The 72,089-nt window shown below is 35.8% G+C and overlaps 2 protein-coding genes across 3 annotated transcripts; both read left to right on the top strand.

Moving 5' to 3' along the window:
* Positions 1 to 42,098: 42,098 nt before the first annotated feature.
* LOC121325905 (DNA excision repair protein ERCC-6-like) lies at positions 42,099 to 60,527 on the top strand. Of its 2 annotated transcripts, none has more exons than XM_041268981.1 (9): positions 42,099 to 42,182; positions 46,161 to 46,291; positions 47,131 to 47,289; positions 51,759 to 51,935; positions 54,345 to 54,453; positions 54,710 to 54,804; positions 56,145 to 56,181; positions 59,583 to 60,093; positions 60,336 to 60,527. In XM_041268981.1, the coding sequence occupies exons 1-5, from the start codon at positions 42,143 to 42,145 to the stop codon at positions 54,447 to 54,449; spliced, it is 612 nt and encodes a 203-aa protein (XP_041124915.1). In that variant the 5' UTR covers positions 42,099 to 42,142; the 3' UTR covers positions 54,450 to 54,453; positions 54,710 to 54,804; positions 56,145 to 56,181; positions 59,583 to 60,093; positions 60,336 to 60,527. The 2 variants fall into 2 exon arrangements, with proteins under 2 accessions (XP_041124915.1, XP_041124916.1); XM_041268982.1 differs by having other exon boundaries at positions 54,345 to 54,466.
* An 8,090-nt stretch (positions 60,528 to 68,617) lies between these two features.
* Positions 68,618 to 71,746, top strand: LOC121326255 (bone morphogenetic protein 2-like). Its single transcript, XM_041269488.1, has 5 exons — positions 68,618 to 69,015; positions 69,183 to 69,322; positions 69,411 to 69,527; positions 69,687 to 69,873; positions 71,120 to 71,746. Exons 1-5 carry the CDS (start codon positions 68,703 to 68,705, stop codon positions 71,566 to 71,568), a joined length of 1,206 nt encoding a protein of 401 aa, XP_041125422.1. The 5' UTR covers positions 68,618 to 68,702; the 3' UTR covers positions 71,569 to 71,746.
* The last annotated feature ends 343 nt before the right edge of the window (positions 71,747 to 72,089 follow it).

Here is a 72,089-nt window from a genome sequence, read left to right as displayed (position 1 = left end):
TGTTGTGCAACATGTGAATGGTTGTTAAGCAGTTTTAAAACAACATGTTATCATCACTTTTTGAATTATTATCATTAGTTTTAAAAGCATACATTTTCAAATGTTGAATAAAATATATAAAATTGTGTGTGTGTGTGTGTGTGTGTGTGTGTGTATATACACACTTGTGATGTGAGCTCCTTAACCAAAAGGCTATAAGCAACATGTTCATGAGCACAAACACTTCACGTGCATTTAAAATATGTAATATATGTGAGCATTGGGATTGCACAAGTGAGTTCTCGTGCTGGGATTCAAGTGAATAATTTAATAGTAATTGAATCCCGGCACAACAGTATATATAGATGCACATTTCACTCACTCAGGGTTGTGTGTTCGGTGAGTGGAGAACGGGTGTGGAGAAGGAGAAAGAGAAAATAAAAAGTAAATATAACTTAGAATTGCTACAGCATGCTGGAAGCACCAGCACAGTACTTGTTTACTGTTCGTCCACTGTCTGTTTGCTGTTTTTTCTGTTTAAACTGTTTATTTGTAATAAAAGCATTGAACGGCGCAGCGTCTCAGTTTTCACCTGCCAGTAGTGCCTGTCTACGTGTGTACACCTTTCTGGCCCGACGTCACCCTTACAGCCAGCCTGTTCACAAAGGACAATTAAATACAATTGAGAACAATGATATAAACAGCACTCTATTGGTAAAGATTCACTGCTGAAATAAGCCAACTACTAAGAAGTTCAATTGAATTCACATTCTTCTATTTCTGGCTGCTTTACAACGCTCCTCCTAATTTTATATCTATTGTTTTGGGACTTAAACAGAACTGGTTATTACTGAGATCTAAGTTTTTTTGTAAAATCATGTTGTTTATTAAAATATATATATATATATATATATATATATATATATATATATATATATATATATATATATATATATATATCACTTGCATTTTCAATCACTGTCTATAATGGATAGTTTTCATGACTTGGCTAATATGGTAACATTTCTAGCTAATGGACATTAGTCTTGTCATGTCATTAATATACACCTACTGTATATCTTAAATAATTACGTTGAATAGGAAGGAATCTGGTGAGAAATCACATGTGTAGGAGGTCATACAGATAAAAGAAAACAACTAAGATGTATTTATTTAAAACTAATGTGTCCTGAGATTGGATTTAGATGGCCATTTGGGGAAAATAAGTTCACATTAAAAGCATTCGGAATAAAATATGTTTGTTACGCATGCAAATGGGTAGAACTAGAATTACTTGTGATACAAAATGTATTGAAAATAATGTATTTCTGCTTTAAAAGGATTAACATTAAACCATGATAGTAACTTTTGTAAAATAAAGTGGCATGTGGAAAACATATAAGCATGCATTTATTTACTCTGTCAGTTCTTTAAAAGGATTGTATTATGTACTAAATAATTGAGATAACAATTCATAGTCATTGACTGTGAAATGAAACAGAACAGATTTAACCACATAAATGTGTAGGCACTTGCTTGAGCTGAATGTCGTTGTTGTGATGCATTCACATAGAACCACGTGCTGCTGCTCTTGGTTATCCTTTACTGTCTAGACATGCTCAGCATGGTTGTAAAGGGAAGTATCTGTTTGAATACAGACAATGACCTTATATTTTACTGATAGGCTTCTTCAGACAAAATGAGCAAAATCCAATTGGAACAATTTAATTCTAACTCATAAAACACTGATTTAAATACAACAGGAGGTAATACTAAATCTAAACTTAATACAAGGATTTGGGGATTTGATTAGTAAACCACCGGTCCTTAACCTCCCTAAACTGTAAACAATGTTGGGAACAGAAACAAACTGACAAATCCTATAAGACACATTCTTAGTTAACCACAGCAATCAGGGCCCATGTTTCAGGTCTCTAGTTTCAGAGTCACTGTCGGCCTCAGTCACTTGAGTTTTTAAGGCTGCATCCAAGAATCAGTCCATTCTCTACATTGACATTCTGGTGGTATTTTTTTGATCGCCCCCTTCCCTGTTCATTGTGGGCAGTTGACACACTCACATACAACCTGTAACCCTGCAACCTGCTTTCCATTGCTCAATGTTCCAGTAAAGAGGTGCATGCTGAAATCTGTTCTTGTTTAGCAGAGTCCATTAAGGTATTAATAGTTTTGTATTTACTCACACTGTATACATACCTGCATTAAATGAGAAACCTGATCATGAGGGGAAGTGACCTGTGGCATCAATTTCTCTTATATATCCTGTGTGCTTGTTTTGCCTATACTGATAATCATTCCAACAAGCCTCACATAGGAAGTGGATAACCATTTGAAGAACAGAATATGTGAGAAAAAATATCAAATACCTTTTCAGTGAGATGCCATTGATAAAATAAATGCAAATGATCTTGATAATATTAAGATTATTAACACATCCCTCGATGAGTGTCTTTATATGAAATTAATTAAGCCTAATTATTAAGCCAAAGAAGAATATCTATCTTGCAATACTGGACTCTGAAGCATTTGTTGGGAAGATTTAAAGTCAAATACAATTGCATTTCTGTTACAAAACAGTAAACAGTCTGCTATGAAGTTGTTGCTCAATGTGTTATGATTCTCTTGCACACTAACAGATGTCAAGAGACCTTAGAGCATGTTGTTTAACAATCAACTTCTTACAGACATTATTACAAAATATGCTGCTTAAAAAAAAAAAAAAGAAAAGATGAACAATTAATCTTATAACACAATGTACTAGCCAAGAGTTTAATACCTCTTAATTTTTGTTTTTACTTGTACTGACTGTACATTGAAGTGAGAACCAGCATATTGGCTTTTCTGCCCAAGTAAACATTATAAAGTTGATGGCAAGTTTATTCCTGCCTTTGACACAAAACAAAAGTTAAGAAATGTTATATTTATTCAACCCTCAAGCAATATCTTCAGAAGTTTGTAGAGAAATGGCCTTAAAATTCTATTTTGGCTGAGCTCAAGTTTCTGTAAGAGATATGATAAGACAATGAAAGAGTTCCTGAGCCAGCGTTATCTTTACAAGTAAAAGTAAGAGAGAAAGTAATATCTTGATCTAGTTGAGCTTAACAGATTGCAAGACTTCAAATTATATATGTTGTGCAGTGGAGATCAATCAAAACCCAAAGTTATAAACATTTTTCACACCATCTATAAAACTTTAATCTAATTTAAACCCGGCCACATCTATAAAAGCACAGGGCAGACTCAGTTAGTCAGTTCAAGGGAGGAACTCATACCACACATTTTCAGCAGTGCCATAATGGTGTAACCAAATTGCTACAGAGAAATAATCATCCACATTTTGGTCATGAATGTTTTAATCTTTTTTTCTTTTTTTTAGAATGATTCCGGATTCTTCTCAAGCATTTTTCTGGACCAGGTGTGTGTGTGAAAATCCATAGTTGCTGCTTTGGAATTACGAAATGAAATTCTGTGTCAGCCATGAGATGCAACCTTGGGTGGCATACAGTATCAGCCCTCTAAAGAATTACTCCTGTTCATGGGAAGCAAGTGGAAAAAAAACTAGACTTACAATAGCAGCAAACCACAGGAAATGGTCAACGAGGGAATAAAATAATTGTGAGTTTCCTCTAAAGGTTCATTTCATGTCATTCAGTATTAAATCTGTAAAATTAGAGAGAAGCATGACAGGCCCCATGTGGTTAATTAAAATGAAAGCACCTCGTTTTACATCTTCTTCCACAGTATGTTTACTTTTGGTTTGTTTATTTTAGAACTAGTTTTAATCGATAAAGGTTCAATAGCAATGTCAGAGAACGGGAAAGCTTAAGTGGGTTACAGATGCACAGTAACTGATCCACATTATCCACAATGACTATTACCACTACTCTAACTTAAACAGAAAGGCACATGCTGCAACGATAATCATTCCAAACATATACATATCTGTCTTAGACACTTCGCTAAATTATCTTGTAAAACAATTATCTGCACTATAATTTTAAGCTTTTCAAATGTGTTTTTGGTCAGTCAGAACAAGAAAGGCTGATGTGGCAGTGGCAGGTACAAGACTGGTTGACTTCATGGTTGACTGATTTTGGCGGATAATGAAGTAAATTGGCACCAGTTGTATCTTTGTTTAACATTTGCTGTGAGCTTTCATTACGGCAAGTCAAAATGACAAATCTGGTACTTGAGTGGAGTGGATGTTGTGGCATAGCAGTGGGCATCTATCGTCTGATAGAAGCCCACTAGGGCTGGAATCTGATAGGCTGTTGGTACGGAACTGCTTTCTAATATAATTTTTCAAAATTGAACATTCTTTTGATAAAAGCAGGTGGTCTCTCAAATTGTTGAAGTCTGCATGCTTCAGAAACAGAGCAATGGGAGTCTAGAAAGAATATAAAAGAAACTGCTGGGGTTATATTAACAGAGTCTATAGAGTTACCCTTTAGGCCCTGCCTTGGCATGCACCATTAAACCCCTTTAGTGCTCTATACAAGGGTTATGAGGAGAACCCTGTATTAAATATTGTGAGAGAATGGTGACTGATCCACAGCTGGTACAACAGTAGGGTCAAGTAAGCAAGTTATGTTACTTCCAGTAAATAAGTACTTGGCAGTTGTGATAAATTGTAATTGAGGGGAGTCAGTATGAGAAGACACAGTGCAACTCTTTGGAAGCAGCAGAATGGTTTTCAATGGAAAATATCTTATGGTACAAAATAGTCCATTGTGGTATGGATATTTTAGGAACTGTTTATAAGCAAAGGGACATGCTGACAAATGGCAGACAGATTTTTTTTTTTTTTTTTTTTTTACCATTTTATTGAGGCAAATTGTCATTTGTTTCTAATATCAAACACAGAGCGTACATTGAAAAAAAAAAAAAAAAAAAACATCTGTGATAACATCATTTTCTGATACCTGATAAAAAAAAAAAAAAAACATGTTGCATTAAGGTACAGTACAAATGATGGGCCACAATCACCTTTATTTTTAAATGCGACCTAGATGTTTTCAGTCTTCATTAAACTGTTCTTCTGTCAGTTCACACTGCCTGTTCCCAGGGATGATAATCACCATGCATTAGTTCAACCTGTCTTGTATTTAATTCTCTCTTTTAATTGATAGATAATCTTTTCAAAAGGAGTGTGTTTTATTACTCATCTAACACCACTCTTGGCATTTAGCTCCACTGTCCTGGTCTTTCTTAGAACTGACTTCCCTATGTCTTAGATGGATGTTATTATTAATTAGTCATTTAGCAGATGCTGTCTGAAGCAGTATATAAAAATGGACAAGTCTGTTTAGAAAAAAATTACAGCAAAGCAAGGCATGTTGGCAAAATATTCGAAAGTGAATAAAATTAGTTGTGATTTTTACATTTAACCAAAATACAAATACAGTGTTGCTGAACCCTAAGAACATTTGAGAATAAAATCCAGTTTAAAATACAATAATGTATCCATAAATGTAAAGGTTGTTCTATACAATATTAGGCAGTTATGAATACCTGTATATAGTGTAGCGTGCATGGGGCTAGGCAGCAGCAGGGCTGGTAGGTCACGTAATCATGCACAGGGACATGGGCCCGATATACCCCGATATAGTGGTATCGGTGCTATGCAAGTGTTCATGCGTTCGTGCCCACCCTCTGCCTGTTTGTGGATTGCCTCACCCCATGTGAGCCACCTGCCTGCGTTGACCTATTTCCCTACATTGGTGTCAGAGTGGATGCAGGCACCCTGGCACGCACTCCTCGGACTGGAGGCTGGCAGGGAAGTATGTAGTGTGCATGGGGGTAAAAGCAGCAGCAGGGCTGGTAGTTGACCAGGGACATAAGCCCGATACATGCTCCTTTCAAAGGAAACTGCTCTTTTGTACAGCAATATATCGGGCGCATGTCCCTGTGTGTGATTATGTCACCTACCAGCCCTGCTGCTCCCTACCCCTGTGCACGCTACAATATTAATATATTAGGCTATACAGCAGTACTGTGTTATAAGAACATATCTTAGTAATTGGTAACATGACATGGAGCTTTACACTAAAAACTTGTTCATCTAAACATTTAACACATCTACTTGACCCTTAGACTTAAGTGTGACCAATATTGTCCAGCACTAACCAAAACACATTTTACAGGTTTTGTCTTTCCCTCTTTGCTCTGAGCACCACAGGTGGCTGGGTAAGTATAGGAAATACAGGACTCTAAGAAAAGTAATTTCTAGTAAAATGTAAGATACTAAATTATTAATGTTTTATCCCCCCCCCCCCCTCCCCCCAATTTACTTTTAAACCACAAGGATTTCCATCTTACATGAAAATGTCACCTTGGGTAAAGTTCACTGTATTTCACCAAGGATCAGGTTACATTCAAGTGTTGCAACTAGTTTTAAATTGAAACAGTAATGACAGTTAATGAAACATGAGAGCTCCAACTCAGAATAGCTAAACACCCTTAGAATTACTTAAATAAAACCATCCTTTTCTTAGTCCCACTCACATAGATAAGGCTTACTTAATGGTGACTTGTTTGACAATACACCAACTCAAATAGAAATTTGGCCAATTTCTTGCCGTTAGTGGTTGGCCACTCACATTATGAAGTGAGCAGTTTCTGTGAGGGTAATTGAGAGAGCCACATATATTAATCTCTACAGGACAAGCATTATGTTAGACAGATCTAGTAATAAAAGAATAAAAGTTTGGAATATCTATATATCTCTTCAGTCTTTGTTTATGTTGCTGGATATTTGAGCTAAAACTATGCAGCCATAATGTCTCTGGTTTTAAGTCTGCATGTTATCACCAGATTTGAGATCTGAAGGAAAAACAAGTATGTTTTATACAATGTTAGTTGACAAAACCAAAGATAGGCCAGACTACAGATAAAAAATACATACAATATATTAGACGAAATATTCTTGGACTATCAACCGATATCACTTATAAACACTGTAACCGAGCTTCAACTCTCGGGTTCGTTGCCCCTTGGGGAGGGTGGGGGGGGTGGGGGGGACCAAAAAAAAAAGCCACTGAACTGACACAGGAACTTGCAGATTTAGCGTGGTTGCGCACTTATTTACAATAACAAAAGATTAAATAAAACAGAAACAAAAACCTAGCTCCCACTGGAGCACCAACTAAACTTTTCAAAAACAAAACACTAAACTAACAAACTGGCCAGCTAAGCTGCTTACCAGTAACAAAACACAAAATAAACACAAATAAAACAACAAACAGTTCACACAGCACCTTTTTCTCAATACACTTGTGCACACTGTCAAGCAGGCTCTCCACACAGCAGCACTGCACAGCCTGGCTGCTTTCTTTAAATATCCTGCACCTGACTCTAATCTACAATGAGAGCCAGGTGCAGGGGAGTATTAATAATAAAACAATTCAATTAACCAAACATACATACGCACGTGTTATCTTTTTTTTTTAGCAGGGAGGAATTAACCCTCTCCCTGCTCACAACACATATTACAAATCGTTTAACACTTGTGAATCCAATATTACAATGTAAAATACACTAAAATGAATCTGATTTCATTAGCTGCCATATGTTACGCTTGGATTTTATTAAATCTTTCATCATAGCTTCTTCGAATGCAGAACAGGCTTCTGGCTAGGTTGAATGGCCTTTCATTATAGTCGGTAATAGATGCTTTTTCTTCTGGACCCTCTATTTGATACCAGTAAAAGAATGAACTTATGATACACCGCAGATTTTTTTTTTTCCAAATATTGTTCACATATGTATCTCTCAGTTATGCTTTTTCACTCCCTACATTAAAATCTGTCCTTGGAGATTAAAACTTTTTTTAAAAATATCACTGTTCCTATGAGAAAACAAGAACAGCTTTTTTATTTTTATTCTGAGAACAGACCATAATATATGGAGCAAACAAAGATTAGTATGGAATGATGGCTTGCAGTGGTGACGTCAGACCATAAAGAAGCACATACAGGCAGTACTGGCGGGTGACACTGAGACGCTACGGCGCTCAACTTTTATTAAATAATATAAACTAAAAGATTTAAGCAAAACAAAACACTTTTGGCCAAACGTTGGCCAAACAAACAAACAGTAACAAGTATCGTGCTGGTTTGTTAACCAGTACGTTTAGGAGTTGTTATTTCTCTGTATTTACTTTATTACCTCCTCTCCACACTCGTTCTCCAATCGCACACAACTAATAATAATAATAGGATAGTTTTAGTCCGTTCTCACACAAACATATATATGGTATATATAATAATATAATAATACTGGCTTTTGCCATCATATATACATATAAATCATAATACAAATACAATAATAAACAAAGGGACTAGACACTCCGCCACAAATGTATACTAAGATAATTTTATACAACACATTTAAATATGTTTCAGATTTCTTTCAATTTGTTTCACTTGGACAGTTTATCAAATATATTACTCAAATTTGCAGCTTTGAAGAGGATGGCAGGAATAATGTATTGTGTGTTATTGTTGGTCACACTGAGCAAGGATACACTTTTAGAATGTCCAGCATTACTTCCGTCCTGAAATGGACACCCCTGTTTTCACAGGAAAAACCAGCAGGAAGAACATGGTCCTATGATTAATTCATTATTCAGTCTGACACAATTTCCCTTGGGGATTGTACTATATATACTTCAGATATCATTCCAACTTTAGAAAAATGCATTTTAAAATGTTTAAATACAGGCATACAGCAGTGTGGATTTTTAATAAGACTTATAATAATATCAGGCATGTCCCTAAAGATTAAATAGATCTGTAGAGTCTGTAGGAGTTCTGTTCTGTAGGTCTGTAGGAGATTAAAAACCTTTATGTTGCAGCAGACAGGTCATTTTCTAAAAGCCCACTAAAACTAATGAGACTTTCAAATGTTGAAACTCCCTTTAAACCTAAAAAAAAAAAAATAATAATAATAATAATAATAATTGATTCTTACTGTTTTAGCTGTCTAGAAGAAAGCAAAGATGTACTTTTAAAATAGACACAAAATGAACAGATCAAGAAAGTCTATCAAAATCCAATATTGTTATGGAAATTGGATCTGGTTTCATGTTTTTTTTTTTTTTTTTTTTTTTTTTATCACAGTGCCAAGATAAGACCTTTAACAGAGATACCATTTCTTCAAGCTGAATACAGTAGTCCTGGTAAGCTTGGTAGAACTGCCATCATTTGAAGAATGATTTGTGCAAGTCTTAACTGACTGTCTTAAAAAGCCAGATGGTCTTCTTTCAAACAACATGTCCCATGGGCTACAGTGCATTGACATTTATAATGAATGTTGGGTAGCACAGCAGCCACTTTTTAAATAGAAGTAACAGACTTCTCACATTGTCTTATATATGAGAGGATTTTTATTTCTACTGAGCCCATACATAATGGATATCTGATTATGTTGCTTTTGACGTTCAAACAATTACAAGGAGATTACAAAAGGACATTTTATTTATTATGGAACTGAAAAGCTTTGTTTATTATAATTAGTATGGCTTTGAAATGAATAATAAAGGAGCACAATGGAAGCATCCCTGTTGGATGTGTATGTATGTATATATATATATATATATATATATATATATATATATATATATATATATATATATATATATATATATACTCACACAGCTAGTGCCATAAGACTGCTCAACGTAAAATACCAATTACAACTGTAGTAATCTTGTTGCTTTAAACTGATGCCTGATCTGGTTCAGATTCTGGTTTACAGTTTAGCCTGTTTTCCATCATCTCAATTTGTTCTCAGTGCTACAAAAACATCTATATTTACATTCAAACAGGGATGCTTCCTCAATGAAAAAATTGGGGTTGAGGTAAAAGCCATGCCTCCTTGAATGTCACATTCAGCAACAGTAGTAACATTCAATGTCTACACCCTTCCATGGATAGAGTATGTTGACAATGTCTGGCATGGCAGACTGCTGAAAGTACCTTGTGTGTACAGTCCACTGTCAGGATCATGTGCCTATATAAACCAGGCTTCCCACACTGATTAAAAGGTGTGTGGATATGAATGCAGAAGCAACAATGCAATTTGTGGTTGAAAAACAAAGCTGAGCAGCTGTAGTTATAAAGTCTCTTTAAAGTGCCAAGGGAAAACTCTCAAGCTGTTGCATTTCAGAATATGTTTAACATATGACTAAAAGAAAAAGAAGCATTTGACACAAGACTGCACTGACATCATGATAAAGCCCTAGAACTTACAGACATCACATATGCTTAGGTGTTTATTATAAGAAAAACACCTATGATGTACAAAGAACATCGTAGCAAAACAGATATACTATTTATGAATTTAAAAAGCTGACAACAACAACTACAAAATCAATAATAATAAGTATGCGTCTACGGAGCAGAGGGGAGCTTGGAGGGTATTGCTGTTAAGTGGAGGGCCACTGTTTTTTGGCTTTTCCTTTGTAATAATAATAATAATAATAATAATAATACAAAAGTTGTATAGCTATAATCCCCCTATGGTGTGTATGCTCAAATGGGTCAACGTCTTATGATTTCTCTCTCCAAACTTTAGATTAGGTAGAAAGCTTAGACTCCTACTAAAGCTCTTAAAAGGACTTCAGGGTATTGCTTTTAATGAGGCCACTGACACTACTGACCCAGGTACCTCTGAAGCATAGCAAGATTTCTACAGCCCGTGTTTTCCCTTGATTATATGTAAATAGTGAAATTATAAAAGATAGCTTATGGGAAGGATTTTCAGACACCAAATTATGCCTTGTAGGTAATACAACAGACTTACTGCAGACTTAGTTGGATAACCAATTAGTCATTCATCCCACATTGGGTAAAAAGTACCGGTATTTCTGAGACAGCTGAATAAATAACTCAAATGTGCAAAGTAATACCATTAGGCAAAGGTCAAGCAGAAGGGAATAAGACAAGGATTAGAGGAGGTTAAGGGATAAAAGGGGATTTTAAAGATGAGTTCCATATAGTTTGGGAAAGCCTGGGAAAATGAAACAGTGCAAATTAAAAATAAGACAATTGGACTAAAAAGAAAACTAAATGATGAAAAAGGAAATAGAAAGTAAAAAAATACAGATATGTAACCAAATAACGTGCACCATGCAACTCCCTCTTGAGTTCCCTATGGCCTCAAACATAAAACAAGGAAAGTTAATTGGCAATGAACCTGGACCATAAGGTTGTTTGATCATTTTCTGTAGTGATAACATATATTTATGACTTATCAATATTGAGACAGACATGAAACAGCATCCCTGAAAAATGCATTCATTATTTGGACTACAATGTAAACTGTTATGTGGTGATGTTCTGGGTTGCTGCTGAATCTTTGTTTGAGAATAGCATGTTAGAGAGTGTTGCTGACTCTTTCTCATCAACATCACACCCTCTCTGATCTCTTGTGGCTGTGACTTTCTCTGCTTTCAAAATATCTATCAAAAGGGAAACTTGGTTATATTACTATATTCTGCATTGCTTTTAACTTAATTTTCGGTTGGTTTGGTTGATGTTATTTTATGTTATCATGAAGGACTCTGTTTCTATTAAAATCTGATCGCTGAGACAGGTGTGTGAATGAATTCCCACCTATGCTTTTCAAATCAATATTAGACCCAATGGATAATGGATAATCTGTGTCTTCTTGGAAGTACCCATAAACTTTAACTTGCTTAAATCTGTTTTATTTTAGGCCCCAACTTAAAACCAGTTTGAGTGTTTGACAGATGAATGTAACACCAGAATCCCTTAAACACTGACTTCATACACAAGGTATGCCAAAGTTGTGTAGCTTCCAGTGATACAGGAGGCACTGATAATTTGGACAGGACAGTGGCAAATGTCTTTTTGCTGTAGGAAAGAAAACTTGACAAACCCCCCTTTTTTTCACAAGCTGCGTAATTTGTGATCTGTTCCATATGGTGATTCTGGACTGGTCCATGTTTTAGCTGCGCTAGTAAAATAAATGATCTGCTCTTTGATGAGGACTCTGCAGGCCTGAAACATTCTACAAACTGAGGAGACTGGACTATTATATTTCAGGAAATCAGTCAACTCTCCTCTCATAAAACTAAAGGATTGGACCAGGAGGAGAAATGTAATCGCCAGCATTTAGACATTACTCTACAACAAATGTATATGTGAGCAAAACCTAATGTAACAGAAATATGTTCCTCTCTAGTAGCCAGCTGAAGAGATCATTTGATATGCACTTTTTAAAACATAATTTATAACTTTTTAAAACTAAGAAATGGTTTCAAGAGCCAAGAGTCTTTTCTTTTTTCTTTTTTTTTTTTTTTTTTTTTACTGTTTTTGTGCAGTACCAAAAAACTATTTGCACATGCATTATTAAATTTTAAAAAGTATAGACATGGTTGTTACATTTTAAGTGCAGTAACAATTATGTTCATTCAAACACAAGTTCACTCGAAACCAATTAATTACACTCTACCAGTTTATGTTGAAATACTTTAAATCAAGTTGATTCTAACAAACCAATATTTGCCAATAACGTTTGAGCGTCGCAGCATATGCCAAATAAAGTGCCCTACTACAGCAATGCCAATGTTGTTCACAGTACCCGTTCAATCAAAACCATGTCTTCAGCTTTGTTGTTGTAGGGATTTCATATTCACTTCCCCAGCAGTCTTTTTTTCCAGTGAACAATTTACAATTCTTTCCACATGAATGAAAATGATTTAAGAATGGGGACCACATTGTGGACAATAATAATAATAAAAAAAAATGATATCTGAAAAGCTTTAGTTCACCATTTTCAAGAAATTCTGCTGAACAGAATATGTATAATGTATAATGATTTATGCCATTATATCAGTAAAGATAACTACAAAAATATTAACTTAGGCCAATCAAAACAAAAATTCTTCTTTATCACGTCTAACAAATGTAGCTTTGACATTGGCAGCTATCTCTGGGTTAAAGCCCAGTTTTGTAGGCCCCATTTGCTATATTGTTTTATCATTAAAAAAAAAAAAAAAAAAAAAAAAAAAAAATCTAAGAACAATTCCTCCCTCTCAAGTCATTAACTACTAAATCTCTTTCAAAATATAAACTGTTAAACAAACAAAATATCTTATTGCTGAAGATAAAACCTCTTATTCTGTCACCTTGTGCACGGGTGTGACAGCTGACACACACCTTTTTCTAAATGTGAGTCCATTTGTACAGTTGGCTCTGTCTCTTATCATAAAATATTAAAATAAATAAGCTCAAGTCTTTCCTATATGGAAGGCTTCTAACAGTTACAGTTCCTTTTGTTAACCCATGCTATTGTTTATCAGTGTAGGAGTAAAACTTACAGGCATTGTATTGTTGCTATAGCTGTCTATGGATTGCTGGGATTTTCTGTGAAAGGTATACTGGACTATATTCATAAAGAATCACTGTTTTATTTATGCTTGGAACAAAGAAGAATTAAGAGGGATTTGATCAAAGCATTTAAAAAAAGGAGTTGATAAAATTACCCTAGCCAATATTTCAAGGTGAGCACAGAAACCCATTGACCAGAGGACACAGCCGCAAGTGAAGATAGACTTAGGACAGAGGATCACGAAGAAGAGGATCCCTCCCTATCTACCAAAGATTTCAACATGACAGACTAATATATTCATATTTTAAAATGTTATTAAAACCCAGTTTGGCAGACCTAATAAAAACAATTTAGTAGTCTGGAAGACAAATTTCAGATGACTGCTTAAGATGAAAATATGCCAGCAAATGTGACAATATACAGCTGGTGCAAGTTGCATAAACTAGAAATGTGATCAGCAACTTCCCAACGTTTCAGTATGTTTAACATACCTCTGACAAAGGAAAGTGTGTTTGAAAACAAATTAACCACACATTATTTGTCTTTAAATCTATTGTCTTTGTGATGTCATTCACTTTGTAGCTAATGATGTAACGATCTACTGCTTTTCTTGTAATGCTTTATTTGCATATTTACCTACAACCCATTGTTTTCAATTAGTCATTTAGCAGACGCTTCTATGAATACTATGTATCACAACTGCTGCAGAGTCCCTTACAATAGGACCACGGTTTTATGTCTCCTCCGAATGATGGAGCACAAGGAGATTAAGTACAAGGAGTTTAGGTGACTTGCTCAGGGTTACACACAGTGAGTCAGTGGCTGAACTGGGATTGAACTAGGCACCTCCTGGTAACAAGCCCCTTTCTCTAACCACTGGAACACCAAGCCTCCTGGACAAACTAGCTGATATTATTAACTCCTGACCCATGTCCTTCACAACTGATAATTGATTTGCTGCTATATACAACTAGTATTCATCTCCAGCAGGGATATTAACAACAATGGCCTTTGATAGATGTAACTGACCTGACACTGAGCTACTCTTTTACCTCAGGAGAGAGCGGTGTAAATTTGATTCAGTTAAAGTGAAATCTAATCAGAAAGCTAGCTTCACTGTTCAGACCACGCAAGTCAACTACCTCTGCTGAACCAAATGGGCAGAAACTCTGAATCGTAATTCAATCTCCATGATTTATACATTCTTGCTCCTTTAAGGAACAAGCGTTGAAATGCCCCCCCCCCCCCCCCCCCCCCCCCCCCCCCCCCAAATGCAAATGTGGTGATAAATAGTAGAAAAAGAATCCACCTATGTACCTACTACTGAGGTACAAAAAAGAAAACATTTTAGAATCCTCAAACCTGAACTCCAAACTGTACCTTCCTGTTGAGAATCACATTTTTATTTGGAATGTATGTTTTTACTGAGTTTCATTGATGAGTGGTTTACATATGTTATTTACTCCTCTTAGAGCTGTCATGCATGTGCACTAACTGCATTGAATCAGAGATAAACATGGCAAAGTATTTCCTTTGCCAAAAAACAACTGAATCCTGTTTGATATTCAGGGACATATTAGTAAACCTGTACAACTACACACCTAAACAAATAAATCCTTTCTTAGTACAGAATACACAAGGTGTTAAGCAGTGGAATCCAGGTTATATGACTGTAAATATGTGTGTAATAAGAAATAAAAATATCAGTACATTTTCTATAAAATCACTCTGAAACACACTTGGCCTTTGTGTATTTCTTGCCTTATTATAGTTTAATATGAATCATATTTCTGGGTACATATATTTCAATGTCCCAATTCTGCAATACAAAACTGGTTCCAACTGGTATTCTTTCATAAAAATGTAAGTCTGACCTTGTGATAAACTTCTGTTTACACAATACAAAATATTATTCCTCTTGTCAACCATTTAGCCCTAGGGGTATAATTAGCTGCTATTTAATACTATGATTTTCTTATGGCATATACAGGTTTTCAAAACCATATGAGTAAAATAGAGGTTCCTGTGTTTGTGCTTGTTCCTGTCTCATGTTGTCACCATACTGCCTGTCGCTATTGTTACCTAATATTTTTGTTGGGTTAACATTGTCTCGAATTAACAGGCAGAACACACCCAGTGTTTATTGTGCTACACTCCTGTTTAAAGGACAGCAAAATAAAAACACAGTGGGATGCATCCCTAGAGGATGGGTTCCACAAGGGCACCCAATTAGGCATTCAGTGACTATTCTACTTGTACATTTATAATTTGAAAGTCACCAAGACTTGAAACTTAACTTCTAGGCAAATAAACAGATTAGGAGAAAATTAGGTGATATGTAATGATCTAGAATAAGAAAGAAATTCAAAAGGATTTACTGAACACCCAGTGTTAGTATATATCATCAAAATAGTAGCACATTCTACATTTGTCAAATCATTTTTGAAGTTTCTTTTATAAGCTATAGTGGAAACACTTTAAAATCTTTAATGGTTTTGTAATAAGATATGAATTAGCTATCTAGTAGTTCAATTAGTGTATGAGAAGGGCCATGGGTGTAATGATCTAAGCTATTGATGGCAGCTTCTAAGTATTAAAAAAAAATAAACAAAACAAACAAAAAAAAACAGTTGCATGAGAAACTCGTATATTGTTTAATTAATTCAAAGCTGTTTTATTTAACTTTTATTTTTGATTTAGCTTAAATGTATCATTTGCAAGGTAAAGGTAAAGACAAGGCCGGACACCACCCCTCGAATTACCAGCCTGGATTTGAAGTGTCTTCGGGAAACAGAGGCACTGTCCCCTGACACCGTGGCTGGATTAGTGCGTAAAGTCTGGTTTGATCTTCAACTTAATCTGGCACAAGGGTGTCCGACAACTAACAAAAACATCTTTTGAGATCCGAAAGGATGAAAACTGACTTGTATATGTGTACCTCACAACAAGTACACACTGACTTGAAGATACAGCTTCAGCATTCACAGCAGCTGCTACCCTTACTTCCTCTGTGTCATCTGAAACCCAGCCCATCATCAGCATGTGTTCAGTCCTCTAGTTTCTAGTGAGATGTCACTTTCAATGCAGAAATTCACAATAAACGGACATGTGCAATAAGCAAACAATAAATTAAATTAAATTTGGGACTATATTACACTGCGGATGTATACACAATAAAGGTTTGTGGCTTTGTCTTCATTTAATATGTGTTTGAATTAATTTTATTATTTTTCATCACCCAAATGACAGTTAGCCGTGTTATAAGAGGTATCACTTCTGGTCGTGTGGTTCCGATGATATGTACCACTTCTGGGGTGGTTATATATCACAGGAACCACACAGCCCATCATGGTTTATAGCTTGCATAAATACAGTGCTCCCTCGCTATAAGGCTCGTGGTTATAATGCACCTCGGATATAACACTCCTACGGCATGTCCCCCAGTTCCCTATACTAGTGATTCTTGCAATATTTCTACAGTAAATACAGTACCGGTGTTGTTAAAACTGTACAACTTCTAGGTCTAATTTCCGTTTCTGTCTCTTCCTTTTGATACAGTATCTGAACTGAAGAAAAGCTGCACTGGCACTTTATAACACAAAAATGTTACTTATTTTGTTTGTTTCATAACTTAATAAATATTAGGCCTATTACGTGGCCTATTAGGCCTACTATCTTTCCTAATGTATTTACCTTTTTGCTCTGAGGAGAGCTGCAACTTTCTCTGGGAGACGAGACGCTTCAGCTTCGCTTCAGCCCCGCTCTGGCAGCCGAACCTGGGGCAAACCCATTCTCTCTTGCCCTCTCCCAACCTCCTCTCTTTCTCGCACTTCGTTTGCTTCTCTGTCACTTCGAACTGAACTCCCGACCTCCATTTAGCCCAGCTATATATAGTTTGAAAACTGCTAATTAAAGTTACCCATGAGTGGAAACGTTGATTACATGGTGCTTTATGGATGGTTAATTCACAGAAAGATACATTTTTGCTTCCTTATATGTGCATTATAGAGAGGAAGTTTTTTTTTTAAATTTTAGCCAGATGTGTGTTGTTATGTGTTCCACAGCGCCCACCAAACTCCCCATGTATATATATATATATATATATATATATATATATATATATATATATATATATATATATATATATATATATATATATATATATATATATAATAGCAAAGCAATGAATAGAGAACAATGGGTAATTGGGAAATATGCATATTTCAGCATTACAAGAGCCAATCAAATTGCATGAAAGTTGCCCAACGGCTTGTACATTCACAGTGTTTTCAAAGTCAAAGTACAGTATCTGCAGACTTGTTTCAGTGCAGCCCAACAAACACCTAGCTCTTTTTGAGCACTAAGTACAGTTTGACCAGGTCCCTAACTAACACGCAGGATGGCTGGTGCGGGTGATAATTTAACAATAAAATAATTAATTAAAATGTGCATGTGGACATGTTTTTATGCAGGGAGGATATTAATCCCCTCCTTATGCGTGTGTGTGTGTGTGTGTGTGTGTGTGTGTGTGTGTGTGTATATATATATATATATATATATATATATATATATATATATATATATATATATATATATTTAGCAAGATATACCAAAATCTCCTTTATTTTACCCTTATCGTAGCAAGATACCAAACACTAAGTATATTTAACATGACACAAGCAAACTGTTTGCACTTCAAAATTCTACTAAGTTGTGTACTTTATTAAAAAAAAAAAACATTTATTGACTGAATAGTATTAACCAAAATAAAATCCATGACCAGAGGATTTCAGAAATGAGTCATTCGAGGTTACCTACAAGGATTGCTAGCTGATAATTATAAAATGCTGTGTATTTTTAAAGTGAGCTAGGAAACATATTCATGTCCTGGCGAAACCCCACAGATATGTCCTATTGTTTAAGATATAGAATATGAATGTACTTGACTTGAGGAAATCCTTATTGCTGCTAATGGAGACTTATGGTCTGGTGAGAGGCGCCAAAGCAAATAGTGCAATTCAACTGCCGCCACCTATGTGGACTCACTTCTATGGAGATAAGCTGTTGCATAGCAGCTAAAGGCAAAGCTCAGGGCAATTTCAGCAAAAGACAAGGCATGTGACCCCTGTGTCCTGTACTAACAGATTTCACAATTAATCATGTTCCAGTCAATAGCAGCCTTGCTGTTCAGACATTGTCTTATTTGGGATGTAAAATTCAGGGATTAAGGAAATCCATGTTATTACAAATGGAAATGTCTTTTTTTTTTTTTTTAACAAGTTCCTTGCTATCTCCAGGTGAAATGTGTACCTTTGCTCTTATATCTACAGTAGTTTGTGAGTTCTAGCACCAGGGTGAACAAATTCAACAAAGCTCTTTGTGAAAAATGGGTATGAGGGTTGATTCTTTATACAGTGACTTTTATAAGGAAAGTGTGAAAAACTGTAATTTTATATGTATGGAATATAAAGAAAGATTATAGTAACACCCTATGACATCCAAAAGTTTGTTGTTAACAATGTGGGGTTCGATATTTTTAGTGAGAACCGCTGTGGTAGATGAATTGTGAAATTGTTTGGTTTGTTGAAAGACTCCCTCCTGCTCTGGGTATTTCTTAAGCACAATTCACTGTTAGATACACTAGATGAACTCTCAAGAATATTAATGCACAAATAAAGTGGAACATTACTTGTTGTATATATGTGTTTTCAATTAAGGGATTATCAAATGTTAACACAACATTCTGGACAGGTTGCTAATACCGTGGCATATCCTCTTGCAGTATATCTTTACATTCAAATAGCACCACATAACAGAGAAGAGCCGCAGTTCATAACCAAGTGCCTTTTTGGTTTTCTGCACTTCCAGAATTGGTATGTAAGCTGAGATTCCAAGAGCACTGCTTGCTGGGAATTGACCAATAAGTGGTGCTCGTGCACATTGTTAATCCTGTGCAGTTTTAAGACTACTTCAATTGCTATTCATGTAAATGATGAAAACTCAATTTAGTCAAATCTTTTGGCAGATATAGTTCTAAAAATACAGTATATATTGGGGTGGGAGGTAGGGAGTCCTGCAATATTAGGAAATCCGCCAGTCATATCCACTGCAGAAGTAGATAATTCCCCAGTGAAAGAGAGATTAAGACTAAAAATAGTAGGTGGACATTTTTTTAAAACTTTGAGAATTATCAATAAGAAAAAAAAAAAAAACTTTAATAAATTTCTGTAAAGCAATTTGTGTATAATCTTATATTGCAAATGGGGACCAACAGATAAAAGGCCAGCCTTCAACTTTTGACCTCCTTGGGATGAATGGCTAAGGCTCAACCTCTCTCTCAGAATTCCTTCCATTACGTGCATTCATTTTCAGTTAAATTAAGAGCCCCTCCCAAAAAGCCTGGGAACAGTTAAAAACGAGGTAATCAAGGTAAAACATGATATGAAAAAATAGACAATAGGCCCTAGCCGAACGGCTTATCTAATTTTGACTTGGAGTCTATGACTGGGTTTGAAGTTATATATAAATTACTGAGGAAATGATCTTGCAAAGCAGACTGTTGGTTCCATTTGGAAGGTTTTTACTGCTGTAGAAATTGTTATATCATCAACATATTGGTTGCTGAGGACAGTATCATTTGAACTGGCTTATCATCAAAACCACCCTGTCAGCCTAGCGATAAAAAGATTATATCCATGATACCAGGCACCATGCCTTTACACTTTCAAGGCAAATTAAGCAGAGACATGCCCTTATTTAGGATATCAAATTCCTGTTGTTATGAATAGAAATGTGTTATTTATTCCACAACAGATCAGCGTCCTGTGTGCCAAATGATGTAACTGTCTTCATTGTCATCAATACCGCTAATGAAGAAACCCGATTTGAGGAACATGTTGGTTTACATACAGTGTACTATTAAGGTCATTTCACCTGAGCAATGCCTTCAGGGTCACAGCATCTCAGTCATTAAGCAAAGTCGCTGGGTTAATCACATGTGTTCAAGGGGGTAAAATGACTTCAGAAAGCAAGAATACCTGAAATAAGACATCCAAATAGAGCTTTCTTTAACTTAGTATGGAACCTACATTTGTATTTATTATTATTATTATTATTATTATTATTATTATTACAATTCTGATTTATGTGATATCTGTGTCTTTCTGCTTATGTGGGACGTACATAGTGAATGGAGTGCAAAACATTTTATTAACTATTAACCTTTTAACTGTGACAAAATACTCATAGTTTAGCAATTCCTATACAATTATACAATTGCATCTGTAGCTTGACAAGTTTTTTCTTTTTTTTTTTCTATGTGACTGAGACTTGGCCAGACAAAATCAGGCCTATGTCTTTTCTCTTTAATGCATTCTTTCAAAGACCAAGGGCATGTTGGGGAGGACGTTTTGCTGTGATCTTACATGCTAGATATGTCCTCTCTGAGTTTAATTATGATTAATGTTTTTTTTTTGTTGTTTAATATTCACCCAATCTCTGTAAATTATGTGTTTTTTGGACACTTGAACAGTTTTTTTGTCTTGTTTCTTGTAGGGGTATTCATTCCCAATTTTCTTACACCCTAAAGACCATGAAACTTTCAAGGTAACTTTTTCTGGTAACTGTTAGGGCAACTATTTGAATGTAACGTGTTCAAGCCATTTTCACCAAGTCAGTCAAAATCAGGGTTTTATTATGATTAGAAACACCTGCCTTTATTGCTTTTGTAAAAATATTTATGACAAAGTTACAGATTGATCAACCTTTTTAATGTTTGCCTTATTTCCATTTTGTTTTTTTTTAACATCAAATTTGTATTTGTTCTTCAGGATCTATTTAGCTTATTTAAATTAGAAATTATACCTGAAACTTCTGAAGTCAACTGACTTGTGGTAAAACCCTAAAATAAAGCTTTCCCATTGATGGATAAAAGTTCTGTGTGTGTTTTTTTTTTTTTTTTTTTTAATAGAAATGGTCTACACAACTAATTATTTGAAATGTTGACTGAAAGTTGCCTTGTCTTTCTTGAGAATAGAACAATAAATTGGAGCAACCTCTTATTTATCTAGTTAGTGTTTTCTCTTTTGAAGATTTAAGTTTTTTCTCAGTGGCATACAATCCAAAAATTAATTTGGCTTCATTTGTGAGACTTTTTTCAATTAATTAATTAATTAATTAATTAATTAATTAATTATTATTATTATTATTATTATTATTATTATTATTATTATTATTATTATTATTATTATTATTATTATTATTATTATTTATTTGTTTTATTTTTTTGGCAAACATGATGCCCTCATGTTATATTGATTTCATGTTTCATGCTTCTTTCATTCTCTTGCTTCCCCTGTCCTTCAAATTAATTTTACAGGAGGACTAATGCAAAAAGAATGCATGTAATCAGCCAAGATGAGACAAGGGCAATAGGAGTTTGGAGCACAGGTGGTATTTGGGCTGCTTGCCTTCGCTGAAAGCAACATACTGCTTTGCTGTCAGCACGGACGTGAATTTCCCTATATAACTGCCGTTGATGATGTTAATGACATTTTCTGGCTTGGGGCTCAATTCCATTAACTTTTTTTTTATTGAGAAAAAAAATTTAAAAAATTGGGAAATTGAAAGTCCCTTCAGCACCGTGGATGACTATCAAGTAATGTTTTCAATCAATCCAATTACCACATGCTTCCCAGCTAAAAAATTAAGCAATGAAGGTGACAAATAAGTGGTTTACCAATGTAAACTATCCATTGCTCTTAGCTTTGCTGCTACATTTAAGAGTACAGTATTCCACTATGACTCTTCATGTTCTTCATGTTGAAGGCACTTGGATCCATCACGTATTAGTGCTGCAGCTGCCCTGGTTACCTCATGTCATTAGTCAGTAATACATAACAACCATACATATTTTTGGGTATAGCTAATCATGGTTAATCATTTACCAAAATAGAATTCTGTTCTGATCATGCCTCTCTCTGTCATACTGTACATGATGAACACAATAACTGCCTTGTATTTTAATAATCATTTATCAATTTTATCACGTCATGAAGACCTTCTGTATGTGTGTGTGTGTGTGTGTGTGTGTGTGTGTGTGTACGCTGGTTCATATTTCATCTTTTATTTTTTCATTTAGTGATTTAACCTTTCTCTAGACACCTGTCTAAATAAATAGGTTATTGTGTGAAAGCTACACAACATTGTATAGATGTTTGTCAAATCAATGACTTGAGAAAAATGTGTACTAAGCAGATTAATCATTTGATTTAGATCTTTTACTGTACCCATAAAAATGCCAAACTGGTATGTTTGCTTCCAGCTTGAAGAGCACACAGTGCTTCCTCTGTTTACTGTATAAGAACAGATGTCTGTTTCCTGAATGTCATAATAATGATGTTTCTAATTAGGAACATACAGGTATTCAGAAGCCAGCAGTCCAGTTGTATCTTGATGGCTGCATTGCCCCACAGGAGAGCAATATTTTGCTTTGGTTCTTTTTTGTCAGATTTTGACTGAAATCAAGTATGTTTTTACTATAAATAAAAAAAAAAGGATCAGGGGTTTGACAAAAGGTCAGGGGTCTGACATCAATTTAAGAGAAAAGTAGCTTTCTAAATGCTTTCTAAATACATACCTGATGAAAACATTCCCTGCTGCTTCAGGGTGTTCTCAATCCAACTGTATTTGGATTCTTCCATGTATTACAGCACGCATTTCAAAGCCTGGAGGAAAAGAGGAACTGAAAACTGGCATTTTCTATATCTTCAAAATTCTAAGGTAAAAAAGTGGCAAAGATTGAGTAATAGCATACAGAACAGAATTTCCCATAGCCTTAAAACATGACAATTGGGTCTGGTTTGGTTAAAAGCCAAACTCATTTCCCACAATTCAGTAACATCCAGCCAAGTTTGACTGTGGTAATGATCTGTCAATCCTCAGAGGGGAGTCAGAGAACTGAACTGCACACTGTAAACTGACTCATTCCAAATAAACATGTATTATGTTGATTCAAGAAATAAAGGCTCCTCTGCCACACAACAACTGATAACAAGATTAGTTGGAAATAGTATGTTGGCATTTTGTATATTTCCAGAAGCACAAGAGAAATTGATTTTTCTATAATTGTTTGCTGTTTCTGTTTATTGTCAGTGCATGTTTATGGAAATCAAATTTATTTCAAATGTGCATTATGCATGCAAGTTCTTTTATTTGTTGCTTAGTAATACTGCCCCCATTAGGTTAGAATTGTATAAGGGACACAAGCATTGGAGCTGAGAATACCATATATATATACATAGGTAAATATTTGTGTGACAAATGTAAGCCTTATGAACCATACATGCATGAAATCATTACACGCTAAATTTAACCAAAAAAAATGAAACTGCTAAACTCAAAAGAAGATAAATTGTGTTTCTGCTGTGTCACTGAATCAAGACCAGACCCTAATAATACAGTGCCGGTTTAAAGGGCGTGGGGTTAAAAATGGGTGACTGTGGCAAAGTGGTTTTCAATATGCAGGTACAGAGGTGATGTGATTACAAAATAGAAGACAGGCAACAAAGTTCACGATCCAAACAGAAAAGTTTATTTATAATCCCGTTCTGGTGATGCAGCAATATGCATTGCTCTGTTTAAAAAAAAAAAAAAAAAATGGGTTACAGTCCCAAAAGAATAAACACAGTCTGAAAGAATAAATACAGCAAAGACACACACAAGATCATAAGTCCAGAATGAGTGCTAAAGTGCTAGAGGTGAAATACAATTTATTCGTGTACAGTTGTGAAGTGTTGTTAGGGTTTGGTGCTGGCCTTAAGCGACAGCTTCGGATTGTATTAGCCATCTATCAAGAACAAACAAGTATAATTAGACACGGCAAACAAACAAAACACTCATGGTTATTTTACAGTTCTCCTTTTTCAGTTTGACCTTAACCATAACAAAAGGAACAGATCACCTAACAACCTCCTCTTTTGTACCATCAGTCACGCCCCCTCGTGCCCCGAGTGCAACAGTTTCTCCTCCAATCCGCGGTTGCCACATCACTTCCCTTCTGGGGAGATGATCCACCACCTTTCTAGATGGCTGACTTCCACCTTTCCCTTGGAATGTTTTGTCAGACCATCCAGTCCAGGGCACACTGTTCCCTTTACACAGCATCCTCACAGGTAGGGAGGGAGATTTATAACCAAGATCCATTCTTTCTCTGTCTGTTTATTTACAGCTTCCTGTTTAATAAAGAAAACCAACAGAAAACTTTGTAGACGTGAAGGTTTGACTATAATGTTTACAAAGATCCATATGATACATTTTCATTTATAAACTCATTATACACTGTACATGCTCTGAACACAGGAGACCTCAAGACATCTGTATATTAATATGGAAAGGCACAAACTGAATACATAAAACAAATGCAGGTTTATATTAATGATTCTAATCAGTAACAGTGTATCACTAATCTATATGTATCACTAAACCCAACTTTAATAATATTTACTGTATTTACTCCAGTGCAATACATTAAAATGACAACCCAAAACACAATGGAAAGTGCTGCTGGCTGGAGTTTTCAATACATTCATTACAAGTAATTAAACTTTCAGGCCATTTAAATAGAAACACACATATCTATATTGAGCAAGAAAACAATAAGTAAAAGTTTGCTTCCTATTACAGCCCTTTAGGACTATCTTGCAGATCTAAATGACAATACAGTTTCCTATAGGTTTTCAATAAGGGGAAGTCTTTAATGTTAAGTAAAAAATACCACATTGTTGTTTGTTATTTGAATGCATTGTATCAGAGTCGAGATTGGATCAGTTATAAGCGTAGAACCCTGATTAAACGCATTGGCGTCTAGTAGTTGACTATGTGGGGAAGGCAGGACTGTACATACAAGGTCAATTACCAAGGTACTGTCAGAGATAATGAGGGTTTTATTGTGATTAGAAACTGGCAAAGGTGCCTTAATTGTTAATTTAAACTTTTTAATCGCAAATGTACCTTTTCAATGTTGCATTTACCTTCCATTTTAATTTTTTAAAGCTATGCGTTCTGAATGTTCTAAGGTGATCTGCTGTGTGATAGTACCTAAAATGCAACTTCCTGAGTTTTCTAACTGCTAATTAGTAAGCTAACCATTGCCTTAGGATTGACTGAAGTTGTAACATGTATCCACCAAATTCTGCTGGTTTCAGTGTAACAAGTTTTTCTTCAGGGTTTCGCATTTGAAAGCATTGTTGGACATTGTGACAGAGTAATGTTACGGCACAGGCTGGCTACCGGCAGGAATTAGACCCAGAGACAGAAAGCAGCAGTTTAAGTGCATATGTGCGTTTTTATGGCCCACGGCCCATGGTTTAAGCTCCAACAAACACAGGATTTTGCTTCCTGTTATACATGTGGCCATTCCCCAATTAGCATTAGCTACCTAATTGAGGAATAGCCACATCTGTGATTGCAGGCAGGGACAGATTTAACCCCAACCCTGCCAACCTTACATTCTCACACACAGACTATTTACAGCAGCAGGGCTTCTGCCCTGCCATTGACATATAGTGAAAGAATAGAGACAGAACTTATAGAAAGGGTGTTTTGACCATTTGTGAGTCCTGTGGCACATGGTCAAAGAATGTGAGCAGAGATACTCATGAATACAATTACAGCCCACTCTCAAAAGATTAAGCACACAATAGCGTACCTTCCTCAGCTGAATCCCCAGGGAATATACATCTGCTCTTGAGGTCACCAAATGAACTCTTTCATCCAGCTGCAGCCTCCCCTTTTCAATGAATCTGATGGATCAAGGGTCCCCTGGGATTGCACCTCACTTCTTCTCTGGGTCTCTCTAGTATTGGAAGAATCTCTACAACATGAATTATGTTTCGCAATGTGACCTTGCCATGGCCCATGACTACATATAATGTGAAACTGTACAAGTGTCCAGAATATTTAGAATAATGCAAATCCCAGTGAGATGCAGCTGTGCCCGGTCTCGATCAACTTTTTTCTCTGTCTGAAGACCAAGCTGATAAGGAAGCCACGATTCAACGATGCAGGGGAGGTGAAGAAAGGAACGTGAAGGGTTTATAGCAGCTGCAGAAATGCTTTGAAAGGAGATCACAGTTCATTTGTTGCAGTTGTAAAGGTAATAGAGGAATACCAAAGTTTAAAAAATCAGGAACGTCTTAGAAAAAAATCAAGAAAAGTTTTGTAATGTAACTTACCAGTGGTAGGAATAAAAGAGTTGCCATGCTGTATATCTTGTTGTCATAGATTATGCTGACAAGTATTTTATTTTTATTTTTTTTTGTAATTTCTAACTTTCTGCACATCACAGACTCAATGCCAAGTTCCAGTGAAACTGAACTCCTGAACTGCTCTCTACTACAGTCTGGCTTAAATCATTCATGATCCCCAGTTATTTGGAACATTAGTGTTTGATAATGAAGAAAATTATCATTATTGTTTCATAAATGCCTGTGTCTGTTATTTTTTTAGCACCAGATCTGTCGTGGTGGTCTAATGCAGTGGCAGAGAATTCATTTTTAAGTGTCTGACCATTAGTGATTTTACAACAGCAAAACCTTAATCAATTAAAAGCGTGTTTACCCAGCACAACAATGTGTGCTCGCTGCTCATAGATCTATTAATAGTCAGCAGGTCTGGGGTGTTTTGAGAAAAATATTTGGTACCAAAAACACTGCCTATTTCTTATCCCCACCATTCCCGTTCAACATTTACTCAGCTTAGCCATTTTCATAAAAAATGCCCCTATCAAAAAGACAGCTGTCCAAAACTTGTGTCAGGCAGTCATCACAAAAATTTACTAGTGGATTCCTTTTTATTGCAGTTTATTTTTCAAGCCTTAGCATCATTCTTTATAGATTATTGTTGCTGAAATATCAGGGACATGAAAATAAACACTTAAAAAAAAGCAAATTAGTCGTGTACTGTCTTCAATTCAATGTTTTTTATGAGTGTTTCTTGAAAATCACCACTATAAAAATAGACCACAGTAGTACAGATGTGGCTTATCAAGGAGCAGATATGCTTCCTTATATATTTGGTGTCTGGATGTCATTTCTTTCCCACCTTAATGCTTCGGTGTTTATTGATCAAATGGTTACCAGATGCCTTGTTCAGCCAGTAGATTTTCGGTAGAAAGTGTCCAAATCAAATATTATAATAAGAAACACTAGACAGTCATCAGTCTTGTGCAGTGACTGAAACTATTTCAACAAATATTTTGTCATGCTTCATCCTTCATGGTCCCAATTTCATCACTGATGACAGTATTTAACCAGCTGAGATTGACATTGTTATGTTGTTCAATATGTCAACTGCCAATCTAAACATAAACTATACCTTTACTCAGGGTCTAATATGAAGCTTTATTCGTACAATGCTATTATCGGACGCCTATAAACATGTAGCAGACAAACTACTTATTATGCAGAAATTACAAACTTTTTGCAACAACAAAAAAACACTGTATTCCAGTTGCATTTAGAAGCTCATGCACCACAACAATCATTTGATGCAACCGCAGATACCTTTATTCGGTCAAAATCACCATTACAATTAGATTAGATGTTTTGATGGCCCTTTTTGACAATACACTTTTATTTGCATATTTTGTAGAACATATTAATTATCCTTCATTTGAATATTTATATCCCTTCACAGATTTAGGGCCAAGTTATAACTGCCATGGCTAAGAATTAGCCCAGACCAGTAAGACTGGACTGCATTGCTTGGTCTACCCCAAGACCTGCAAGCTTTTACTTTGTGTTTTATCACAAGGTCTTATGTTAGACCAATTTAACTGGACTCAAACCAAGTCTGAGTCTTAAGTTAAAACTTTTTTTGTGCAACCGGCCCCAGAACCCTATAGTGAGAATCTAAAAAAATGGGGCAAATTCAGCAGTCAGTAGCATCCCTATTCTACTACTGGCACCCGGTGCAATCAGATTTTTCAATCTTCTGCCTGAGTGTGACTGTAATGGCTGCATAGTTTGTTATTGGGTCCTGGTAGGGGTTTACTGGTCAAGAAGCCTTAGTGTCTATGAAGTGGGTGCTGCGGCACTCACAGGCAGAAAAACAGAAATGATTTCATACTCACAAACTTATAATTTCCATCTGACGCTGTTCCGTTCAGTGTTGTAATTAAACTGTTAGCTTATAAATCAACATCTTGTCTACTGATACGATGACAGACAGTTGGGACTCAGTGCAGAGTTACTGAGTGATATTGTTATGGAACATGACATACTGTATATACAGCATTCATGTATGTTTGAGCAACGGATATGAATTTATCTAGAAAGATTACAATTAAACAATAGACATTTTAAATATTTACAATATTTAAAAACATTTTAGTAGTGTATGAAAAGAAAAAAAGATGAAGGGGTGTAAAATGACTATGACGTACATTTATCTTAATTGTAGCGTAGATTCATTAGAAATGCATTCCACAGTTATGACTGCAACTGCACAAGCACTGCATTAAACTAAGATTCCAAACTACAAGCACCCATTATCATGATGCAGGGAGGGAGGTTGCATTCCTTTTAATAAATCCATACAGGTTTCATGTCCCAGTCTAAATACCTGGAACAGCATATCAGTTTGAATAATGATGAATCTCCAAAAAGTGATTCATATAGCACAGTGCACAAAGTGACCATTATCAGTTCTATTAAATGCTATTGTGACATTTAATGTAATCTTTATATAGCACCTTTCATAGTGGACCACCACCACAAAACACTTTACAAGATATGAGACTAAGATGTGTGAACTATGCATCAGTTGCGGAGTCACTTACAACAACATCTCACCCAAAAGACAGAGAACAGGGAGGTTACGTGACTTGCTTAGGGTCACTCAAAGAGTCAGTGGCTGAGCAGGGATTTGAACTTTTGGTTATAAGCCTGTTTCTTTAACCATTGGACCACACAGCCTCCTATAATGACATGGTCAGAAAAGCGATTTTAGCAATAAAATTCAATAAACCCATGTAATATAAGTTGCTGCTTCATATTTCAGTAATAATATATTGTTGCAGCATATAAGGTTTAAAACAATTACCAAAATACCATTAATTACAGTATACAATGCCATCAAAAAAATCCTCTGCCCCTTCAGTTCCTCTCCTGACACCTAGTGGCTGATCTTTGTATTATAACTGTTACCATTCAACTTCTCACAACAGTCTTTCATATGTGTTTGTTAACGTTTATATAGTATATATTGTATACCATTAGTTTTACTGCCAAAGAACGAACGTGTCAGCCTTCTCAGTAACACTAACTGGTATGTATGACGTATAGGTAATGTATTAAAAACATATCTAAATATTACAATATGAAACAGGAAATAACATGAACCAAACAAAAGTTAAATTCACATTTAATGAGGTGGAATATTTCCCAAATGTACTTGCATCAAAGTTTACCCCTTGCTTTTCAGGCACCCAGTTAAATGAAAACTCTTTCTTGTATACAAGCTCTTTCATGTACTCCATCTGTAGGTGTTTTGTTATGCCCACTGGGTCTAACAAGAACAATGGGTCATGCCAGAGTTCCTGTGTCTTTGTTTACAGAGACAGTGCTAAAATTGGCAGTGTGCCAAAGCCTCACCCAACAGCTGCTCAGCCTACAATGAACAGGATTTCATTCTGCCTCTCACAGCAGAGGCTGTTACAGAGAGCCTGTGTTCTGCCCCATTTATACACAATTCTTTGATTGATCTGATGTATTCATTTTGGATTTTTGTGACATTAACCATTTTGTTTTGATTAATTATCTTGTAAGGGACAAAACACTTCTGAAATTGACTTGGCTTCATATATATATATATATATATATATATATATATATATATATATATATATATATATATATATATATATATATTAGCCAGAAGATTTTCATAAAAAGGTCTTCTAAAAAGTATTTTATGAAAAACATTTACTCCACAAGTGATATATTGAATTGTTTTTGGTGCTGCCTGTTCAAAACATACAGTAATAAAATAAATAATGTTTACATTGTGCTATGGTAAATGATTTAGTACACACTTGCTGATAGCTTTAAATACTCTCTAATCAATCATGAGAAATTGCAGTGGCGCTTAGTTTCTGCAGTTCACCAACATGGTCCTGAGACTTGTTGTCACCAGTTGTCAGCTTACGAAAGGAGTTTAATGGATACTGTCAGTCCTCAGTGGCTTGTAATTCCCTGGCTTTTTGCAATAGAGTGCACCTGTAAGTAAGTGACTCCAAAGTTCAAAGGACAGTAATCAGCTGCAGATGTTCAAAATGAGTTGATTTTAACAAAATCTCATACAGTAAATGTATAGTGAGCATTTTTTTCATTTATCTCAAACATACTGAGACAGCTGAAGTGATTTATTTATTTATTTAATTCACATACTGTGACTTTTTAAACCTTACATATGCACACACTGTGTTGGCAAAGATATGTGGTTTAGAACCACATCAATCCAGTACTGTATGTTCTGCCTCATTAGTGAAGCTATGCAAATGGATGTTTGCAAGTCCATGAGAACAAGTAGTGCACTTGGCAGTGATTTTCATGGAAAAGTGGGTAACGCTTCATTTAATTGATTGTGCACATTCAGTACTAAGTGCATGGGTACACTATTGTACTAACATGCTACTGTCTGCACTAATGTAGTTCTACTTATTAGAATATGTTCCATTTCTAATAACAAAATCCTTCTCAAGTTGTTGTAATTTGTACAAAGTATCAATTTGATCAATTTTAGTAGGGTATCACATGCATATTTTGTTGTTACAAATATAAGCTGTCTTTAAAATTAAGTGTTACCATTAGTGCCATTTTTTTTTAAATTTATATTATGAACACATTTCAATTGCAGGAGATTTGGAACAGTATGTAACAATAAATGACTTGTGTAAGTAAATGAAATGAAATGTTTTCCGCAGTGCTATCTATTCTGCACTAACATTCGTCCATGCACACAATATACTGAATCTCAGACGTATGTTTATTTATATGAATAATTTATAACCATTTATATATACAGCCTTGCAAAGAAATGCATGAAAATTATATTTTTGTCCAGTTGTACAATTGTAAAATACCAGTCAGCTATCACTGAATGCAGAGGACGATTACCAGTGGTTTATAAGCTTGTGCAGCTGTATGAATGTCTGACAGACAATGCTTTAAAAACATTCACATTACAAATCCTCACCTGGTAAGTGTTTCAATCTGATTCTAAACTGCACACAAATCAAATCAATATGTTCTTAGGTCATTTTTAGATCAATTCTCATCTTATTATAGGACCAATACATTGTTAATTTCAAGGCAATTTTGGCTGATTTGACAAAGTAAGCCATTTAGTAATTTTAACTGTGAATATAAAAAAATTCTGGCATTTAAAGTAAGTAATGCCCGACTGGATTCACAAATTATGGACCATTTTAGAAATAAAATAAACATTCTTTGTTTTATCCTAAGTATTCTACCTTTAAAGTGTCATGGAAATATTTTTTGTAAAGTAGTCAATGGTTTAACGAGAATAAGAAAATACTGAAGTTAAATGCTTAGAACTTGGAACCTACTTTGCTTTTTCCCACAGCCAACAACAGGCACAATGTGAGATACAGTAATACAAACCTTACTATACTGCTTAGATTTCATAGTCCAATTTATAGCTTGTCGTTAAGTATTAGTGTTTTTGCTCTTTTAAACAAGTAGGCTTATTAAGATATGCATTTCAGTGAGGACATTCAAGGGAGGTTGGGGGGAGGGAGAGAGAGAGAGAGAGAGAGAGAGAGAGAGAGAGAGAGAGAGAGAGAGAGAGAGAGAGAGAGAGAGAGAGAGAAGCCCAGACCAGGGAACAAAAGGTATCCCAAACTGCTCCTGTCTATCATTCAACAAGTGGAACACATCCCAATCCTTTAATAGACCAAGCAAGAGTGATTTGTTGCTATTTTCTAAATTGTAACACATCAACCCATAATATATCAACTGCAGCAACTGATCCCTCGTATTTGTAACAGTTCTAAATGTTTTCTTTTTTAACTAGAATTCGGTACAGTCTATGCCTCCCGGGGTGCTTGTATAACATTAATAATGCACTGTATTTTTGTATCTGTATTTTCACAAAGCACAGAAAATCATGAATTAATGTTAAAAAATAAATAAAAATTACAGTGTACATAAAATTCTGCTTATAATCAGGTATCTGCTACAAAATGTACAGCTTTAGAAGCACTTTCTTAAATAAATAGCACCGTTGCTACTGTAGATCTATCATCAGTAACCCAATTTCCCATGTAAAAGTAAGCCACAGTTCAGCCAAACCCCCAATTTCTCTCCTTTTCTTGTTTTCTATAACAATATCCCACCTTAAGGTGCTGAAGGCATGTTTCACAGGAGGTACCATTCAGTCCTGCAGGCGCCCACCATCTAAATAGAATTATACTAATGTCTCAGAGGCACTAGGTTCCAATACAAACCCTCACGCTACCTTTGTCATAAATAACAGTTTCTTTAATGTCATTATCGAGTTGCTATAAATATGAATTTCTATACTGGAAAGGTTTTCTTCCCCTTACGCTCGGTGTGACATGAACCTTAGCCAAAGTTATTTTCAAGTTAAGGATGTCAAGGTTGACTTACGAGGTAGATGTTAAGTTTGCTGATTAATCTTACTTATGCATGTGCTTTAATTGTCCCCTAAGATTTCAAAAGAAAATTTATTTGCAGTGCAGCAAATGCCTCAGGGACACTGCAAAATACTGACTCCATCTCAACAGCACACAGCATTCATTTTCTACAAGTGACATCAGGGGGCTAATATGTTAAGGATTTGCTATTACTTTGACAACATTTTGTTTTTTCATTGTAATTGATTAAGAAACAAACATCCATTCTAGTTTATTTATACCATTAGGTTAAGGAATTGCTACGCAGAAGACCATTGTGGATTGCTTTCCTCTTCTATACATGATGGAACTGAATTTGTAGTTTTTTCGTTGTTTTATTTGTTTACTTCATGTTACCTGTGGGTTGCAAAATGTGTTTATATGCAGGGTAACAGTCACATGAACTCAGAACCTCAGTGAAATGCATGAGAATTACAATGCCTACAATATTTACTAACCAAAAGTTAAATGCTAAACTACACTGGACGTCACAATCAAGCAGTTAAAAATAAAGTAGTTCATTTAATTGAAACACCAAACAGCATCTATGTTAAATAATAGAAAGATATTGCTTGACATTCTCAGACTTATATATGGCACATCCTATATATGTGTGGTATCAAACCATCTTAAATATTTGTACACATGACTTGACTTGCTAACACTGGTAATTAATAAACTATGACTTTTAAGAGTCTCAAGTTTCCTTCATATATACTGCATTGACCCATATCAACCCAACACAACAATTAAAAAATAAACATTCAGAATGTTTCTGATAGTAAATACCTGGTTTCACAGGGTTGGTTTGCGTTACTGATATGTGGAAAATGTACAGCACCATGTCTTCACTTCACAGTATAATACCTCTGTGGGGCTGCATAAATTTTAGTGCTGCTGTGCAAAGATGTCTTCCTGTGTTTTCTCAACCTTACTTCATAAACAAAGAGCAATTACACCATTTCTGCACTTCCTCTTTCCTACTGTGAATTATGACCCCTTTGTTATGATGAGATAAATCTGTTAATGTCCTGATTAAAACTGATTTCCTCGGTTTTTATTTTGGGGTGCAAAGGTATCTCTTGTTTTTTCCAGTGTTCAGTATCACTAAGGTTACAGCAACTATCATGTTACAGCAACTGCAGACACAAAGAGCTATTGGACACAATAACAATTACTTGAAATTTGGACACAACAATTGTCTCAAAGGACACATAAACTTGGTTAATATAAGGCCTTTATTCAATCCAGATGTAGAAAAAAGGTAAGGTACAGCAAATGTATAAATAGACAATTTCAGCAATCTAGGCTCAACCTAACAAAGTATAGCAAGTATGTTAGGGCCGGGAGGGCTGGAGGAGCCACCATCCCCTGGGAAGCCATATTTTAAGTACCATACTGTATGTAAGCAAAAAACACAGGACATAACAGTCTTCCAAGTGAATAAAAACAAGACAAAATTGAGGGAGTTTTGACTCGAGCTATTACCGGTATATGTGTTTTGGTCTATCCTTGTTTTTAAGGTCCTGGTTTTTAATTTTTTTAAAAGTTAAGTGCGTTTGAGAGTTTTACTTCAACTGAATCAGTCATTCTTCTCTGCCACAGGCTGCTTTTGCTGTGCTGGTAGTGGACTCAATGTTTGTTTATCACAAACTGGATTGCATTGCTTAAATGCAGGACAGCAAGATTTGAATCTTAATGAAAGTGAGTAGCAGAGGGGTTCCTGGTTAATCTTGCTTGTTGTTACACATATGTTAGCAATCACTGAAAACACAAATATGCAGATGAGCCAACCTGCACTAGGTGCAAATAATTATAAAGAACAGACATATAAAAAAAAATGACACATTAGTAAATGTGGAAGGGTGGTGGGTAATTCACTGACACGGGAGGCAGAACAAGTATACTTGAAACACCACACAGGTGTCCAGTTTTATTTTGTGGTGCTGATTTCTTTTAACCCGCAGAGGGTGTTGTTGTCCGTGGTCTGCCTACCAACGATGGTAGACCGAACCACAGTAATACCTAAGGCGGTACACAGTTCAAACTGCAGGCGCACTTACAGATGCTCAACAAAATAATCAAAATAGAAGGTGAAAGAAAAAAGGAAAATAAGACAGTAATTAAACTACAAATAAAAGGTGCTGCACTTGGCAGCGTTATCCCTGTCGTCGCTACCCACACGACCCGGATCACCATGCAGTCATGTGTGCTTACTCGAGTCCCCCGTATTGAAAAGAAGATAATTTGTTATACCCAACTCCTGCAAATCTCAAAGGGATAATTATTTCTGTTTCTCAAGCTCGAAATTCCCAAAACATAATTTGCCATTTTATCTGAAAAAGAAAAATCCCTTGGACACTTAAAAAAATACATTTAAAAAGAAATATACTAAGACACAGCTTGTGTAATGCTGCTCGCTCTACCTAAATATCTCATTGTGTCTGACATTTTTAATTATTTAGTGCACAAATACATTGCAAGCACCACATGTATTCTCCGCTTGCTTATTCATTAGTTTTAATTAAAACCTTTACATTTATTTATGCTAGCACAGACAGATTAACAATTTGCCAGCAGAAACAAGAAATAACTAAATACCACTAGGAGACAAATATTCCTGGCAAGAATGTCCTAAAATAGAAAATATCATTGTATACAACTGCAACCAACATCTACTCTAGTCATATAAGTAAACTTTTGTTTGGCCTACTTACTTCTCTCTTAGGTTCATATACATTGAATCCTCATTCAATCATGTGCTGAACTACTGAAAATGTTTGCTTACTTGCAATTTAAAACCAATTGGCTCAAATCCACTTGTATTAAAAGATATAAGACTTTTTTTTATTTATTTCTTTTTTTTTTACAGACAGCTGTTCATGCTCTTTTTTCCCCCCATTTTAATCTCAAAGCAACATGGAGCGACCATCCAACTTTAATTGTTTTGTAATACATAATTTAAATGACTTTGGGCCCATACAATTTAATAGCCCTGTGTTTTTCATTACTCTGTGTTTCATTATGTCGGCAAAACAACATTTACTTTTGTCTTATGGGAATATTAAGTCTTAGTCCTGGATGGGTCTGAAGTAATTTACAGTTGTCTGACAGTGTGCCAAAATTAGTCCATTAGTGCAAATCATGTATATAAAACAAACAAAACAAAAAAGCTATTGAATTGACCCAGAATTAGAATTAATTTTACAAAACAATGGTAAGTTTTAAATTATAGTATACCTCTTTTAAACAGTCAAAAAATAAATACCTCAGCTAGGTTGTTATAATACTACACAGTATTTGTTAATGTACTTTTTTTTGTTTCTAAGGAAGGTAACAACGAGACATGTTATTGGTAAACAAAAGAGCTAATAAGTTCAGGAAGAAACTGCATCATGGAAGCAGGTTTTTTTTTTAATAAATATTTTTTAAAACATAATTACCTTATTATGGAAAACAACAATGAAATCCTTCATTGTCAATATGATTGACCTCATGGGAGCTTGTTCACCTGGGGTAAGATCTTAACTTGGTTCCATGCTTCCTTTCCATTGCTTTGGAAGATTGTTAACTGACAGGTGTGGCTTTAAAATGCTACGCTTCCAATCCAGGAGGTGTGGGACCCTCTTAAGATATCATTAACAATCAGAATTGTATTTAAAAAATGGGAAAAAACTGTGGTTCCTATATGGGAGCCTTGATGTCACAGTTGTGTAACATAAAAGACAATGTATTTAGTATGGAAACGCACATCTGCCATCCAACATTTGTATCAGATCAGTTAAGTATAAACTCAATATAAACTACCCAGCCACAGGTATGTATGTAACAAAGTGAAAGGTTTACATCAATATATTTTATTTTATGTAACAATAGAATTTACCAACACAAATGTACAATACAAGCTACATGTTTCACGTCAGCAGTGGTAGCAATAGGCAACAAGGGTCTACTGGACCATGTGTGTGATAGAGTGTACGTCACTGGGCACAGTCTGTTGGGGTATTTTAAAATTAAAGTCAGTCTCGTATTGTTAATGAGGTTTCTACGAAAATAAATTGTTCGTTTTTTTTTTGTTTTTTTTGTATAATACCTAAATTAAAAATGTATTCTTATAAGTATTTGTTTTTTCAAAAAAACAACCAAAACGAGAGAAGGGGTAAATTTAATTTACTCATGTAAATGATGAGACACACCGGAAAATCCACGTCCAGTTTCGCATGGAAACCCACATTTCATGTGTAAATGTTAATGAGCTTGTTTGTTCTTAACTATAAATATTGCAAGCAGATCAGTTGTTACTGTCGATTCCAAGACGGTTGAAAGTGTTGACTAGTGGGGGATTTTATGTTTAGCAGTGGTGTATTTCACTGTGGAAGGAAATGGCGTTGCGGTGACGTCAGGCGAGAAGGACGAACAACAACAAAGAAATCTGCAGTTTCAAATAAGACGCGGCGTCCGCCTTTTTTATTTTAAATACAAAAAATAAATAAAATGTTTAAACAAAAATAAACACTGCTGACGGGGCAAGATAAAACAATTAAATAAAATAAATCTCGAACACAAAATAAACGCTAAGGTCAGGCTGAGCCACTGCCTTCACTGATCCTTGGGTCTTTTAAGTTACTCTCTCCTCTCGCTCCTCCTCTGAACACCGCACCCAGATCAAGGAGAGCTGCAGGCTTAAATACAGTGGCCGAGGTGTTTAACTAGTTCGTAATTATTCTGTTACCCCCCTTGGCCACAATCTGCACGAGTTTATTAATGTGTGACTGCCAGCTAGTTTACCAGTGCACTAGCCGACCGCCACACATTAACACAAGGTTTTTAAATAAAACATACACCAAAACAATACTGCAGGGCTAGGCCCTCATATATACAAATACAAAACAATAAACAAAACACACAGTTCGCCGTCATCTGTAAATAAACAAAATAAACACACAAAAAAAAACAAATACAATAAATCATAATACATAAATAACATTGGAGGAGGGGGAGACCCTGTTCTAAAAATAAACAAAAATGCATTCAACAGCAGGGCTTTCCTACCACCCTGCTACATTCACCTTAATGACAATGCGGGTGTGTTTTTTTTAATTATTGTTTTTTGCTGTGTCTGGTCTGTCATGCATACCTCTTGTGGGTTTACAGTTCTGTATAAAACCATATACCTTGAGCTGTGACTATGATGGAGCAGATGCACGCCATGTTCCTGGAAGCCAATCGGGGAGGAAACCGGCGACTGAACCAACGGCGCCTGCACCGAAGATAAGGGTGATCCCAAGGCCTATTTAGTCGCCTTTGAGAGACAGACGACTGCAGCTCAGTGGCCTCGGGATTGGTGGGCTACCCACCTAGGGCCCAATTTAATTGGGGAAGCCCAGGCAGCCTACCAAGCCTTGACTGATGAAGAAGCCCTCATTTATGACAGAGTAAAGCAGGCCATCCTCCAGCGGCTAGACATAATGGAAGAGATGCACCATCGCCGGTTCCGGGAATACTAGTGACCCCCAGGACTGCGACCTCGCGTGGTGGCGCAACAACTGGTGGAACACATGACCCGGTGGCTGTGCCCTGGCACCAATGATGTTGAAAAGGTGACCGAGCTGATAGCTATTGAGCAATTCATCAAGGTGTTGGGGCCAGACACACAGAACTGGGTCAGTCTGACTCTGGATGTACATACATTTTGGTAGTGGTGGACTACGCAACTACTAGCCAAAGGCAGTACCATTGAGATCCACTAGTACCGCAGCAATTGCTCGAGAGTTAGTGCAGATTATAGCGAGAGTAGGGATTCCAAAAGAAATCCTCACTGATCACAGAACGAACTTCATGTCACAATGTTTGAAAGAATTGTATAAATTGTTGCAAATTAAGTCCATCCGAACCTCCGTTTATCACCCGCAGACGGACGGTTTGGTGGAATGTTTTAATCAGACTTTAAAACAGATGCTGAAGAGGTTTGTCAACCAAGAGCAGAAACATTGGGCTAAGCTCCACCCCTACTTGATGTTTGCTGTGAGAGAGGTGCCAGGTGCCTCAGAGCTTGACCGGGTTCTTTCCCTTTGAGCTGCTGTATGGGAGGCAACCACGAGGTATCCTTGATCATGTGAAAGAAGGGTGGGAAGAGCAAACAAAAACTTCCAAAAACATAGTCAAGTATGTAATCATGTTACGAGACCGCCTAGCATTGGTTGGTCATTTAGTGCAAGAAAACCTAAAACTAGCTCAGTATCGCCAGAAGCAACAGTACAACAAACAAGCACGAATACAGACTATTCGGCCAGGTGATAAAGTACTGTTGCTACGTCCCACATAGGAATCTAAGCTGTATGCTAAGTGGTAGGGACCCTGTGATGTGATAAGGAGAATTGGTAATGTGAATTATGAAATCAGACAACCCAATCGCTGAAATAAGACCAAAATTTATCACATTAACTTGCTAAAACCCTGGAATGACAGGGAGACCCTATTTATAGCATGTGACAGTTTTGAAGAGGATTTTTGTCCCACTGTCAATCCACCAGTTACAACTAATATTCTAATGGGGGAACAGTTACTTCCGGATCAGAAAAGCAAGCTCTATTAGTTAGTGAAAAGGTTTAATGATGTTTTTTTTCTGACTTACCTGGCATAACTAATGTTATTTCACATGCTATTATTAATCTACCAGGTGTCAGGGTCTGGGAGAGACCATATCGGATCCCAGAGAGTCGCAGGGGTCCAGTTCGTAAGGAGGTGGAGCATATGCTCGGGCTTGGAGTCATTGAACTTTCCCGGAGTGGTGCAGTCCTATCATTATGGTGGGCAAGAAGAATGGCTCCACTCGATTCTGTGTGGACTTTCGAAAGGTTAATGTCTACTCCAAGTTCGATGCATATCCAGTGCCCCGAGTGGATGAACTCCTTGACCGGCTGGGTAAGGTGCGGTTAATCTTGACTTTAGTTCTGATGAAGGGATACTGGCAGATTCCATTCAGAGCTTGAGAGAGAAAACTGCTTTCTCTACCCCAGATGGCTTATTCCATTTCCGGACCATGCCCTTCGGGTTGCATGGAGCGCCTGCCACCTTTCAGAGACTGATGGACCAGGTCTTAGCTCCCCATAATGAGTACGCAGCCACGTACATTGATGATGTAGTGATTTTTAGCTCCACCTGGAAGGAGCACATTATTAGGCTTTCAGCCATCCTAAAGTCTTTAAGGGAGGCGGGGCTAACAGCCAAGCTGGGCAAGTGTGCATTTGGCAAACAGGAGAACCAATATCTTGGCTACATTATGGGTAATGGCCAGGTAAAGCCGATCGCCTCCAAAGTCCAGGAGCTGGTGGAAATGGCGATCCCTAGAATCAAGTCACAGGTGAGATCACTATTGGGGTTAGCCGGCTATTATCGCCTTTTTATCCCTGAGTATGCCACCATAGTCAACTCCCTGGTCGATCTCACCCGAAAGGCTGCTCCAAAATTAGTTAAATGAGCAGGGCAGTGTCAGGAAGCATTTGATATGATTAAGAAGCGACTCTGTCAAACTTCCATTCTAATTTCACCAGATTTCAGCAATGAGTTCATCCTTCAGACGGATGCCTCTCACATTGGTCTGGGGGCGGTCCTGTCCCAACAAGTTGACAGGGTAGAACACCCTATCATTTATTTGAGCAAAAAAATGACTCCTAGGGAAATTACTACTCCGTCATTGAGAAGGAGTGTTTAGCTATCAAATGGGCTACTCATGTTCTTCACTATTACTTGTTGGGGTGTTCTTTCTCTCTCGTCACTGATCATGCTCCTTTATGGTGGTTACAAACACTGAAGGTCAATAACACCAGGATAGCTCGGTGGTATCTGGCGCTGCAACCCTTCCACTACACTGTGAAGCATTGTGCGGGTAAGGAGCATCAAAATGCAGATTTTATTTCAAGGGAGGGGGGCCCATTGGGGGAATGTAGAGTTGGCTGAGTGTTCCTTCGGCATCACTCTGAGGGGTGAGCTATGTAATAAAGAGAGAAAGGATCGATCTGGTAACTCTCCCTCCCGATCAGAAAGAGCATTGTGTAAGGACGATGGTATGCCGCCTCCTAGATGGACCGCCTTGATGGTAGGTGGAAACCGGAAGGTGACCAAATTAGGGGGAGCGCATAGTTGCACGTATCCAGAAAGACTCCATTGCGATCAGCTGCAGGACGGCCCTCTATTGGAGAAACCATGGCGAAGAGTTGATTGCAGGGAGAAGGTTATGGGTACAAAGGGGAAGCAGCTACGTCAGTACGCCGCCTTGCGCTGAACAAGTGAAAACTGACGGCCCGAGCCTGTAGTTTTTGTTGGTTTGTTACGTGTTGTTTGTTGTGTGTTGCAGAGGAGGAGTACGGAGCCAGCCTGCATCGCCAGAGCACTACCCTCACTGCACGACACCAGCACCACCCTGCGGATTAAAGAGCACACTTTCATGCACGGACCGTTGGATTATTATTGTTTCTTTGTTTTGGTCTGTAAACCAACAGTGTTCTCCCCAATACCATTGCTGGTAGAGGGATGGTTCTTTTTGGTTCTTTTTGTTTTGTTTATTAAAAACACAGATGTTTTTGGGAACATAACTGTCTGGGTTTTATTCACCACACCATTTTCACACAGAGTCGCTGATTGGAACTTGCACAAACACCCATACTCTGAACATGGGTACGCTTGTTTTGGGCTTGTCGCTTTTTTTCTCGTGAGACTTGGCAACACTGGTAACCTTCCCAGTCTGTCTCATAGGCAGACACTGACTCCTGAACACCTAATTTTGCCTTTGACAAGAGTTAGTGCAGGATGCATCAGGCAGTGGCCATTTTGGGAACGAATGCTGCACTTCAGTCTGTTTCATCAGTATCCGCCACCTCCCTTTCATGTGCCCACTACCCGTATTTGCCCAGGCGTGGTGTTGAATGCTTCATCAGCAGCGGTCAGCCGTCTGGATACTCCAGCTCAGTAGGTGGCGCTAACGGGAATTCGTATTGCAGTAGTGAAGCTACTCATTCCGCTCTGTTTTCTCACGGTCTCGAATCGAATTACGCAATGTAAGTCACCTGAAGAATGGCAATTAACAGCTGGCTGATACATAATAATCCGAGAGGTAAGATACACACACGTTAGGGTTTGTGTGGATAAAATGTATATGGTTGAGTGAATATGCTTCAGTTTGTCTGAAATCGTAAACAAAAAGTGTTTGGAGTAACCAGAAATGTAATTGATAATTTGCAGATCGAGTGCGATTTATAGAAATTATGTTTTGTTGATTATATTTTATATGTAGTGAAGTGGTAGATATTCAAAGTGTAAGGACTCTACAAATGTATATAACGTTAAGGGGTCTTTTGTTGTTGTTATTTATTTAGTTATTTATAAACAAACACATCCGTTGGACTGAAAACCAGCACTGGACTGTATTATCAAGTCGTCGATGTGTGTGTCAATTAGTCAAACACTTCTTGTATAAATCTGTTTTAAGTGGGTGATACAACGTGTCGTTTCACATCATTATGAAGCAGTTCTGAATACTGTCGTCCGTAGTCATTACAATACAGAGCCGACGCTTGTGTGAGAGATATGAATATTGAACGCGAAATCACAGTACCTCCCCCTGTCTCCTCCAACGTATTGGAGGTGCTAGAACATATTCTACATAAAGTATGCAATAATACATCTACGGGAAAAACAGTGAACCTTGGACGAATAAGTTTTGAATGATGCCTTTGAAGACGAGGGAGCGCAGAAGAAATTCAATCCAGCCAAAAATATACAATATATCATTTTACCAACTACTGTAACCATATGCGTAACAAAACTAATAATTAAAAAAAAAAAAAAAACCTTGGTTATATGAAATTCCTATTTATAATCTTATAATAGCTGCAGCAATTATAATGCAGTCTGAACAGTGTATAACAAAAACGTTATTTATTTATTTATTTCTGTTGCAGTGATCAAGATGTGCCAGTAGGTGGTACAGAGGATCAAAGCAGCTCAAAATTGTCAAACCCCAACAATGCTACCAATTTAGGAGAGCCAGAGATAAAACAGGAAAATGGGTACAATGGTGAAAGCCTGGACTGTTTCTTTCCAAGCACCAGTGGTGCTGAAAAGCCATCATCTTCCCTTACTGAACCAGCAAACCAGGCTGCCTGTTAGATGAGTTGTGGTACTGGGTAAAGGAAATGTTTTAAAGCTGTCTTTGATTCTCAGAACTGCTGCTTAAAAAGAGTCTCGCATAGTGTTTAAGTTCCTACCAGCATGAAATATGATCCTCAAAGGTACATTTGTAATGTTGTTGTATCTAATGGGGCTGTTCTGTGGTATCCAGCATAAGGGGCAATGTGTAATATTTATATTTAATCCGATTAAACATGTGCACATCTGTTCAATTGTATAATCACTTTTTATAATAATAGTCTGGTTGGTTTACTGAGCTTTGTACTGGCACTGATTTCAAACACAGTGAATAAATGAGTTTAATACTATATTGCACCATACACCAAATGTTTTATTAATATGTTTAAAAATCAAGGCAGTTTGGATTAATGAGAGTCTGCTGTATTGGGAAGTAAAACAGCTTTTTTTAAAAATCTCTTGCAGGTCATATTCTGCCTCTTTAAAGCAGATCAGTAAGATTATTGAACAGTTTGCTCCTCATGCTGCCACCAGCAAAAATATCAGTTGAAAAACTGAGTCTGTGAAATGACAGAAAGAAAACAAGGTGACAGTATGATTTCTAACCACCTAAGCCATATTTATGTTGTCTTGGATAAACCAGGGTAACTTCAGGAAATAAAAAAGGGGGGTCAATCCATGCCAACTCAACCAGAAAAGGAACATTCTTTGCCTCTCCGTCTCAGATTATGCCTAGAAAAATTCACCTGGAGGTTTTCTGACATGCTGAGTTCAGAAATGATAGCCATTATTTTTTTATGTCCCCTTTGACCTGTGACCTAGCAAAGGTCAACCTAAAGTGAGAAAGGGACCTTGACCAGAAAAATCACCCAGGGTGCAATTTAGATGCTACCATCATGTGTCGCACCTCATTCTAATCGTATTGAATTGGGCTTTTCAGAAAAAAGAGATACTAAGACCACCCTACTCACTTCTGAACTCAGCACAATCAGTTTATTGTGTATTTATTTAAACGTAGAGTAAATGGTAAGCAATGCACATTCACAAAATCCCCCTTTTTAGTTTTGATCATTAAATGGAAATCATTGTTACTTAAATGTTCGTTTTGAAAACTAGTCATAGTCTCTTCACACATCTCCTTGTCATTTTTAATGAAAGGTGTTTCAGTTTCCATTTTACTGTGGGAATGTATTGAAAGCTGTTCATGTTCCTGTTCCAGTTAGCTGTATAAAAAGTATAGAGTAAAATGGGAATCTGCTTACAATATTACACTTAGAGGTGGCATATACACAAGCAAGACTATTACTTGCTGTGGTTTTAGTCTTCTTCAAGATAAAATAAACTGATCCGTTTTAAAAGCCTATATTAGTTAACCCCCATTGGTTTTTATACTGTACTTGAGAAAGACTTTAGATTAATTGTGTTCCCTTCAAATACCTGTGTAAGTGCCTGTATTGTTATCAAACCCAAGCATATGGTAGACCGACTTAGATTTAAATAGTAGCGTTTTTCTTTCTCCTAGAAATCTAAAGATAATGGAGAATAGTGGCTTTTTAAAATGACAAGACTGGGACATAAATGAAGACAGATTTTTCACTCCTCACTCACACCTTTCATTTGAAGCTCAAGTGGATAATTATATGTATCAATCTTAATTTGCTTCTGATGCAACTGCCACTAACTGCTATATCCCTGCTGCTAGAGTGTATCAATTAAAGCCAGCCTGAGATCCCATAACAAGTAAGATAACTAAAGCAGAACATAGAGTTACTCAATTTAGTAAATTAGTCTAATTATCAAGGGATTGTTCCTTGTACCAACTTGAAAAATACATAGTGCCTTAAAATACAAACCATATTAAAATACAGTATGAATCCATGAGAATATACAGTGTGTGTGTGTGTGTGTGTGTGTGTGTGTGTGTGTGTGTGTGTGTGTGTGTGTGTGTGTGTGTATATATATATATATATATATATATATATATATATATATAAGATAGATAGATAGATAGATAAATAGATCTGGTAGTTCTGATTGCTAAGCTTCATATGTGTGTCAGTGATTTTCAACATTACATTCCTATACAGAAATGCAGATTAAATACTTACAGATCCATAATCTGTTACTTGGGATATATGTGATGTTAGTTTTAATAACTTTGCTCAAGAAAATAGATTAGACAAAAGTATTTGACAGGAACAATTACTTGTTGAATCTTTACTGCCCTCACTGTGTAACAAAAACTTTTTTTTTTTTTGTTCCTGGGTAGTGTTATTTCCTGATGCAAATACAGTATAATTGTAAATCTCGAAAAATTACTCACTTCTAAATCTTTTGTAGTCATCTTTGTATTACTTTAGTGTAAGTACATGTTAATTTGGATTCATATGTTGTTTTCTGACTTTATGTGAACGAAAAGACACACATTTTCCCATTTACCCATTGGAAATAGTGATATTTTGAAATATCACTGTTCTGGTCACAAAAGCAAAGTTTATGGGGAATAATAGCCATTTTCTATACTTTTGAGGCATAAGCAATTAGGAAATAACACTTACTACCCAGGAACAAAAATTGTGTTACATAGTGTTATTTCTGTTCCGGTCACTCACTAGTAGAAGAATGGTTGGAAAGCTTCTCTGAATGCAAAAATGAAACCTTTGGCTTTTTGATGTGGTTTGTTACAGTTTTACCTTTTAACTTTTTCAGCACTAAGCAACTTTGCAAAAAGTTAACCTTGCCGTAACTAATTAAATTGTTTAATTAAAAATTATAAGTGAAACAAAAACAAAGCAACATGTCTTAGGTGACAAAGTAAAATGCAGATTTCTGGTCAAACCTGTCTTAGGTGACAAAGTAAAATGCAGATTTCTGGTCAAACCTGGATGCTCTTCGTTTCTCTGGCATGGTGATGTCCACATTCACACTTCCTTGTATTCTGCAGGAGGTGAAAGCAGCAGAGACTCAGAGAAAGAGGAGCATCGAGTGGCAGGTGAAGAAGACTCTGAAGACAGTGATGCAGAGTTTGATGATGGCTTCAAAGTGCCTGGATTTCTCTGCAGAAAGCTCTTTAAGGTGGTATTGGATTAAGAATTTTAAACTTTATAGCTTAATTATATTATTTTCTTTTTTCATTAAAAAAAAAAAGTTAACATTTGAACATTAACACTGAGCTGAGACAACCCCTAACTTCTCTTTGATATTGTATACATGATTACAAGATGTATTAATATTATTATTTTAATTTTGTTTATTTGTTCAAAGACGTTCAGAAATTCCATAGAAACAGCACTGTAGACAAACTAACTACCTTCACTAGCTTTTTATTAGTAATACCAGTGACTGCAAAAAATGTAGAAAACAATAAATTTAACTCAGCAGTAAATTGGACTGCATGTTAAAAATAATCAATTTATGTATAATACATATTTCAATACAAGATCACAGAGAATGTACCAGAGGTGGAGTGTTAGCTAGTGCTATAGGGCCCATATAATCTGAGGTAATCTCAAACTTCCCTATTTAGGTCCGTTTAAGATTAAATTTAGATGGAAATATGATGGCCATTGATAACACTTTTTTTTTTTTTTTAACATTCAAATTGTATTAACAACAAGTTATAGTTACAGACTTGATTGTGAAACTTACATGATATGGTAAAATTAAACAAGTGTATTGAACTGTAGCTGTTAAATTAATTTAAAATGTATACAAATCAAGCTCTTGTCATTAGTACTGTCAAAGCACATCAAATATACATGACTCTGTGCAGTGCCTGTCTATATAACAGCCATACAGCCTTTTACCCTTACAGTTCTATATTGAGTCAACACTAGATAATTACGGGATGATTAATTTTTCATTACTCCTGTTGTATTCTGCTATGTAAAACATGTTTCTTATATTGTTCACAGGTACCAACAGACAGGTGTCAGGTGGCTGTGGGAATTGCACTGCCAGTAGGCAGGAGGAATTCTGGGAGACGAGATGGGATTGGGCAAGACCATCAAGATAATTGCCTTTTTGGCAGGCCTGAGTTACAGCAAGATCAGGACGCGTGGATCGAATTACAGGCAAGAGCCCCCCTCTGCAGACTGTCAGTCTGGAGTTCAATTAATATTTCATCAGTTGTATTGCCTATGGAGGAGGTCCCTGTGAATTATTAAAGACATTTCAATTACAATATTCCTTTAATGCTTTTAGTGGTGACATCAAAAGAAAATATTGACGAGATGTTGGAGCTGTAGGGAAGGGGAAATTAAACATGTAACACATTTAATGAATTCCAAACATTAGTGCTTCGTTTCTAAGATGGGCCGGGCCTAGATGTTTTTGGGTCAATACAGTGTCTATGGTTGCCTTCCACAAATGGATTGTTTACAAACTAAATTATAGCTTTCTATCAGTAGTTTACACAATATAGAAGATCTGAATTACTTGTAATACTGTTAGCATCATTTAGTATTTGTTTTGGCGAGACACTGGGTGAACATTTTATAGCAGCCACATACTCAATAAAAAAACATTGCCTTTTACTCTTACTGACTGTAATAATGGATTTGATGTGCTTTTGATCCTGATTGAATGTAGACTTCAATCAGTTCATCTCTATTGCATTTTAGGGAGTTCAGAAAGATTAATTCTATTATGCAACTTTAAAATGACTACTGTACAATTCAATCTTGCAGTTTTTTCTACCAAAGTATTATACTTGTATCTTCCAAACAAAACATATTTTGTTAGTTTATGCTTTTTGTCATTGTCATATGATAACCACAATTCCCGAAGGCTGTAACTTTGCAATTGGAACGTGACATTTGAGTAGAGTACTGAATAGATAGATGAATGCTATGAAAGGAAGTCAGAACATTGCATCAGGGCTATATAATTATTTTAATATACCAGTAATTCCAGGCAACATTTGCAAGTTCCAGTGATTGATTAGAATAGATTATCATCTTTTAAAATTCAATCTGAATATGTCATTTTTCTTCTGTAATATATTGGATTTAGATATGCTGGATTGGGTCCTACTGTGATTGTCTGTCCAGCCACAGTGATGTACCAGTGGGTTAGAGAGTTTCATACACAGTGGCCTCCATTTAGAGTGGCTGTCTTCCATGATACTGGCTCTTTAACTAGTCAAAAGGTTGGTAATCTGCTTGTTTTATCAAGCCCAAACACTAATTTACAGTTTTAAAACATTTCAAATCATACATGCTCCAATTCGAAAGTGATGTCCCCAGAAATGCTTGTCATTTTGGGACAGCTAATGAAAGTAAGACCACAAAAAATACTTGCAGTAAGAAATGTAACAGCTACAGAGTCACACCCATCCCTATGGGCATGATGAGCAACAGCCGTCTACAGAGTGTTCAAGATGTAGGTAGATTATGAACAACAACAAAAAAATAAAACACTCTCATAAAACCCACAACATGACCACTTAAAAGGGGTATAGTGTGATTGCAATCAATTAAAATGCAAAGCAAGGTTTCTCTAGACTTAATTTTCTAGCTTTGAATACATTTTTTAAATTTTTCAAATAAATTGTTTAATCTCTTTCTAAAATGAATGAAGACTTATATTACTAATAATGAAATATATAAAAAATTTGTATCTGATTAAAATTGAATCTGATGTAATTGATACATGACTGGAGTAGTAACTGTATTGAGAATTATGCTAATAGCATCCTGCAGTATTATTAACTTCACTGTCTGTGTTAGCACACTGAATATATTATTCGTGTGACCACATTAATGTACTTGTTTGCTTCAGATTAAATTACTGGGTTGTTTGCAGGGGTAATCAATACAATTGTCTAAATTACTGTCAACCTTTCAATCAGATAAGCCTTTAAGCACAATATAAAGTAAGCATTTCTTTTTTTTTTTACATTTTTTTCAATTGCAGTTAATGTATTAATTTGTCAGCCATTCATGCTTTTGCCATTACACTTATAATAAGCCTACATATGTAGGTAATCAGGGGTAGTAGTAGAAGTAAAACTTAAGGGCCGTTCACACCGGACGCGACACGCATGCCACCTCCTTGCGCGTCGCTCTGCAGTCGTCGCAGACCACTGTTCACACCGAACGCTGCAGGGGAAAGTCAGTGGGCAGTCTGTTGTTATGTCACGGCTGCATGTACAAGCAACAAACTGTAAATGCCAGCGGGAAGGGAAAACTCTTTTTATACAGAAGACACAAAGCTTAGTAAAAAAAAAAATATATATATATATTTCAAGTAATGAGCTAATATATATATATATATATATATATATATAATAAAACTAATTTTAAATCCCATATATATATATATATATATATATATATATATATATATATATATATATATATATATATATATATATATATATAATTTATATTTATTTTTCCACTTTCATTGAAAACAACTGCTTTTACCAGGCAGCACTGCCACGCCACGTCCGGTGTGAACGCCCCTTTACACCCCACAGAATGTAAGTTGGTGTAAGGAACTGAACATTAACTGTTATTAACAGTTCCGATGTCATATATTATCATTCAGTTGCATCATATTGAAAACTTACTACACTGAAAAGTTTACAGAAAAATATATATGTAATAATATGGTCATAGGATAACATCAGTTGTAGCAGAGTTGTTCATGTACTGTAAAATGTTTTAGATATTTATATTAACTTTTTTTATTTTTATACTGGAATTCTCTTTCAAGGCTGTATTTGCTACAGTAAACAATCTTAGAATAGGCATCTGAAATGAAAAGGGCATTAAATAGTGGAAACACAGTGATTGGAGATTTCTGAAGTGTGCTGTTAAGTCAGTGTTGCTGGTGTGTCTTTTTCCTTGTTGTCAGCACAAATCCTCATTTATTAAAGATTTAGCTTGAAGGAAGTTTTAATTAATTACTGGTTCAGTAATTCCTGACTGGGAGGCTCCCATGCTGTGTTTACTGTGATGCCCATCATGAGTCTCAGTTTCACTTGTGTTCTCACTGATACCTGACACTGTGATTTATGGCTGTTATTTTCCACCAGTCCACTGTTTGCCCTCTAGGAGGAATTGGTCTCAAGAGCCTCAGTATCTGCAGCACATTTGAAAAACGTCTTTTAATGACAGCAGCACAGCATTCAGCAAGTCAAGCTAACAGCAGATGTACCCTATTAATTGCAAAAAAACTGGGAGAGGTTACATATTTTACAAGCTTTTAATTTGAAGTCACTAGAGATGATTTGTGTTAAGTGTACAGACAGAGATCTCTGTTGTATTTTGTGATGGACCATTACCAGGTATCTAGTACAGTACAGACAATGGCAGAGTGGCATCAGTTAAACTTTAGGCTTCAGAGAATACCTCTCTAGAATGCTTTTCATTACTTGCAATGAAAACATACAAGGTAGAAAGCAGGGAACAACATGAAAGAGCCAATTACTGTTATCATTTTAAAATGGCAAAAACAGTATACAAAAATAGTATACAGCTTTACCTGTCAGTGCTATACTTATATATATATATATATATATATATATATATATATATATATATATATATATATATATATATATATATATATATATATACGATTAATTGGCAGAGCAGCTTCTTGTAGATAAACAGTTTTAGAAATTGTGATGATGCATCTATTTCCCTTAAACTATTAGAGATTTTTTGTTTTTAAATGGCACAAAATACATAACCCATGTAAACAGGTAAGGGTTTTTCCACTGTCATTGTTTTTTAAAACCAAACTCTCTTTAAATATGTTAATAGACATTATGCAGAGTGTTCAGATGTACCAATACTGAATCAATATTTATTTTATATAGCGCCTTTCATACTGGACCACCATCACAAAGCACTCTGCAAGATAATGAGGAACAATTCATAATACATTAAATACAGGGTATAAATAGTAAATTAAATACAAACAGTGAAAAACAATGCAAATACATTAAATACAGGCATTCTAAACATTGTGGATGTGTGTGTCATGCAGAATCATATGAATAAGATGGAGTGAGCTTTGGACAGCAGCTAATAACATATATCAGGCTTGAAGAGCATTGAAAGCAAGAGAGAACAGGTGGGTCTTGAGAGCTGATTTGAAGCGAGCGACGGAGCTACACGCAGTAAAGCTGGGAGTGAGTCGAGGCCATGAAGCTAAAACAACATCAGCAAACAAAAAATAATGATTAAAGCAACGAATATAAAGAATAAGTACATGGAATACTATTGGGCAGAATAGCTGTAAGCAATCTATTTCTCTTACCAGGTTTTGATGAGGATGGGAGTCTTGTCTTAATGAGGAGAAAGAGCCAGCGTAACACCAGTCACTGAGCACTGAGCAATCAATTTGAGTCACATTAGGGTTGCGCTCACTTACACATCCTGTGTCAAGTTACTACCTGACGTTACTTCAGTTTTACAGGTATTAAATCACCTAACGCCACAATGACCATTGCTCCAAATAACTACCATCTTTCCAGAGTATGACCTGTAATCCATAACCCCTATCTTTTTTTTTTCTTTCTTTGCAGTTTTGCACACCACCTGGCTTCATTCTGTCTGGCTCCCCAGTTCAGAATAACTTGAAAGAACTCTGGTCCCTGTTTAACTTTGTTTTTCCAGGAAAGTTAGGAATGCTTCCTATCTTTATGGAGCAGCTTTCAGTCGCTATTACTATGGGAGGATATTCAAATGCATCGCCAGTTCAGGTATGATAGAAATGCAACAACATGCCCAAATAACACTCCTCCTTAAACATTCACAGCTTTAAATCGCACACTGCCACATAAAAGGAAGCATTTAAAACATGGTTCTTGATTATTAATACCTATAGTACATTAGCCTCTTAATTAATGCTGTGTGGTCCACGGCATGGCTGCAACAGGGATCTATTATACTGATATTCAGTTTGTAGGATCTCTTCACTATCTTGTGGAAATATGTTACTTTGAAGGCATTAAAGCTAAATGAAAAATACATCTCCTGACCATCTTACCTTTATTGATGAAAATGAATGGCAGTAGTTAACAGCCCAGTGTGTTGGCTGTTTACAGCTAACAGATCAACAGTTTATTATGTACTGATATCTAAACAAAGAAGCACACTGACAGGTTGTTGCAACTATACTGCTAGCCTCTACAGAGGGTCTACTGTAAAAGTGGTGGGTGGTTACAAAAAAATCTACAGTTGAGGTTTCTTTATGTTTTATAATTATTCTTTTTAGTTTTGCAATTTGGTAGCAACAAGAGGACTCGCTCTCTGCAACAGGAAATAAGTCCAACAGTCGAAATTAGGTTAAAAACATATTTTCTTAAATGACAAACAACATGCAAACGTTTCAGTCTTATAGACTGTCATGAGTGCTTCACAATTAACCACAATTAGACCACAGTGGAACGTCGCATATCTGACCGTCATGTAACCTCCCTGATCAATTAACCGCCTAGCTAAATAAATAAATAAATATTAAAATGAGGCTTCGAGAGTAATGGTATTAATGGAAACAGAAAGTAAGCATTATAGCAATCAGCCTTTTGGTGCGTTCCCCTTTAAGACAGATGGGCTGTGTGCGTGTGTCAGTCAGCTGTGTGTAGCAGTGACATTTCAATTCCTGTCGAGAAGGCTTTGTGGAGTGCACGGTTGTACATATTGGCAGCGTGTTGTTGTACCTTTTTAAATGCGTTTGAATTAAACAAAACAAACATACCGGCCAAAGCAATATTTAAATCAAGCTTCTTATCAGCTGTTGGCAATATCAAGAAAGAGTGCAAAGTACCGTGACAGAGAGGTTAAGAAAGCAGAACCAGGGAGATAGTGACTTCTAGAGTTAAGAAAGAAGCCATCAGTTGCAGGTTACTGTACATTTACCGTTTGTTTTGTATTTTTTTTTTTTTAAAGCTTTACGTGGAGATGGCTTCGCGTAAACCACATAATAGTGTAGCTTAATTAATCTACCTTCTACCTACTGCCTTCTCAAAAGTGATAGAGGCTGAGCAAAAAGGACTAATGGATTCAATGTATAGCTTTTAATATTAGTAATTAGATAGTAATTCTGTCAGTGGGTTAAAGAGTGCACTGAACCTATAGGTTTACTTTTCTGCTTTAAAGGGAATATTGATGTCCCTTTCTCTGCCAGTAATGAAAACCTGTACTAATTATTAATTCTATTAAATGGTTTTAAGTGTCTAACTTCAGTCTGTAGTGCTCATTTAGTATTCCTTCAGCAACAAATATGTCTTAGCTGTCTAATTTAAGCTTCCACGCTCCTTTGAAACTTTCATTACAAGTCTTTTATTTTTATTTTTTTTCCTGGCCTGTGGTCTTGACTAGACCGTTTCTGAAAATACAATGCTTTATTATATATTTCGTCTGACTGTCTTTATGTAAAAGCCTGATGGCATTGCTTATCCTGATAAACTACCATGGCAAAATTATACTTCTGAACAGATTCTGGTACCATCCTTTACCGTTTCTATTTGGAAATGCCGTTTAACTTAGAAAATTAAGATTTTTACTCATAGTTATTGTATTTCAGGTAAATAAATGATTAAATCCCAGCATTAATTAACTAAATGTAGGTATCTTGATTTTATTTGCTCTATTTTACCTACTGTATCTGCTCTGTGTATTTTACATAAGATCCATTACTGTACCATATGTTCACTTAAGATCAAGATGACCTTTTATTGTCTGTGATCACAAGCTTTTCCTCATGCTGCCTTTTGTAGTCTCAAGTGGGCCCTAATCTTCCCTTGTTGTCTTGTACGTTACAGTGCTGCAGGCCTCCTATAGGTTTTCTTTTGATCTCTGGGCCCCTTGGATTACTAGTAAATGGCATTTGGCCTAACACAGGATTAGGCTAACAATATTGATAAAAGGGAGTTTGCCCTAAGGGACAACTAGCACTCTTATTAATCTTTAATGTCTTGATCTCCTTAAAAAAAAAAAAAAAAAAAAAAAAAAAAAGGAACTTTACATTAAGACAGTTGTGTGGTGTCGATTTTTTTTTTTTTTTTTTTAATTGATTTACAGTAATTAGATTAATATATTAAAAACACCAACACTGATAATATTACACATGTTGTTATCTGATATACTTTATTGCTTTGTCTTTATAGGTGCAGACAGCACATACATGTGCTTGTGTTCTACAAGATACCATAAACCCATATCTTCTTTGGAGAATGAAAGCAAACAAATCTCTCCTTGCCAGGGAAAAATGAATAGGTGCGTTCTGCAGGTGAAACACAGCATTCAGTTTAATGCAGCTACTAACAATTAACTTAAACTTTGAGGATAAACTGTACCAATTTTAAGATGTTGTTTTATGTATTCTACTGATCCAAGTTTATACTACTGTCAAAGCTCTTTTTCTCTGCAGTCCCCTTTCTCCAAAATACCATTCACAGTTTTTAATGCTTTTGCAGTGTTTTAAATCTCCCTTTTGTGTGTATGAAGCCCAACTGGTATATGTTTTTTGTAGGTGCTCTTTTGTTGGTTAACAGATGCCCAGCACCAAGTCTACCAAAACTTCATTAATTCCAGTGAAGTTTATAAGATCCTGAAAGAGAAGGGCAGGTAAGGTTTACTGCATCCAGTATTTCCATGTCAACCTTAGCATGCATTCTTGTATCTGATTGGTTTGGCGGATGAAGACTATTAAAAAAAAAAAAAAAAAAAAAAAAAAGGATCTGTTGAATTTGAAGAAACTTTATTTGAATTTTATTTTTACAAGAAATGGTTCCACATAACTGTAATGTAGGTGATGAGGCCACATGTTTTAACTGTACTGACACACAGGTGCTTCAGTATTAATAGTGTACATGCAGCAGTGCCCAGAATGTGTGTAAGAGCAAATAATAAAAATGGGTGACATGGTGCATGTGTGTAATACCAAGCTGTGTGCTAGTCTGCATACCTGTCTTGACGAAATCTAAACATTCAGCAGCAAGGTGGTTAATAATTTGAAGACTAGAGGCATTGCTTATAAAACTGTGCCATTGGGCAATAAGACTATAAATACATGTTTACCTAATATTGATTGTCTTTTAATACATTAATAAATTGCAGTGTAATGTTATCATTTACAAGCTTGGGTTACATAATCTGAAGAAGTCTTATAACCAGACCAAGGCTTGTCCAAAACACATTTGAAACGATTACATTAAACACTTACCATAAAAATATTTTTTTCTGGATTCTATCATGGTGGTTCTCTATTTTCACAGCGGTTCACCTAATGCAAACAGAGTAATAACAAATGGCATTTGAGGTGTTTGATGTATAATTAAGAAAAGTCCACTCACTGCTGTGACCTATAAAGCTTCACTATCAGTAATCGGCACATGTGAAATCCAAACAGTCCGAGTTCTCCCACTCACTCCTGGCTTTAATGGGAACAGAGCGTCTGTGCGTATTCTTCACTGTGGCTGACGTATATGCAGAGATGGAAGCCCTCCTTCATTTCTGTAAACCTGCAGTAGTAACATCTTTTCCCAGTGACGGGCCTTCTAAAGCCTTTGTATACAAATTTAGATTGTAGTTTTAGTAAATTTAATTTCTGAATTATTATAGTGGGATGGTATTTTCCACCTTAAGTAATTATATTCTGGATACAGTTCTGTGAGTTCACAAATCTCTAATATGAAACAGAAAGTGCTCACCTGCTCTTGCCACATACAGCCTGCTTTTTCCAATTATCGGCAGCAATGTCTTTAATTATTCATTTATTTGACCAAAATGTTTAATACCAGGACATCCAATGTGCACACCATAATATGTTGACATTTGAAAGGAGGAGCTAGAGCAAAATTAAATGATAAAGAAGTGTTTTTTTTTTCCAGTTCAAATTCCTCTGTATTTATTCACAATGGACAGTTATGAGTAATGTAGATAATTATTATTTGTTTATTCTGCAGATGCCTTTATCAAATGTGACTTACAAGGCAATACAAGGTACAGTGCAAAAACAATATTTACATACAATAGTATATGAGATAACAGCTTACAATTTGTATCTACGATGACAAGATAGTAGTGCAAGGTTAGTGCACCAGCTGAGCGTCCATTAGCATGGTGCTTAGGTCAGACAAAGCATTAGACATGTATTTTAAAACTTAATTGAAAGCTGGTTTCTTTTTGGATTATGTACTTTTGAAAGAATATGGTTGTTCGATGGATTGTAATGCATATTTACTATAAGCAGTCAGACATGCACTGAAATGAGCAATTAGTCATATTTCAAAATTTCTCATCTTGCAGAGGTCACAAGAGATAGATGTTTACAGTTCACAAATCTCAATGGAGGCTAAATTCCATTAAGAGAAATATTTAATGTTGTCTGCTTCCCTTTTTTTAGTACACTTTAAATTAGAACTACACCTTTTTTCATTTCAATATTTTAGGCTAAAACAATACACTGTATTCTAGGATGACAAAAAAACTTGTATGCAAATGTTAGTCTATTGATCCAAAAGTTGGGAACTATATTAATTACATTTTCCTGTAGGAAGGTGTAAGTATTCAAATATTTTTGTTGTTGTTTTCTTTGTTTTAGTTTTTTTTTAATTGTATTAGATTTTCTTTTCCCTGATTACCATGAGGAAGATCTGTAATCACCCTGACCTATTTTCTGTTGGTCCTAAAATCTTGAAAGCAATACCCAATGATCAATTAGCAGAGGAAGAGTATTTTGGGCTCTGGAAGTGGTCTGGAAAGCAGATAGTGGTGGAGACTCTGCTTTGCCTTTGGCACAAGTAGGGCCATCGAGTGTTCCTCTTTTCATAGTCAAGACAGGTCAGAGCACTGGCACACATAGTTTAATTGCAGAACAGGTTACTTTTGCTACAGCAAGCACTATATTAAGGAAGTATATTTTGCAAGATGATGATAATAAATTGAACAAATTAGATATGTACAAATGTAAAGAAAAAAGACACACTGCCACTCCACACATAGGGATACATGTGTACATTCTGCAACCTGGCCCGGGGGTGCTTTGAGATATAAATGTGAAAGGTTGGGAGTGCACTACAAATATGGATCTGAGGGTGCTATGCAACAACTTCTGGAGTGTAAGTTTGCTAGTGAAAGCTCAAGCTCAAGCTCATTGAAGTGCTAGTGCTGAATATTTTTTTTCCTTAAGTACACATTGAAGCACAGTAAAAGCAGTACACTGTGCCATTGGCCAGTTTATCTATTCTTATATATATTAAACATTCATTATAGGAACATTTATCTTATAAAGGAGGTCTTGCTTACAGTGGCTGTCAGGACCCAGCTGTCATTGTTCAATATAAATGGGATTTGTCTTTAGAGTGGATCTGAACCTACCCTGTTGCTAGTCCTCTTTGTACATGTAATATTAATGGCACCTAATCCGATAATTCCTACCCAATCCAGTTAACAATGTTTGGTTTGAAACCATCCCCTCAGCCAGATGCTGGACATCCTGGAGGCACTTGTCAGAGAAAATGGCTACTCTTACCGTAAAATGGATGGGACCACAACAATAGCTTCAAGAGCCTCTCGTAAGACAGTACAACGAAGTGAGATGAAATTGCATTGAAGTCACTTGAATATATCCTTATAGTTTATTTTTAGATTGCATTCACAAAATGTTTTTTACTCAATAGTAAATTGGGCTCAGGAACTGATAGAATCCCTAGAATTGTTATCCCAAAAGCATTTTAGTCAAATATGTTAGGGCTATGTTTGACCCAGGTCTTTTTTTAACTGGAAATGGTGTTATGTCCTTTAATGATTATGTTGTGTTGTTCATTTTAGGATACCTCCATATTCATGTTCCTACTGACATCCAAAGTGGGTGGAATAGGTGTTAACCTGACTGGAGCTAACAGGGTTATTATTTATAATCCTGACTGGAACCGTAGTACAGACATCCAAACAAGTCATTATTTTGTATTCAGTCTAATGTATTATTTATAAGAGCCTTGAGGTGAAGGTTGTTGCTCAAAAGAAGGAAATCTATGTCGTCTATGACTGAACAAACCAAATAAAAATAAATTAATAAAACCCATATCAATTGGTTACCTAAGATTTTCCCAATTTAGGTTATTCTGCTATGTTGTACTTTTAGTCAGGTTGCTTGAGATACTGCTCAGGTAACTGGTATAAATCACAAATCCAACATACACAATGTGACAAAAGATGTCTTGTATTACTATCTCTGTTGCTAGGCTTATGAGCGAGCTTGGAGTATAGGCCAGAAGAAGTAAGTGACCGTTTACAGGCTGCTGACAGCTGGGACTATTGAAGAGGAGATCTACCACAGATTAGTCAAAACCAGACACATTCCCAGTCTCGATTTAATGACAGTTTAATCTTAAATGATATTACTGTTTTGTATAGACTTGAAATCTTCCTACAGTTTCAGTGTTGGGCCTAATAGTAATTAGAACCGGTTTCATTTCATTTTGAAATAATGTTCATATATGTATAATAACTAAAACTCATACTAGCGGAAATGCTTATGTTGGGAGGGATAAATGTTCATTTTTTTTATAGTTTTTATTGTATCAAATTGTCATTAATTTGCATAAACCATTTGTTTCCTTTATTGGTAAAAACAAATGTTAATTGTATTTCAGTGTTTAATGGTAGAGCAGTAACAGACCTCAATTGAAACCAACTCTATGGAACACTTCTTCGGTAGAACACTTATTTATTATATTATTAAATATTCATTTTTTTCATAAACCATTAGTGGTCATATTGTTTCATTGTTTTCTGCGGGAGTTCACTATTAAAGCAGGCTACGAAGTCATTAAGTGCTGGGGACAAATGTTTATGCAGGACATTTAAAGATGGTGGTAAACCTGGTGTGTTATGTGATTCTTGAATCATATTGAATTGAATTGAATTCCCAAAGATACAGGGATTAGTAGACCGATTCAAATTGGGCCTATAAAACAATATGCCTTTTCCCACTGCTTAACAGCTCTGCTGGGTGAAATTGCTGTGAATCAAGAAGTGCAGGTGCTTGATGTCCGACCATTTATGCTGATTAGTATGGGCAAAGACTTGTTGCAAAAAGAGCATGTCGTTTCCTGTAATTCATTTTATTAAATTTTTTCAGGCAAATCTTTAAGCAGTTCCTCACAAACTGAGTGCTTAAGGACCCAAAGCAGTGGCGTTTTTTCAAGTCCAGTGACATTTATGAGCTTTTCGCACTGAGCAGTCCTGATGGCTCCCAGGGAACTGAAACTAGCGCCACCTTTGAAGCGGAGTGTGATGAAATCATTAGACGTTTATTACCTTCCAGTCAAAATATTGTGTAGTTTCTTACATTTTAATGAATGTATTTGTCGTGTTTCTCATGTCTCTAACTTATGCAGGCACTGGTTCAGCGGTCGAGGTACCGAAGAGGCTTGAAAAAGCTAACAAGACGAAACCATCAACACCAACACCTTGCTTAAGCAAAATACACGCACAAGTCATCACGCAATAAAAGAAAACCTGGAAGTGTCTTTGTCTTTGACAAAGCTGAAAACGTTGGTGTTAATGGTTCTAAAGTGACTATGACAGAACATGAAAATATGACCATTGTTAATGACAATGGCAGCTACAACGACAGTTTTAAAAAGGAAACAATTTCAGTTATTGAACAGGCTTTGGCTTCTAGTGATAATTGTGGACAGGCTGCTGATGTGCCATTAAGTACAGAACACAATAAAACTGCTCAGTGACCCAAACAAAAACAGTCCTCAGAAAATATAAGCGTTCAGAAGATGCCAGGTTTGAAGGACACCGCATACCACATTTAGTTAAAAAAAGATCATATTGAAGCTAATGAAGATTGGAAGAAAAGTGTTGATTATGTCTTGGAAAAACTTTTCTGAAAGTCAGGTAAGTGATTAAACAGCATTGGTTAAAAACACAGGCACTACAGTTCATAGTAAACTAATAATAATGTAGTGTTGAAAGTAAATATAATAGGTGGAGAATGACTTAATGTTGTAATCCATCAGAAAATCAGTGAAGGAAATGTACAAATGTAACATTATTGTCAGGTGCACACAATTGTTAATGGGGATCTTACTAACAAACTGTAATAATGATTTTCTTGTAATAAAATGATGTATATACAGTGTGATAAAGCATGATTCCATCATGGAGGCCTCTAACCCGGACTGTGTGTTAGTGGAAGCAGAAGCTAATAGAGTGGCCAAAGAAGCTTTGAAAGCACTGAAGGCCTCACGGCAGCGTTGCCTGGGAGCGTCTTCTGGCGTGCCAACATAGACTGGCAGCAACGGTCTACCAGGAACACCAGCTGGTGGAAAGTAAGATATTGGCAGAAGCACAGCTTCTGGGGGTGCAATGCTGTCCTTTATGGTTTACTTAAATAACACTGCATATTTACGCTTGATTTAAATATTCTTTTAAGTTTCCATGGCTACCAAAGAAAGGCTACACTTATTTGAAAGTTCTCATTTGAAAAAAATCTTCAAAGTCATGTAAAAATAGAGTGCAGGCGCTTGTTTAAATAGTGAAAGCTAAGATTCTCTTATTTCTGTTTCTTAGAGACAGTAATATTCTTGTCTCTTGTATTTATTGCATTAATTAAGTTCACAATTCTCACAAAGCAATAATGATCACACTGATGAATAATTGTGTCAAATAATTTGTCTACTTCATTAAAGTTATTATAACTACTGACTTTCAAATTAGTTGTCTCATAAAATACTTTTTTTTTTTTATACTTATTGCAGTTGACAGTGGAGTTATCTGTCCTAGTGCTGTTTACAGATCTGCAGTGTTGAATGAGTTAAAAAAACAATCTTTGTTTTCTTATTTAGAAAAAGATTTGGTCAGAAGAAAAAACCTGCTGGCTGTCCCAACTTCAGTTATCACAACCACTCCAGAGAAATGCAAGGTATTGCGCAAGTTTCTTTTAAATTATTATATTTTTGTTTACTGTTTATATTACGTAACTGTTTATTTTATTGTAATTATAATGTCTAATGTACTGTAGAGTTGTAAATCTTGAAATACTGTAGCTTGGAACTTGACAGGTTGTTCTTAGTTTGCATTAACAAATACTACTAAATAAAAGTGTAGGAGCAGTTTACATATATCTAGTATGTATTTTACATTGGGAATGATTTGTAGTTTTAGAAAGAAAGCTTTTTTTTTTTTTTTTTTTTTTTTTAAAGAAAAGTGGTTTGACATTTTACAGCTTCGGTTTTTACCAGCTGTCATTTCTGCAACATTTACTGTACATTATTGATGACCATGTGACCACATTTTTAGGCTGACTACTATGTTCTTACATCATAACACCTACTAATACAGTAATTGTTTGCCTGTTTGATATGGTTTTACCTTCAGAACAGAATAAATGATGCAGAAATTCTAATAAAATTGAACTATATATATATATATATATATATATATATATATATATATATATATATATAAATATATATATATATATATATATATAAATTTTTATATATATATATAAATTTTTATATATAAGTACTTATAAATAAAAAAAAATATTATGCAAAGGATGCTTCATTCATAGAAATCTACGAAGGAAAAGTAAACATTTAGACCTCACTGATTTGTAAGGAAGACCACCAGTGAAATGTTAGTCCCTTGACTTATCTCCTTCTTAGGTCAAGATGAGACGGAGCATGTAAGGTAGATGTGACGACCGTCTTTACATCGGTCTTGGTGTAATGGGACAGGGTCTGGTGACTTCTGCTCCTCTAGTTTATAAGTCGTTCGTAGCACCACTGACCCCAACTGAACATGATGAACTGCTGGTGGACTTGAGGAACTTTATTGCATTCCAGGCTGAGGTGGATGGACAAGCTACAACTCAGGAAATACTGCAAGAGTTCAGTCCACAGTTGTCTGTTTCCCAGGCAGCAGTTTTCCAAGAATTGTTAAGAAACATATATAACTTGCATAGGAATCCTGGTAGAGAGGGTGTTTGGAAACTTAAAGCAGAATTCAGGTGACTTTTTTATGCAGCTTTGTTTGTTTGTTTTTTTTGTTTTGTTTTTGTTTTAGTTTTTTTTTATTACAAATGTTTTACTGGGAAATACTTGAAACTGAGTTCTCCTGAATTCTTAAAAAGAGATACAAATCTCTGTGCGTACCTCAGTAAGAAACATTATTGCTATTTTGTGCAGCATACAGTTCGTACCTGTCTTTATTCATCGATTTTATAAACTAAATTCAACTGTCGTGGTTGCATTTTTTTTCTATGCCTTTTGAAAAGTTACATTAAATAAAACTAATTCTTATTTGTTAAAGTAATGAAAACCCATATTGTGTATATTAAATTATTACTAACTGGTTTAAGATCTTGCCCATTTCTAAACTCTTCCCTGGATTTGTTTTAAAATAACTGTTTATTTTAAAACTCAATTGCTTGAAAGACACAACAAAACAGACAGACTAAATACCCAAGATTTACCAATCTCTATTTTGAAGCTTCTTTATCTGCAGAATCTACAAATATATGCTGCACATATACAAGTGACCCCATTTTGAAATGTGAGCTTCTTATACATATAAGATATATTTGGTCAAAAATAGCAAAAAGCAAATATATTTAAAGCTTATATTTGGTAAAAAACAAAATGCCAGCTATACTGTAGAGGAACTGTAGAGGAACTGTAGAGCTATACTGGAGAGGCTCTCCATTTTTACAGTCTAACTGTGCATGCCTTAGCTGCACTATACATGGACTTTTCACTGAGAATTACTGTTTTATTTTGTAGTGCACGTCACAAACAAAAATATACAAAACAAACAAAATCAAAGCATTAATAGCGTATAGTTAGTATATACACACTCATTGCAAAATAACACAAAGCAAATGAAGTATCTGCTTGCTGAAGCATTTTTTTAAGCAATGCACAAGCAAAAGTCACAAGGCTGTGACATCGGCTCCCTAGCAACAAGCCTCCTATGTTGTGAATGGATTCTTTCATTGAAGCGGTTTGGGGATTTGAAAAAGGAGAGGAAGATTCATGAAATTAATTGGAGACTGAAGTTGATGAGAAGCAATTGCCCTCTGCTGTACGAATTAAAACTGTGTGCTGCTTTTTATACGAAAAATGAGAAAAAGCAGGTTGCGTAGAGGATTTATACTGGACCCTGATGCCCCTGATAAAATGAGTGAGTGGTTGGACAGTATTTGTTATTAGCCTATTTGTTTTTCTATGGGTCTCTCGCTATATAGCGACCCTCGATATAAAGCAGATTTGTATTGGACCCCGACACCCGTGATATAGCTAGTGAGTAGTGTATATCTTGGGAGACTTCTGTTAAAGCAACTACTTGACACTGTTCTTGGGACTGTTGGCCAGAGAACAGTTCTTACCTTTGTCAGGCCAAAAGTCCCATCAGCTCTTGATGGAATTAGTGGCATATTAAGAGGAAAAGGAATATGTTTAAAATGTACTGAAAATTAAACGATTTGTAATGTGTTTGGGGCAGTAGTCTGATGTGGTCATATCATGAATCAAATGATGTAAGCACACAGTCATCTGTTACATTCTCTTAGATGAGTCATCACAATCAGTCCATGAAATGTGTTTGGGTTGGAGATTATTGATAGCAGAAGTGCATGGACAATGATCAGGTCTGATCCTTCTAGACAGGGCCCACAAGTGATCTGCTGTACAGGGGTTATGATGTTCACAGAAACAAGTTGTTTGTATGCTGAGAATCAAAAGAAACATATCACTTGTATTTGGATAAAATTCACTAGATGTGATACCGAAAAATGACAAACTCTGTTTTAGAGCAGGTGCAGTGACTTTTTATTGTGCTGATTAACACTTGACATCATGAAGATGCTGCAAAATGATCTGTCGATCTTGGGCAGGTGTTGTGACTCTTGGTCTCCCAGTTCATGGCCTGTCATTGACAGAGTATGAATGGTTATACCATCTCACCAGGTTTGAAATTGCTGGCTGTGAGCACCGAAGACGGCGAGCCACAGTATGTTGCCCTAGTCCAGCATCCAACATGCCGATTGCACAAAGGCGCTGCTCTCTTGACAGACGTGGCATATTGTTTGGTTTTTTTTCTGTGTTTTTCTTTATTGCTTTTATTCAAGTTTGCAATTCAACAGCTGAAATCACGCCATATCCAGTGTCCAATCAACTGTCTCTCTAATCAGGTGATTAAGTGCATATGCTTCAGTCATAGTCACTCAGGAGTGTCCTGGTTAAGAATGAATGATTGAGTGATTAAAAAGAAACCAAAAACATTTCTTCAATGTCATCATTTATATACTTTATTTTTATTTTTTCAAAAATAAATGTATTATAATAGTGATAAGTTTCTTTTGATGCTCGGTATAGTTCAGCAGATCTAAATAAAGACTTGCTGAATCAACACTATACTGTATTTTAGTGAGAATGAGTGGTGTCCACAATTGGGTAAATAAAATATTTTGCTGACAGGATCTTATGCACACATTAGGGGCTATTCAATTGATCTAAATCGTGGCAGATGCACATATTTTTATAGACAAAAATAAACTAGATAGACAGCGGTTGTTTAGATTAGCTGTGGTTCAGATCAATTGCCTGGTGGTTGAAGATGCAAAACATATAGTACTTTCAAATCGGGCTCTACGATCAAACAATAAATATCACCCATGCTAGCAGCTGTGCCTGTGTCCCATTTACTGTATCATGGCTGTAAAAACAGTTCATATAAACAGGCAAACTATGATTAAAACCTTCCCAACCAACCTAATGCAAAGCGGTTTGTCTTCTGCAGGTAAGTGTAAAAAGGGTACGTTTAAGCAATAAATACATTACTTATAACATGCAATTAGTTAAACAAAGTCCATCCCCATTGTGCATCGCTACCTAGATAGCTTTGAACCTGCTAAAACAAGAAAAGTCACTGAAGTTTCTTTAAAAAATGTATTGTATTCTTACAACACAGATAATATTATCAGAGGATGTAAAACTGGGTTGCTGAGTACATACAACAATTTGATAACTGGCAAATGTTCTACTTTGCATATCTGAAATTCAATTGAATGAATTTGTTCAAGACGAGCAAACGTATTTTATCTTGCTTAGCTTTTCATCTGATGCCTTTTCTTTTAACCATTCAATTCATTCTAATTTCAAAGTCAGATTTGAATATAATACTTGTTTCGCAAGTCTTAAAATGTAGCAAAATAAAGCGACATCGGTTATATTTTCTTTTTTAAAAAAAAAATATTTCCAGTTACTAAAGTTCAATTAAACACCATCTCAAATCATTCCTTTTGTATTCACCCGCCTCCAGCAACAGAAGAGCTCAATTAAAAACTGGTACTTTATTAACCAGGCAGGCACGAGCATGAAGATTTTATACATTTCAAACCATTTTCATTTTAACTGGACTACCTTTGGCTTTCAGTTGCTGTTACTTTCCATTATTAGGTTGGGTACTGGCAGCCAGGTTTGACACAAACAGTAATTTATCAAATGAAATATTTCTACAACAGTGACTGAAGCTGTTTCGTAATGAATTGTAATGTATTTTAGTTTTAACGCTGTTAAGAAAGCGACTTTAATTAAAGCTCAATGAAAGTGCAAATTAAGTGTTGAAGGCGGTTGATACCACGTTAGCAATCGAAAGGGCTGTGAAAGAAAGCCACACATACTAGTTGTCGCCTTTTAGTGAATACTCCATTGTGTGATTGGTTGTGAGCGACTACAACTAAACGGTGCAATAGCGCTTTGCCTCATATTCCTTTAACTAGTACTACTGAGAAAAATATTTGCATGGAGACGATACAAATAATAAACAGTATAAAGGCCTATATTAAAAGGGGTCAAATACATCACAATGGTCAATAACAGGGGTTGACAACTTTAGCACTAACTGCTATTAATTTAATTATTAAATGGAACCAATTAAATCTATGACCAGAGTGTGAAGTCTTTAATCAGTTGATTTATAAATACAACACAATCAAATGTTTTCCTATTTTGGGGGGGGTCAGTCTTTTACTGATGGAACACTGCACACGTTTTTTTTTTTTTTAAATTCATGACACATATGTTTTTGCTGTAATAAAGCATTATTTGAATATGTAACTGTATTTTTATTTTCATATTATTGTATTCATTTTCAGTAGACCTACTGTCCTTTATTCAATGCTATGGTTCCTTAAGTGACTATATCTGTATCTACATTTGATACAAAATGCTATTCAAATGATCTATATCCAGTAGTTTATGAATAGCCTGTTTAACGGATAGAATAGAAGTGTAATACAGCTCTGCATGACTAACTATCTTTTAAAAAATATCCCCTTAGTTGGGAGGGCGTTTTATTGTTCAAGTTATTTTAAAAGTGCTCCTGATACTGTTCTTACCTTACAAATTCATATGAACTCCATGAATTAATGTATTGTGTGTAATATTCAACAGACTCATCTAGAGTAACTGTGTTGGAGTGGTTTAACATCAGCAAAGAGCAGTCATGTTTTCAGGCAGTTGTGCAGGGATAAGATGCACTGTTTTTCCCTTCATATTCAACTCACAGCCAAATATGTTTAGTAAAGAAAAGTAGCAATCAAGCACTGGCGCCCTATGAGCGTTTTATTAGTAAAACGGGGTATGACAGTTTATGGATTTATCAAAGCTTCTAGAGATGTCTTCTACAGGTTGATTATTCACCAGGAAACCACCGTTTAGAATACAAGAAATGCCACTTAGCCTACATTTAAGCTTTGGTTATTTAAACGTCTTTAATATTGTTTTGCCTTTGAACAGTATTATATTGATCACATTTCTTTGTCCTCATTTCATACAGTTTGAGATATGTGTTAATCAACATTCAAAAAACACATTTACGCGCAGCATGGTTTTGAATTTGGATAAAAGTCAATGTAAGACAGTAAATGAGTCAAAAAGTAAAAGTAATTTTAATAACATTACGTAGACATAAATATATCTGGAATAAAGACTAATATATACTTTTGAACCAGTATCGTTCTATTGTGGATTACTTTTTTTTATTAAAAATACAAACTGCTTTACTTTTAGAAGCGGGGTTCCAAGTTGTACCAATGTATGATTTGAATTAGATTACCTGGCCATACCCATCGATCACACATTAATTACACAAACATGAAGGCGGCCAATCCCCCCTTTGATCGGACAATAATCTGGGGGATCATTGTTCTCAGCTTCTTACTCAGAGCGACTACAAACTCGATTGAAGATAATCCTCTACTCCCTTAACTATCTGTGATAGACAAGTGATTCTTCTTTTTTTTTTTGGGGGGGGGGGGGGGGGGGGGGGGGGCACTTGCTGGTTTTATTTGGTAGACATAGATATTTACTATCTAAGGAAGGCTTTGCAGTAAAAGGTTAGTGCCCATATGACGTAAAATGTATGTTTCGATATCGAGGAAATGGCAGCGAGTAAATCTTTTGGTTTTCATGTGCGTCACAGATCTGTCTCTCCGTTTACTTATAATTGAAATTGTGTGCTGGTAGCAGTGATAACAGACTGGAATCCCATTGAAAACAATAGGAACAAACTAACTATAATTTACAAAGTAGTAGAGCTCAACACTGACCAGGTCTTTATGTCTGTTGATTACATTATTTCCCATTATGTAGTTATTTTGTTCTGTGCTCACAAAGTTCTGATACTGTATCTGTTATTCAAAGCCTTTTGCTCCCATGCAGAACTGGCACCATGCTGCTCTTAAAAAAAAAAAAAAAAAAAAAAAATCAAGTCGTTTTATTAGAAATAAATGCTGCACATTTTGCACTTGGGCAGTGAGTTTTAAAAAATAAGTGTATTTTAAAAGGGTTACTATGGCCTCGAATTTAAAATACATCTGTAATATTTGCGCAAATACTGGACATGGAAATGTATGTATGAATAAATTACTCCTCTTTTTATAAAGACGCCTCAGCAACCATGTTCCACAAAAGGTGTAAATAGCAAAATGTCCCAGTTTAATTAATGACAAAATAATTGACCAATCTGGAAGAGAATTTCTCAGAGAATTAAAAATGCTTGGGGTGCAACTTAAGATACAAAGAACAGTTTCCCGGTTTTACTGAAAGAATTGTAAACGTGTAAATACAAGTTTCAGAAGCTTACATTTGGAATCTGGATGCATCCCTGGGATGTTTGAGGCACAATGACCTGCAAACAACCTAAACAAACGATAAAGGCCCAACTGGTCTGTAATAATGTAATCAATTAACACTGTTTATTCAGGCCTATCGTGTTACTGATGTGTTGTCCACTTTGTCAATGTCATCAAAACAGTACCCGAATAATTGCATTTCTTATGTATGCAAAACTCAATGGCCTTGAGCGGCTTTATATGGACCTGTTTCTGTCTCGACATCAGTTCGGGACCGACAGTAATGAATAGTTATCATTGACTCCTCTGAGTCACACAGTATACGTCTTGCTGTCAGATATTTGAATTTGTAGCAATCGCCATCATGTTATTATTACCCAGGCTATGTGTCTGTGCTGTTTTGCTGTTGCTATTGGATCCAGTTGTACTGTTTAGAGTTCCACAACGACTCCTGGCGAGGGAAACGGAGAGAAAAGACACACACGAGGTTGTTTCAAAGGCAATCCAGAGACTGCATGAGCTATTTGACATTGGAGATTTACCACAAAACGCTTTACCTCACAGGAAACCCCCGCAATTTATGGTGGATCTATTCAATGCTGTTGCTGACTCGGACGGGATAACGAAGGAGCCGGGAATTCTGGAAGGCAATGTTGTCCGAAGTTTTGAGGATAAAGGTGAGTAAGAACAACACGAAAATCAAACTCCCAAGTTGCGTAGCTTAAGATTTGAAATAACCTGAAATGATCTATAAAAATGCATTATTGTTGTTTTTAAACAAATTGCGGTGTAGGTGTGTTAATCATGAATAACGATTCTTGAACTTCCTTTTTTTTTTCTTTAGTTCATTCCGATCAGTCACATTACTACTTCAACTTGTCCTCATTTGGTAGAAAAGAAAAAATGATTAAAGCCGAACTTCGGATTTTTAGACAGAAACAGAGTGTAGTCCCTGGGAAATCATTTGGACATCATTTTTGCAAAGTAAGTACCAAAACCTTCATAACACCTTCAATATGCAATCGGCGAGTTTGCTTTGTCAGAAGGTTGAAATGTTCTTCCATTTTTTTAGATTGATGTTTATGAGTTACTGGATAGCGGGATGAAACCATGGAGAGGGAACCTGATAACATCAAGATTATTACCGCTGTATACTCAAGGATGGGAAGTGATTAATGTCACTCAAACGGTAAGCGTATTTATTGTTATATCTAACACATCGTATTTGAAAGGTATTTTATTGTAATTGTATCTGTTTTTGTGTTCTGCTCCTAGATGTCTAATAGACTCATGACAGCTGCTCAATGTAATTAAATGTAATTGCATCTGTTCAATGTTCTCATTGTAGGTGTCTAAATGGATTCTTGACAGTAGCTCAAATCACGGATTCCTTATTGTCACGACGCTGCCTTCGGGAAATTCGTTGGAATCTAGATTTGGAAGAAACCAAAAGCATGGGAAACATGCCTTCCTTGTGCTGTTCTCTGACGATGGGAGAAGAGGGTCTACAGCTACAAACATTTCACCTCTGTTGGGTAATGATTCTGCTTATTTTATATCGATTTCCCATTGATATTATAGTCTATATAGATAATATAACACCTTGTTTTCTGTAGATAGGCATGTTGACATCACACAAATACATATAAACATATACATTATCCCATACATCTATTACTTGTAGCTTTAAAATTGCACTGTCTTTAGATAATTAAAATATGACCCCATCAAACTGGTTAGATATCTAATATAAACACCAAGTCGATGTAGTTGTTATAATTTTTCTTATTTGGGATCTCAAAATAGACACATATTAAAACTCTTCCAATCCCAAAGTAAAACTGTGGTATTATGTTATATAAGTACCTGTAAGCGAGAATAAAAAAGAATCAATATTGTGCATGAAACATGATGTTCATTAATAAATACAATCATGCCTAACTGATTGTATTGAAACATCCAGTAATTTTACTATTAATAGGACTCACAGTAAACAAAGTATTTTATATTGAAAAATAACATTTTTGTAAAAAGATAAAGAATATTTAAGGATATAGTAGTCTGTGAAACTGTATTTCATGAGCTTGCTAATAGTTATGGCGGTTGTTACTTCAGAGTTTTTTAAGACATAACTTGTTTAACCCTTTTTAATGAACTTTTTTTTTAATATATCAAAATTATTTTAAGCATTAAGTACCCTGTTAGCATAAGGAGGGAATGTGGAGAGGACACCAAATGTGGTGGAAAAAAAGTTACACTAAAAAAGTTATCGTTGGCTACCTTACATATATATATAGAGAGAGCGGGCTAGATTTTTCTTATAGAAGATAAGAGCCAGCGCCATCTAGTGATCTTCCACTTTGAATCAAGTTTACTTTAGTTTGGCTGGCAATATGCTGCAGTGGACTAGATGAACTTGAACGCATTAATATAAAGACACTCTGGTTGTCCACACCTGTGTTGAATAAGTCAATAACATGACAGTAGAACTGAACAGCAGCTCCTAAAAGAAAAACTAACCACAAGTAAAAGAAAACGCTATGGCATCTGCAGTCTACGATGCTGGAGACATGCAGTAAAATCATAGTTTAGGGACTTGGTTATAGTAGCTGCACCAAGATATAATGGCAGGTACAGTTGTACTAAGCTTCTCTTTTCCTGACAGGGAATTTCAAACATCCTCCCCTGACCGATGTAGACACACTATCTTAATACTACTATAGACCTATTTCAATTTGTCAAGATACATTTATTTAATGGTCAGCTTTTCTTTATTTTTAGGTCGGAAAGCTTTAGCAAAGGATGATACCCCTCACATTCCTGCCCCAAGTGAAAATGCAGTGCCTTCAGACAACCAGGTGAGCAAAAGCAGAAAAATCCGATCTGCTTCTGTGTCTGTTGAAAGGAACCCCATGTCTTGCCAAAGGCTCCCTCTGTATGTAGACTTTGAGGAAATTGGTTGGTCTGGATGGATCATTTCACCTAAAGGATACAATGCTTATCATTGCAAGGGGTCTTGTCCATTTCCCCTTGGGGAAGGCTTGAGAGCCACCAACCATGCTACTGTCCAGTCCATCGTGAATGCTCTGAAACTATCACAAGATGTGGAAATGCCTTGTTGTGTGCCAGATAAACTGCATTCCATTAATCTTTTGTATTTTGATGATGAAGAAAATGTAGTTCTTAAACAATATGATGATATGGTGGCAGTAAGCTGTGGATGTCATTAATGGATATGAAGGAGCTATATAGTATCAGCATATGTGTTTTAATTTAATTTAAACTCCAATGACATGATTTTTTACAAGGGGGAGGGGATATACAAATTCAGACTTTTCAAAGTCAATAGAAATTTTGATAATGATTCATTGAAAAATATTAACATTTGCAATTATTTGTTGTATTAAAAATGTGGTTTTTGCTTCAGATAACTTTGAAATATGTTGAGGTATTTCTATTATTTTTTAATCCTTATTTAAAATGTACAGTTTATGACTTTATTTTTGTTAAATATATAACTGGTCATGTTCATTTTTTTTTTTTTTTTTTTTTTTTTTTAGAAATGTGTTTAAAAATGTACGGCAGCTGTATCAATAACTATAATAATAAAAAATGTAAAAATTAAAAAAAAAAACCTGAGTCATTTTTGTACATTTTAATTTAGTGATAATTTAAATGTTTAAATTGTCTTTTGTAGAGAAAGTTTTTTTTTGAAATATTTCAAATTTCAATACTGTATAACAAGACTGTA

This window comes from Polyodon spathula, chromosome 13 (genome assembly GCF_017654505.1).
Source record: "Polyodon spathula isolate WHYD16114869_AA chromosome 13, ASM1765450v1, whole genome shotgun sequence".
In the NCBI taxonomy this organism is placed as follows: Eukaryota; Metazoa; Chordata; class Actinopteri; order Acipenseriformes; family Polyodontidae; genus Polyodon; species Polyodon spathula.
This window is presented reverse-complemented; position numbering and strand designations above follow the sequence as displayed.

Excerpts from the sequence above, each read along its gene's own strand:
- LOC121325905 (XM_041268981.1), top strand. The coding sequence starts at position 42,143 with ATGGCAATTAACAGCTGGCTGATACATAATAATCCGAGAG. Across the intron at positions 42,183-46,160 it reads GATACATAATAATCCGAGAG|GAGGTGAAAGCAGCAGAGAC; the intron begins GTAAGATACACA and ends TGTATTCTGCAG. Across the intron at positions 47,290-51,758 it reads ACGCGTGGATCGAATTACAG|TTTTGCACACCACCTGGCTT; the intron begins GCAAGAGCCCCC and ends CTTTCTTTGCAG.
- LOC121326255 (XM_041269488.1), top strand. The coding sequence starts at position 68,703 with ATGTTATTATTACCCAGGCTATGTGTCTGTGCTGTTTTGCTGTTGCTA. Across the intron at positions 69,016-69,182 it reads CCGAAGTTTTGAGGATAAAG|TTCATTCCGATCAGTCACAT; the intron begins GTGAGTAAGAAC and ends TTTTTTCTTTAG. Across the intron at positions 69,874-71,119 it reads AAACATTTCACCTCTGTTGG|GTCGGAAAGCTTTAGCAAAG; the intron begins GTAATGATTCTG and ends CTTTATTTTTAG.